Source organism: Carettochelys insculpta, chromosome 2 (genome assembly GCF_033958435.1).
Source record: "Carettochelys insculpta isolate YL-2023 chromosome 2, ASM3395843v1, whole genome shotgun sequence".
Lineage (NCBI taxonomy): Eukaryota > Metazoa > Chordata > Testudines > Carettochelyidae > Carettochelys > Carettochelys insculpta.
In genome coordinates this window covers 124,252,612-124,323,890 of record NC_134138.1, presented here as the reverse complement: position 1 = coordinate 124,323,890, position 71,279 = coordinate 124,252,612, and the positions used below count along the sequence as shown (strand labels likewise).

The 71,279-nt window shown below is 48.6% G+C and overlaps 1 protein-coding gene across 7 annotated transcripts; it reads right to left on the bottom strand.

The window, feature by feature from the left end:
• Window positions 1–29,212: 29,212 nt before the first annotated feature.
• On the bottom strand, window positions 29,213–57,897 carry TFAP2A (transcription factor AP-2 alpha). 7 transcript variants are annotated; one of them, XM_074987690.1, is made up of 8 exons: window positions 57,801–57,897; window positions 49,671–50,105; window positions 46,660–46,711; window positions 44,219–44,450; window positions 42,790–42,908; window positions 40,564–40,705; window positions 38,574–38,858; window positions 29,213–29,407 (listed from the first exon to the last, which is right to left on the bottom strand). In XM_074987690.1, exons 1-8 carry the CDS (start codon window positions 57,831–57,833, stop codon window positions 29,284–29,286), a joined length of 1,422 nt encoding a protein of 473 aa, XP_074843791.1. In that variant the 5' UTR covers window positions 57,834–57,897; the 3' UTR covers window positions 29,213–29,283. The 7 variants fall into 7 exon arrangements, with proteins under 7 accessions (XP_074843791.1, XP_074843790.1, XP_074843792.1 ...); XM_074987689.1 differs by lacking the exon at window positions 57,801–57,897 and adding an exon at window positions 54,339–54,510; XM_074987691.1 differs by lacking the exon at window positions 57,801–57,897 and adding an exon at window positions 51,322–51,751.
• Between the last annotated feature and the right edge of the window lie 13,382 nt (window positions 57,898–71,279).

Below are 71,279 nucleotides of genomic sequence, written 5' to 3'. Positions count from 1 at the left end.
CCTAAATTTAGGCTCCAGAATTACTACCTGAGGCTACGTCTACACTTCTGGGAAGACGGAAGCTGCTGCTATCAATATTTCAGAGCTCAATTTAGCATGCCTCGTAGGGACACGCTAAATCAAACTCACAGTACGGCCATGTCAGCACCAGTACTCCTACCCCTCATTAGGAGTAAGGGAAGTCGATGGGAACAAACACTTCCATCGACCTCCAACAGTGGAGACAGTGTGGAAACCTGGAATTAAGGTGCACCAACTCCAGTTACAAAATTAGTATGGCTGGTGTTGTGTACCTTAAATTGACTTTTAGCTTTAGTGTAGACCTGCCAAAATGCACCTCTGCGTGTGTGGCCTTATTTTCAGAGCTTCTGATACACATGCACGAATTCTTTTGAAGTCTGTGGGAATTGTCAGTGCTTGGTGCTTTGCCAATCACATTTGGCTGCCTGTGTAGGGTAGCTTTGGCTTGGTCTACACTAGGCAGATAAGTTGATTTGCTTAGCAGATAGGCAGGTAAGCAATTGCATAGCTAGAATCAACTTATCTGCAATCAACTTAGCTGGCTGTCTTCTCAGAGGGAGGTCAATGAGAGAGTTTCACAATATCGAGTACAGGGGTCAACTGCCAGCCCAGACAGTGCGATTTCGTGCATCTCTACCGGGCATGCAAAATAGAACTCCAGAAAATCGACCCAGATCAAGTTGCCCTTCTGTGTAATGTAGACATACCCTTAGATGAACCTTAGTACCCGCACCTGAAAATTCTGGCACAGTCTTTATTTCATTTAGCTGCAAAATAACAATCAGCTTTCTTGGTTTAATTTGTTTTCTTTGTTTGTGGAAGAACTGTATTTCACACTCAAGCCTGATAAAGGATACATCTACTTGGTCATATTTTTCTCGAACATTTTTCTGTCTGTTCTTTATTCCCTATTCTTACTTCTACAGAAGATCCAGCTCCTCTTCCTTCTTCTCTTTCGTACCAGTCTTGTGTACTTATGTTTTCCATCAATCTTCAGTCCTATGACATGGTGATGCGTTGGTGATTATGTAATGATGTCATTTAGTGTTTCTCTGGTTCAGTTATTACTTTAGAAAATAGTTTTTAACATTCATATAGAGATGAAATAATTGTTTAAAGTCAACTCATTTACAAGCAGTAAAATTTACAGAGTACTAATATTTACTGATGTATAAAATCTGTGGGTTATTTAGGGCACAATTATTGGTGAATCTCGCTCTCTCATAATACCCTCAACAGTCAGATTCCTATTCCTATAAAAAAGTCTCTCACAGGGACCAGGTAATACAAGCAGCAGGAGATAGGCTGAAAGTGACTTCCTCTCTCCCACCTGTTAATGGAGTGCTAAAATGAATGTAACATCTTGAAATATGAAACAGTTTTGCCTACTCTTGTTACCGTGACACTCTCTAAACAATCTGGTGTGCACAGGGTGCTCTCAGGCAGAGAGGTTGCTCTCAGTTGTGCTGTTTCCTGTTTAAGCAGGGCTTTCCCGAAGCATGAACAACTGTGTAGATACCTCTAAATTTGGGGTACCTATTCAGTAATGACCTATGCCTAGGGCCACCACTAGCCAAGGGCAGCACTGGCTCTGATGACCCAAGTCCCCTGCCCTACCCCACCTCCCGCTCCACCTTATAACCCTACGGGCCCTAATTTCCTGGCCCCCCAGCCTCTGCTCCACTGCAACTCCTCAGCTCCAGCCAGCTGGACCACTCTGCCTTTCTGCCCGCTCCATCTCCCAGCCCACAGCTCTGATCAGCTTCACTGCTAGGTCCACCTGTTCCCCTACCAGCCTCCTCCCCTTCTTCTGACCCCCCACCCCCACCCCAGCAGCTCCTGCCCCCTGCAGGCCTGAGCTCAGCCCTCCCCCAAGCAGAGGGTGGAGGGTGGAGGTGCTTGGGCTGCATAGGGCACAACAGATCATAAGGATGGCCCTGCGTTTAAGGGCCCTCTGACATGCACACCCTGAACTGATTCCTAAAAGCTCACCATTTTAACAACATTTCTGTTTACATTTATCTAGAGGCTTTACACTGTGAAGCTGAGTGTGGATTATTTCAAAGGGTCCATTTCATTCAGGAAAAGAAGCATGTGACTATCAAACTTACTAACTCCAAAATACAGCTTTCAAGTTATGGGGATCCAAAAGCAGCTAACCCTCTTTGTGAATACACAAGGAGAGAATGAGTCAGAACCTCCAGTTCTGGCTCCTGGTAAACCCCAGGAGCTGACAGTCTGTAGGCCTTCCAGATGCCATCCGTGTATGCAGCTATAGGGAAGCTTCAGAGCAGGATTTCAGAATAAAGAACCCTTTGATCCAAACAGGGGCCGCATCAGATGGAGTGCTCCTGAAATCAGGTAGCTTGTGGTTTGCAGGCAGGCTCAGAATATGTTAATAAAAAAAAGAAAAAGAAAAAAAGAGGGAGCTGGAGTATGGCCCTACACAAATCTTAAAAGACTAGATGGGATTTTAATTGGCCCTTAATACTATTTACAGTGGACTCAAGAACACCCTTGCTATAGTCCATGTTCACCCTGTATGTCTAGGCCCTGCATTGTGAGTTTTATTTTTTTATCAGGCTAAAAAGGATATATTTTATCATAATGGTTTCAAAGCCAACACGCAGAGGCCAACACAAATAGGTTATTACCAGTTGAAGAACTCTACCTCAGGCACCATTTTATTAGAACTAGTGTTTACATCAAGCAATACATCCTAAGTACTTTATATTAAGCTTGGACAAATCATTTGCCTGAGGATTAGGGTGGGTGTTGTGCCACTGAAATGTAATCCTTCTGCTCATTTTTTTTAACTGCCAAACTAAACATGGCAAAAAATCAGTGGCTGTTAAAAGTGGAAGAGTGAAAATCTTATCTTAAACTCAGTACAGTAAGTAAAACAAAGGGGGTGAGGAGAAGACAAGATTGGATTTGCAAGCAAGTTTCTGAGCCACAGGTCTATTGGGGAAAAACAAAATAGAGATGAGAAAAAAAGGTAACTGTTTTCCTGGGACTGGCCCTGGGTGGCAGGAGAGTGGGGGAAGAATGGAATTGGGATAAGGTTTGAGCTCTCCCCTTAAACGGCTGATTTAAGACAAACTTTTCTAACCCTCAGAGGCCAGCCTCATCTGCACGCTCACCAACTGCCTCTGCACTACCTCACAGCTCTTTCTAGTTCCGAGGAAGGCCTGGGTCCTTGCTTGAGTCCTTTGTGTATGTGGAGGGAAGCTTGCTGTGCAGCAGCCCACCCCTGGCGAGATAACCCCAGCAAAGGGGTATATATCTTGCATGGGGATGCCCGATGGCTGAGTGGGTGAACAGTGGCCATCCTTGATCCTCAACCAGATGACAGATCTCAGTCACCATGGAACACCCACGGAGGAAAGATGGAGACCACACTGTGTGGAGCAGCTCCTCCAGCTCTGCCAGAGATGTGCTGAATGGGTTCTTCTTGGCTCACAGACGTGCAGGAGACAATCACAGCCAATAACTTTTATATTTCACTGACAGAAAAAAATGACACGGCTTTGGGCTAGAGATGGATCCACCAAAATGTGGAGTCGTTGGATCCCAGGGCATAGGTGCTATTTCAGGAGTCGGGGCGGGGGGGACAGCAGCCATGTGTATAGGGACACTGCTTGCTCTTTCTCTTGGTTCCTTGACTAGCAGGGAGGGAGAGGAAGGTATGTGGCTTGCGTACATGCCCCTCACTTCTGGCCCCTGAGGGGAAGGGGAAGAGGAGGAGTAAATCACACTTTCTCCTTCACTCTTCCTGACCCCCATTAGTCAGATGACCCACCAGATGAAGAGCAAACACACTCTGGCATGCACAGCTGCCATCCCACCCTTCCCACCCTCTCAAAATGGTTTTGGGCCTCAGCACTCTTGTCCCAGGCTAGATCTGGTAAAAGGCAACCTGTATCTGACCACCTGGGCTGGGTTCACTATATCAAAACACAGGCTCCTACACCCAGCTTTGCCTTCTTGCTTCTCAGTAAAGCACCTTTTGCTTTGTGGATCTATGAAACTTTATACATTTTTAATCTTCAATTATACTTTTCATACTCATATAACTGAAAAATGTACAAGAATGGTGAGTCCTTAGACACACAAGCCACTCCCATAGACTTCAGTGGGAGCTTTGCACTTCTATGTGAAGGCAGACCTAGGCCACAGGGCATCCTGCCTTCTTACCCTGCAATCACAAAACACTTTCTCTCTTACCAGAGGAGCATAAGGTCAAAGAAGAATCAAAGCAGGCATTAAAGAAATGTCTTCTACTGACCTGACAATCTAGTAAGATAGGAAATTACTCTCAGTAGAGCTACAGCTATAGGACATGGCACCATACAAAACCCACTTACCAGCAAGGCAGCATACAGCCTGATTAATAAATAGATACATTTATTTATTTGCATATGGTGCTTGTCCTAACGGAGGCTGACTTCCTGGCTCCAATAAAGTCAGTGGCAAAACTCCCTCATTCACCTCAGTTTTTCATCTGAAAAAATCCCAAATTTCTTTACAAACTATCGTGGGTGTCTGACCGGTGGTACACACACCAGGACACTTGCAGATGGCCCATGAGAACACAGAAATAGATTTGTCTCAGTTGTGCCCCCTCCACGGGACTGGCGAGAGTGCTGAAAAGGAAGCCTTCCACCGACATTCCTAAATCGTGAACTAGAAGCCTAAATAGAGGCACTTCACTTTGAAGATTCCACTCTTGACAAGTTCAACAACAACCTGTGAACAGCAGGGCAGACTACCACCATGGGCCTCAGGACAAGGTGGGAGGGGTCTCAGGGACACACTTCTGGAAGGGGCGGAGACAAAAGCAAAAGGGGCTGGGCCCAGGGCAGTCAGGCCTTAGCGCTGACCAGACGGTGGTTCTCCTCCCCCTCTGCTTTCATGTGGAGCGTCACTGCCACAGAAGTTCAAAGGGCCACCAGCCCTGCCGAAGTAGCAGTGGCTGGAGCCCCAAGCCCTTTGAAACACCAGGCCCCTCTACAACTGCCCCCCACCCGCCGCCACTGGTTAGCTTGCCTGTGAAGGACCAATCCTGCTCCCATTGAAGTCACTGGCAAAGTTCCAAAGGATGGGGTCAACATTATAAGGTCAAATTTTAGCTTTAGAGAGAAATTTTACACTAGCTAAAAGCTAAAAGAGAGACTTTAAACACTGCATTTCTGAGCTGCTTTTTCAATCATTGCAACTACTGTAGCCTAAGAGCATTCTCCTTTACACCTGCGTTTTCTTGTTTTGGTTACTCTATAATGAAATCATAATGTTCTAATGAGGACGTCAACTGTATTCCCACCCCACCCCACCCACCCCCTTTTCCATCCATCTGTGGATTTTTCAATCCATGCGCAGAAAAATTCTTTCTGTGCACCGAGATATGTGTGAATGTGCAAAACAAAACCTATGCACGCTGCTGATCAGCCGGGCCGCATTTGCATCTCTCCTGGGCAGCCAAACAAGCGCACGGCTTAGAGGGAACACTGGACTTCACCCTAAGTATTGTTGTGATATCATATAGCTAAGCCCAATCCTGCAATCATCCCTCATGTGATACCCCCCGCCCCCACCATACACATACTCACTGACACACTGGAGTCAGTGAGGTTCAGGATCAGGAAATTCAGCCTCATGCCTTCCCTGAGGTTTCCAGTACATGAAACAGATGCCATGCCAGCAAGATGAGATTTTGCTGTGAGAAGAAATGTAACAATAGGTCCTTGTTGTGATTTATTCTAGGGATATCAGTAACTAACACCTCCCGAGAGCATGCAATAAAGTGAGACAAAAGAGATGAGGAAGGCTGGGCATCCACTAATGAGTGGGGCTGGCAATCTCTAGAATACATAGGTGATTTGCATATGTGACTCTGGAAATAGCAAAGAGTCTCTCAGGTGGAAAGGCGCTCGGTGGAGCTCAGTTTCAAGACTTCCCTGAGCAAAGGCGACAGCTGAGCTGCAACCACAGGTATCACAGGAGTCATGCTGCAGTTTACAGATATGCTTCACAACAGTTAAATACTTGATATGCATGGCAGTATGCAGCACTTATTTCACCAACAGCTCTGTATCAGCTTGCGCATGCACACACACACACACACACACACTATTGCTCTGAATGGGTCAGTAATATGCATGTCAGTAATATGCATAAGACTTTGACTTTAGGATGGGCATGCATACAGGGGGTGTAATATATCTCATACCATTTGTATGGACTTCCCTTAAAAAGTTACCTATCACTGTGAGAGGCAGTAGCACAGCTTTCCCACCCAGGACCTATTAAACTGGCCTAAATTCAGACCTTGATCCAGCAGAGCACTTAAGCAGATATCTAATTTTAAGCATGTGAGTTTAAATCAATTAAACGACTCATATGCTTAAAGTCCAGCATACAGAATCATTGCATTAGAGCACTGGAAGGGCCCTTGAGAAGTCATCAAGTCCCCTGCACTCATGGCCATATCAAGACTATCCCTCGCAGGGGGTTGTCTCACCTGCTCTTAAAGATCTCCAGCGATGGAGATTCCACAACCTTCCTAGGCAACTTATTGCAGTGTTTAACCACCCTGACCATTGGAGAGTATTTCTTAATGTCCAGCTTAAACTTCTCTTGCTGCAGTTTAAGCCCCTCACTCCTTGTCCTATCATCAACAATTAAGGAGAATGATTTTTCTCTTTCCTCGTTGTAACATCCTTTTAGGAACGTGAAAGCAGCTATCATGTTCCCTGCGAGTCTTCTCTTTTCCAAGCTACACAAACCCAGTTCTTTCAATCTTCCCTCATAGCTTATGTTGTCTAGACCTTTGATCATTTTTGTTGCTCTTTTCTGGACTTTCTCCAATTTGTCTGCATCTTTCCTAAAATGTGGCACCTACAACTGGACCCGGTAATCCAGCTGAGCCCCAATCAGTGCAGAGAAGAGTAGAAGTATTACTTCTTGCAGCCCACTGATGGGGGGTTGGGGGGGAAAGGGGGCAACTGCCCCAGGCCCTGGTGATTCTAAGGGGCCTGAAGCTCCCAGCCACCACTGCTGCTACTGCAGCAATGACAGCCACTGGAGTCCTGGGCCCTTCACATGGCTGCTGGAGCACCTGTCTGCATACTCCACACGGCTCTGAGAACTGGGAGGGGCCAGCGCCACAGTCCAGGTAGAGCTAAGGACTGGCTGCCCTCTGACCCCACCCTTCTGCCGGAGGCCCCATCCCTCCCGGAGGCATGGAACCAAGTGCCCCCCGTGCACTTTGCCTGGGGGCTCGCAGAAGCTGTCAGCTGCCCTGACTTCTTGTGTCTTACTTACAACACTCCTGTCAATACATCCCAGAATCATGTTTGCTTTTTTTGCAACAATATCACACTGTTGACTCATATTTAGCTTGTGGTCCACTATGACCCTTAGATCCCTTTCTTCAGTGCTCCTCCCTAGACTGTCATTTCCTGTTTTCTAAGTGTGAAACTGATTGCTCTTTCCGAAGTGAAGTACGTTGCATTTGTCTGTATTGAATTTCTTCCTGTTTATCTCAGACCATTTCTCCAGTTTGCAAAGATCATTTTGAACTTTCATCCTTTCCCCCGAAGCACTTGCAACCCCTCCCAGCTTAGTATGATCCTCAAACTTTTGGGATGAGCTCTTTATGCCAGTATCTACATTGATGAAAACAGAACCAGTCCCCAAACTGATCCCTGAGAAAACCCACTCATTATGTCCTTTCCACATGACTGGGAACCAGATATAACTGCTTTCTAGGAATGGTTATCCACCTGATTATGCTCTCTCCTTTTATTAACCCCACCTACATTGTATTTTCACAGTTTATTAATAAGACGGTCATGCAATGCTGCATCAAAAGCTCTACAAAAGTCGTGACATACCGCACCTACTGCTTCTACCTTACCCACAAGGTTTGTTATCCTAACAAAGAAAGCTCTCTAGATGGTTTGAAATGATTTGTTCTTTACAAATTCATGATGACTATTACTTATCACAATATTAGCTTCTAGATTTTTAATGTATTAACTTCTACACCTACTTCATTGTCACCTGGATTCACTGTGTTAGTCCAATCACCACCAACCCTCTTGGTGAAAATCAAAACAAAGAAGTCATTAAGCACCACTACCATTTCCACATTTTCTGTTGTTGTTTTTTCCTCTTCATTGACTACTGGGCTTGCCCTCTCCCTGATTTTCCTCTACTTCTAATACATTTGTAGAATGTTTTCTTGTTTCCCATTACGTCTCTAGCTCATTTGAACTTGGCTTATGCCTTAGCCTTTCTAATTTTTCCTCTACATATTTGTCTTACGTTTGCATTCATCCTTTGTAACGTGAGCTGCTTTCTACATTTAGTAGGACTCTTATTTTTTTAATTTTTAGATTATTCAGGATCTCCTGGATAAGCCAGGAAAGTTTCTTCCCATACTTCCTCACTTTCCTGTGCAGTGGTGTAGTGTGCTCTTGCACCTTCAATAATGTCTGTTTGGAAAACTTCACTTATTTTTCCTCTTAGAATTGCTTCCCATAGGACCTTACCCCCAGCCCCCTGAGTCTGCTAAAGTTTGCCTTCTTTCTTGTACAAAGTGTGTCTGCACTCATAGAATCACAGAATCGTAGAGCTGGAAGAGACCAAACAAAGCCATCGAGTCCAGCCCCCTGCCCTAAGGAGGACCAAACCCATCAGATCAGCCCAGCCAGGACTTTGTCGAGGTGAGGCTTAAACACCTCCAGGGACGGAGACTCCACTAGTTATAGGTCAGGTACAATGCAGATGTAAATCCTGTAACTTCCTGTAGGCTTTGTTTTGTAGCATCTGCTAGGCCTATATTAAGTATTCTAAGTCAGTAAGAAATGTTTGTAGATACCACAAGTCTGTAGGAAATCCTGACTGTTCTTTGTAAAATAAACTGTTTTCTCTGAAGTGAGCTTTCCTTTGTGTGACTGAGGAAAGTGGGAATGTGGATGGATGCACAATGGAATCAGTTCACTGAAGCCACCCTTTCTGGACAACTAGCTGCCAGCAGCACCTGGATGGCCAAAGAGTAATATCAGAGGTGTAGCCATGTTAATCTGTATCCACAAAAACAATGACAAGTCCTACGGCTCCTGATAGACTAATAGATTTATTGGAGCATAAGCTTTCATGGGCAATGACCCACTTCACGTGCATCTGACAAAGCGGGTCTTTGCCCACGAAAGCTTCTGCTCCAATAAATTGGTTAGTCTATAAGGTGCCACAGGACTTCTTGTTGTTTTTTCAGAGAATAATAGAAGCTGAACCCTGCAGCAGAACCCACCGGAAAAGGAGAAAGAGGCCCCATCAAGAGAAGATCAAAGTCCTGTCTGACATTAACTGATGCATCCTGGTCATACAGAGTCCTGGGCCAGTAGTGGTGACTCAGGGTCATACAGTGTCTTGGGGCAGCGGGACAGGACAAGAACTATGTACTGAAGAGCTATGTACTGAAATATATATTTAAAAAATGGGTGCAAAGTCTGTAAGAGAGTTCATCTTGACATCACCACCCTGCAGGAGTGAGTCTCACCTGGCTGGGGAGGCAGGATGAGACCCCGGGCCCCGGCCCTGAGCCCCCACGTCTCCCCAGGAAGGATGGTACTAGTCAGTCTCGAAAACTCTGCTCACAAAAAAGCAAGCTGACAAGGGGATCACACAATCAGATCAGTGCCATGGATTCTGCAGCCAGACATATTGGACCCTCTATGCCTAGGCTTCCTCCACTGTCCCTCTGCAACTCTTCGCCTGTGTGCGTTTGCCTGTGTAAATGTATGAAAGCAGGAGGATACGAGTGTGTGTTGGCATGTGCTTGAAAGCTAGTTCCTCTTTTTCTTTAATCCAATAGTCACATTTAACAAATGTACATCTGAGTGTAACCCTTATTTTGCTGCATTCAGAGAAGAAAACTCAATTATTTTTCACCTTCATACTTTCTACCACTCATCAAGAAAACTGTCTGAGGTCTTGGCTTTGTAGACCAAGCCCCAAAGAAAGTTTCTGAATCCCAACCTTTTGGATTATCAGTCTCTCCACTGTCGTGCTGCCAAACTGGTCGCAGGAGTCTTTATGTCTTTTTGGCAGTTGGGTGCCTCATCTTTCTGTACTTGCAGAATTTCAGCTACTACTTCAGCAGATGAAAATGAGAAAAACAAGGAATGTCCATTACTGAAAATGAAAAAACCAAGATATGTGCATATGGTACATTGAAGGGTAGTGAAGATATCTAATGGCCAGGCTGAACCCTAGTAAGCCAAAGATGCCTGTTATTGGTGCATGATTTGTTTTAGGTAACATTCATGAAGCAAAGGAGAAGACCTTACCAGTGGAATGAAATGGGGAAGTGGAAAAATCTGGTTACTGATTCTGAACAAACAGAAGTAAAGACTATTAGAAGAGCACACTTGAGGTGCTATGTGGCTGCAGGAGGCCATGAGAGTACATTTTGACTGGGAACCATGAACAGGTAACTGCACTGCTTTGTGTTAATGTGCAAGACCATGTGGTTAATCTGTAATGTGCTTGTGTATGAACTGACCATAAATTAATTGTTCATTCACTGTCTGACTCTGGAGAGGAGACACAGGGCTGAGGGGCTGCTTGGCTGTTTTGCAAGTCAAAATAAATAAATCTGGATTTCCAGACACCAAAACTGAACAGTTATAAGCAATAAAATATATTTTTAATTAAAACTATCTAAGTGCATGGTGCCACACTTTCCTCCATGGATCACAAGTCAGTTTGTACATATGTTCATACCAGTTGCCTTTGTTAGCTATTGGCGCTGAGTGGAAGGGATCATGCAGAGGAGGGGGTCCTATTGGACAGGACCTAGAAACAAGTACTGCTTATGCTGTGAAATAGTTACTGCAGGTGCAACTCTTTGGGAGCTTTGCTGCATAATGCTTTGCAGCGTTGGAGAGCTATGTCTCAGGAGCTGCATAACGTCTTGGGGCATTTCCCGATGTAACTCCTGGTCTTTGTGTTCATCCTCACGCATGTCTGGTCTCATGGCCCCAAGACTCAGAACCACTGGAGAATGTGTCTTGCTCGTCCTTATCCTCCTCTTGATGGAGGTTTCAAGGATCCCCAGCAGAAGCCACTGGCAAACAAGATGGTCAGACATTGTCAGACAAACCCCAGCTGGACAGGAAAGGATAACTCTGAAAATTCCTTGAAAAGTTCCCATGACGATATTCACACAAACATGGAGTGGATCAGACCAACTTTCAAATGGGCAGCAGTGTGCAGCAAGCGAATACACTGGGGGCATCAGTTCTCCTGAAGCACACAAACATACAACCCCATAAGTACTGAAACCCTGTAGCCGTTGAGGGGTGGGAGAGCACTCTTCTCTCTGTCTCTGGCATGAAGAGTAGTGATCGCACTAAATTATGCCAAACTTATTACCAGCAGCAGTGAGTTTGGCAGATTTCTCGCTTCTGAGCATGCCAAAACCCCAGAAAAAGAGGCAACTGCTTGAGGCCACCTGCAGCTTTCTGCGGCTGGTACCTTTGCAGTGATGGTGCTGCTGGAGGTTATGGTAGGGTGGCATGGGAAGGTTTCCACAGCAGAGGTTGAGAGAGCAGCCCTTCCAGAAATCTCACAGCAAAGCCTTGAGGAACATATATCAGATTAAAAGTTTGAGATTGTTCCGAATGACAAAAGAGAGATTTGCTGGAGGGAAAAATAATTGACACAGTTCTCAAAAAGAGGAAGGCAGTTGCCATTGGATAGCCCCACAGGCCAAATCAAAGCAAAGAGACCTGAGCCAGCAACAAACTCTCTCTGCCTCTTTCTACTGCCATATCCAAGCACAGCGTGTCAGTAATTTGTTTTGGACTCTCGGCCTGGAACAGCAAAGCACTGAATATTCTGGAGTTTACAATGTATGTTTACCAGACATTTTTAGACGTTAGATCAGGTTGTCTAAAATGAACACTTACTGGATTGATGGTGAGGACTGTTTTACGTTTTCGGTGTTTCCTTTGAATGCTCAGGTTTCAATTTCCTTGTGTTCTTTTTGTTTCTCTTGGCAACTTATTGATTTTAGTTCCTAGAAATTCTGCACGCCTGCCCTGGAAGAAGCATGCATGTAGGAATGCGTTTTGTCTTTACGACAGTATTCTCTTTCCTTTGTGTGAGTGCGCGCACAAGGAGTGTGGGGGCAGGAGAAGGAGAGAAAGGACAGTGGCTGTGTCTGCCAGTGCATGTTGTTCAAATAAACCAGCTCCTTCCAAAGGCAATTCCTTTGTTCCCTAATCATGCACTTTTGACTGTTGTGACTGAGTCACCTCCGTGACAAAGCCCCCTCCTGGTATGAGTGGTTCTGCAGCACCCTGCCTCAGTTTCCCATTCTCAGCTGTTACTGTGTATCATTCCAGTTAAGTCCTTAACAAGAGGCCTCCCCTTCCAGGGAAACAGAAATCCTTAGTCCAAATTCAAAATAAAAACAAAGTCTTTGCCACGGTATGGAACTGGGCTCAGATACTGCCCCTCAAGATGGCTGTCTTCTCTCCACTACTTCTACTGCCCACTCCCTGGGCTCGAATTTCAGCCTTTCCTTTGTGCTCTTCTCTCGCTCACCTGAATTCTTCCTGGGCTCCTTTGGGCTGCTCCCTGCTCTTTCTAAAGCAAGTACTCCCAGGCCTTCTGCTGGGTTCTCCAATAGGCCTCTGCTTGCTTTCTGCGCTCCTCCAGCCCCTCATAACCATCTGCCATCACCTGTACTGTCCCCAGGCTAGCTACGCGTGCCTGATTAGGTTACATGAGCCACCAGCTGCAAGACCTTCATTTCCCACACCAGGGAAGGAGAATGGGCTGTGTCGCATGTGCAGCTGCGACCCAACTCCTTTTAAAGTATCGTCCGCCCTGCAGGAGCCATAATTCTCAGAGGGCCCCCAACAGAGGGGACATTGGGGACCCACAAAGTTAGTTAGTTCATTTTTTAAAAAAACACACAAGAAAACATCCACCTGAATTGCTCCCCTTTCTTCAGAGAGTTCCTCTTCAGGGTTCATCTGGGTCAGGTCCAGGTCCAGCTTGCTCTCCAAGATCTCCTGGCTCTTAACACTGTCTACGTGCTCCCCTCTTCCGTGAACTGTTTGCTGGAGTTCCTTCCTTCAAGCCTGGGGAAGGATATGCTCTCACTTTTGAGCTGGCATTTGAGTCCCTGCTAATTATGCACTGCCCTGGGAGAAGCACATCTAGGGGGCAGCTCCAGATTTTTTTGTTGCCCTCCATCTCTGTCTAGTAGACTGTTGCAGTTTTTTCCCCTTCAACCTGCTGCTGCATGCCCTCTGCATTGTCCCTACAGACATAGACTAAAAACAAATTAAAAATCTGTGGCCATGTCTACACTAGCCCCAAACTTCGAAATTGGCATGCAAATGGCCATTTCGAAGTTTACTAATGAAGCGCTGAAATACATATTCAGTGCATCATTAGCATGCGGGCGTCCGCAGCACCTCGAAATTGACGCGGCTCGCCGCCGCACAGCTTGTCCAGATGGGGCTCCTTTTCAAAAGGACCCCACCTACTTCGAAGTCCCCTTATTGCCATCTGCTCATAGGAATAAGGGGACTTCGCAGTAGCCGGGCTCCTTTCGAAAAGGAGTCCCGTCGGGACAAGCCGTGTGGCGGCGAGCCGCGTCAATTTCGAAGTGCCGCGGCCGCCCGCATGCTAATGAGGCGCTGAATATGTATTTCAGCGCTTCATTAGTAAACTTCGAAATGGCCATTCGAATGGCCATTTCGAAGTTTGGAGCTAGTGTAGACGTAGCCTGTCAGGGATGGTCATTGATCCTGCCAAGAGGGCAGGGGACTGGACTCAATGACCTCCTGAGGCCCCTTCCAGCTCTATGAGATGTGTATCTCCATATATTATTATTTCATTTCTGCCATTGTCTACAGCTGAGCTTGCCTTGCTCATTCTTCCCACAGGCCAAGGAAATCCAGGACTTCTTTTCTGGATCAGGCAGCAACAAGCTACTCTGGATCTGTACTTAGAGCTGCGTGCTCAGAGAGGTGGGCTTGCAGGAAGACAGGCATTTCCAAACAACATGGAAACGTGGTTGGGAGTGGTGTGGGGGACAGACATATTACTGTGACTCAGGGACAGCAAAGTTCCAATGAGTGACCAGAGCAGTCATTTTCACAGGGAGAGGGGCACCTGAGGGACACTCTCTGGAGGACGATCTTTTACCAGTATAAGTAATGCAGCGTCCACACCCGTGCACTTTCCTGAGGGAAGAGTGCCCACAGAGAACCGATGTCATTCAGGGAGCTGGTTTTCAACCACCCACAGAAAGTAAGGGACTTCCTGAGAGGAATCAAAAGTGATTGTGAACACAGGCAACAATTTGTTAACATGAGGCAAGCTTAGCTGGTAAAATTTTGGTGTAAGCTAGGCACCCAGTTTTGAAAGCCCTGGCACACAAGATGGGTAGCGGCATGAGTGCATAGTCGCACAATACAGCAGAGTTCCAACCTTATTCTACTTCCCAGGATCTTCCAGTTCTGACTGCAAACTGACTTTCAACAAGGCCTCGGGTTCCTGAGGCTGCAGGGAGCACTGATGGAGGCTATTAATCTGGCTGTAATCAGAAATTTCACAGGGATCACATGTGGGTGAGCAGGTTCAAAAACTGAGAGATATAATCTAAAAAGTAGGAAGTTGGACGTGAACAGGGAACTCGGGCAGCACTATTTCACAGAAAGAACAAACATATGGAATAAATTACTAAAAAAGGCAATTGAAGCAAAGCGTGTAAATGAGTTCAACAGACACCTTGATTTGTTACTGGAGAAGGAGGGATTGAGGGGGTAGAATAAAAAAAAAACAACAGGAAAATGGAATTAAAATGGCCTTTTCCTGTTCCCATGGCCTTTTCTGTGCTCTTATATTCACCCGATGCTTAGGTGTTTTGCCATCGCAGATCAATCCATGTGTGTTTGTATGTGCCATGTGGAGGATGACAATACCTAGGCACTCTCTTGGTAGTGATTTACATCAGAACCCCAGCCTGACTTCAAAGTACCACGTCAGTGCATCCACTGTGAGTTTAAAATATGCCTGTTTTACTTTCACCAAATCCTTGAACTTCCAGTTTTATTACAGTCCTTAAGGGGTGGAGAATGTGCTGAAGTATCCAAAGAAAAGTGGGGGAGAAGCCAACACACAAAAAGCACATTCTGACTTTAAAGAGCAAAATACAGTATACCTATTCATGGGAAGGGAACAACATTTGTATAATATTAAAAACTGCTTGGTCACAAGTTAGGGCTGCCAGAGGCTGAGCAGTGGTTTTACTGGCACTTTGATGCCTTACCCAGACTTTAACACTACATTATTCACTAAAGGGGTCTGGTCCCTCCTTGGGATGTGCAAACATAGCTGCTATTTGTGCTAACGAGAGTACCACACAAACAGACAGAGGAGAATAGCCCCTTGTGCGTGTATATTTTTAATGATAATGGCACAGAGTTAAATTCAGCCCTTGTTTACGCCTGTGCAGCCCTGTTTGTGGTTGTGCAATTGTAGCTAAGGGCAGAGTTTGGCTCATTCAGCTGTCTCTGCCTTTGCATAAAGGGAGAAGGGAATTCCCCTCAACTGCAGAGCATACTGGGAACAGAGGAAGGCAGCAGGAAGATGAGACACAGGTGGTCACGAGGGAGAGGTTTAGGGGGAATCATGCCCGGACCTGCTAAATATAGAAGAGTCTCCTCTGGTGTTCTGGGGGGGTTGCCTTGATTTACGTCTGTCTTTAGAAAACATTTAGGGTGGCACAAGCACCGGACTGGGCTGGGGAGATGCAGAAGTGGTTGCTCTGAGCTAGAAGAGCCAGCCAAGCTGAAATAAATTGAAGGTTCCATTTGTTTTCTGTAGAGTTATGTTTCATTTGAACTATACTGAGCCACGTGTTTGTCTCAGATGCAGAACCAGCAACTTATGTGGCTATGACAAGAAAAGGACTGGGACAAACTGCATCAGGCACATCACAACTACAAAACCACCCAGCTTTGCAGTCCTTATAATGCCAACCCTGGTGCTGACTGTTAAATAAGGCTCAGGATTTAAACTTGCCTATTTCTAGAAGTCAAGTGAATAGTCCCATTGACTCACGAACTGAACCAAAATCCTGCTAAAGTCAAGGGAAGTGTTAAAGTGGGCATAAATATTTCCTAAGTATTTTCGTGTTTGCTTCTAGGTAAAATCAGGATATTACGACACAAACATTGTAACTGAGGTCTTTCTTCAATGAGCAAACTCCACAACGTGCTGTGTAGAAACTGGAAAGTCACACAGAAGATCTGAACTGAAGTTGCATGGAAAATTTCATTCTTATCTTTTTCAGTATTTCATCTATTTATCACCCATCTTTCTTGAGTTGTGAGTCCTTAGCTAGAGTCTCCCCTCCTGACATCAACAATAAATGCACACATAAGAGCAGGTTAGCAGGATTTGGTTCAAGGTAAATTTTACTAACTTCTATATGGATATGGGCCAAGGGCTGCTTTGCAACCACCAGACAAAAATGGAAAACACAATGAGCTCTTATTTTGCTCTCTCCAGATCCACACGCAGTCAAATTCTGACCTTTAGTAGCTGTGTACTCAGCTCTCTTGTTTGTAGCTCACATAGCCGTCGTTAAAACATAAGGTGCTTCTATCCCCGGGCTCTGCTGGCAAACAGCATTTCATGATCAACAGAAGGAGCTAGCAGTCAAGAGATCAGGCTTTTGTTCCAGCTCTCTGTACCTCAGTTTCCCAGTCAGAGCAGCCCCTCCCCCACCTTTGTAGATGGCTTTGAGCACCTTAGATGAAGAGCGCTGTGTACTAAGTGCAAAGTGCTGACACAGCACAAATCTTCAAAAAAAAACACCCCTTTTGTCCTGCCAGAACTTTCATGGCCAGCAGTAGCCCAGCAACAGCCTAATCCCAACCTCATTTACAAGAAATTGTCCAATGAGAGTATCCCTTGCAAGGAGAGGAGCATGAGTCTCACTCACTGGCCAGGGCAAGCCACACCTCACAAGGGGCAGAGCAGAGCCTCCATCCTTCACAAGCCCCGGTGTCATTTAATGTGCACCACCTGGTGCATCTTAGAAATTATTATTATTATTATTATTATTATTGCAGACCCTCAGCCACAGTAAATTCAGTCTTTTCGTGAGCTATGCTGATTTGCATTAATGGAATACCTGCACAGTCAGTGAAACATGTCAGTAGAGCTGTCTGAAAGGAGATGGTTGGGAATCTGAGTATTTTGCTATATCAGCTGCAAATTACCATCAGAAGACCCTGTGTTCCACTCACATTTTAAGTGTAAATGATTTTGCATTGTGTACTGATTGGTATTTTTAAGCACCATAAAAAAAAAGCAAAAATATCAGCTATCTTGCAAAATGAATGGATTAATTAGAGTCCCATTTGTTTCTCTCTGGGACATGAATGCCTAGAACTATGCCTTTCTTCATTCGCCATCTGGGTCAGAACCTTGAAATACGTCTACATAGATTTTCTGGGGTCAGCATGTCTTGCAGCAACCGGCTGAGGGGTTATATTTGGTTCTTCATCAGATCTTTTATTGGCACAGGGCTATAGCTCTGTTTAACTGCATCTGTGCTATTACAGTGTCTGTAATGAGGTCTCTATTTCCGGAAGATAAGGAAACATGAAGTCCACTAGAACAGTGGTTTATAACCTGTGAGGCCATAGACTGTCTAAAATTTCCCGAAGGAGCCCATACCTCCATTCAAAATTTTAAGGGGTCTGCAAAGGAAAAAAGGTTCAAAACCACAGCACTAGTCACCACTCTGCCATTTCCTTATCCCTTGAGGTGCTGAGACATTAGTAAGATGGACACCAATAAAAAATTCCATAAATTGATAGGTAGGAGAGGGAATAAGACATGATATTGTGTTAACAAATTTCAGACTGCTATGCACTCTACTGACCATCAACCGTCCCTGATGAGATATTTTCCATGTATAAAAGGAGCACCTGTCTCATGATTTCTCACTAATTCATCATTTTATCCAGCTTCCTTCCTATCAGTGACCTCCATTTTCCAGACTTTCAATTCTCCTTCCTTACAGGTGGTTGTCCCTATGATTTGTCAGCATTTATGCAGCCCCTGTGATTGAGGTATTTAGGTGCCTTATCAAAGTTTAAACCCTGTCACTCAAGACACCAGCGAAAGAGAACAGATATGCTGATACCTATAGCTTTACCGGTATGGCATCAGCATTTCATTGGTTAGAAAGGACTAACCAATTAAAGTGAGTTTTACAGATTTTTGTGAAAGTGTAGCTTTAGGTTTGTAGCTGGTCTCAGAGAGGTAGTCCTGTTATTCTCTGGCTTTGCAATTAACAAGCAGGCCTGTGGTACCTTAGGGACTAACAAATGTATTAGGTCATGAGCTTTCGGGGGCAAAACCCACTTCTTCAGGTGAAAAAGGTGAGTTTTACCCACAAAAGCTCATGACCTAATAAATCTGTTAGTTTCTAAAGTGCCATAGATTTGTATCCCACAGTGAGACAAAGTCATTTGTCCCAGACCACCTAGAAAGTCTATTGTGGGGCAAGGATTTGAACTCTGCCTTCAACATCCCAGGCTACAGGACCAACTACTGGACTTCCTGAAAGGATAGTGCTAGTTTAATAATTGATGTAAAAACTACAGGAAGCACATTTGAATCTCTCCCATCCCCTCTATCACATTTATATCCAGACACTTTCCTGCAATTTGCAAAGGCATGCCAGAGCTGGAATTTCTTCGTAATGTCATAGACCAGTGTCTTACATTAAAAGCTTGCATATGCATCTCAGGGCTTGTCTACACTACCACAGAACCTCATGCCATTAGTATTCTTTGAAATGGCCATTAGCATGGCTATTTTGAAAGTTTCTCCTAGTGCAGACGTAGCCATAATGTAGACATAGCCTTAGAGGAGAGCTTCCTTCGGTCTCTTACAAACGCCCTCAGGTTAGACTGAGCTGGCTAGGCAAGTTGCAGGCCTTCCAAGACTTTATGTCTCCGAGGATGAAAGAAGCAGGCTACCTCATGCTCCAAGTCACCCAGCTCCTGCACCACAGCTGGGAGTTCCAGTTTCTCTAATCTCTTTCCTCCCTGCTCCTTAATAGGCACCCCCTCTTCTCGCTTCCTCTGCCCCTGACCCCCAATGCAATTCCAGCTGCTCCTTCAATCTTCTTTCCAATAACAGTGATGAAAAAGGACAGCATTGTTGCCGCTGCTGTGCCTACTGCAGGGGCCATGGGGAGGTAGAAGGGGACCAGCAGCCCTAGGCCTCCAAACCACTTTTGCGCCCGTTCAGAACATAAAGCTTCCAACAGCCCTGGTTTCGCATGGCTGACTTGGCCTGTCTGCGTCACCCAGGAACAGAAAGTCAGGGAAGGCTTCCCACTGCTCACTGTCATCAGAAACAGTGTGAATGATGACGATGCCGCCCTTTGGCAGATATCTTCTCTCTCAGCTCCTCCCTTTCTCTAGTGCTCCTGGAGAAATGTTTGGTCACAGCTCTGATCTACTTGATTAATGTCTATGATTCATGACTTGACGACATTTCCCCTATTGCGTTATCCTTCCTAGATGCTGCTTGGTGCATGACGTTCTCCTATGAAGCGTGCAGGAGGAGACGGTGATCCATAGCTACTCTGTCCCAGAGACAATAAGTACCAGGTGGTGTTGCACTTCAGAGACATCCTCAGAGGCACAGTTCCTTCTGGACTTGCCCTGCCCTGCCTCATTGTTAGGTGACTCATGTTGCTGGCCCTAGCTTCCCACCAAACCTACATTCATGTCTGTTGGCTAGCATGGTGCAGGGGAGAGTAGGACCTTTCCTCGCTCCTCCCTGCCCACTTGCTCATGTTGGGAGCATCCAGGAGTCCCTTGGGGTGAGGAGCATACACCTGCCCACTTCTCTGCTAATAGCAGAAGGAAGCTCCCCAGCCCAGGCCTGGCTAGAATGGAGAATGATCCTACACAATGCTCAACCTCCTTGGCTGGTGTGGTGTTCAGGGACCACTCCAGGTGTAAGGTACTTGCTAGCAATCCACATTATTCGGTGTTGATGCCAGACTCTACTGGTGTGATCAGACTCTTGCAAAGTCATGTGATCCACTGATTTTTTTAAAGTCCTGCGGCACCTTATAGACTAACAGATATTTTGGAACATAAGCTTTTGTGAACAAAGACCTGCTTCATGATGAAGAGGGTCTTTGCCCATGAAAGCTTATGCTCCAAAATATGTTAGTCTATAAGGTGCCGCAGGACTTCTCGTTTTTGAACATACAGACTAACACAGCTACCTGTCTGGTAATTAAATTCCTTTCATCTTTTCCCCAATGTCCTGCACTGTTTTAACTGCTCCAGTCCCCCCACTCAAGATATTTCTTAGTTTGTTTTTCCTCCTGGTACAATGTGGTGTTCAGTGATGAACTGGTGCCATGAGCCAGCCCCCTCCTGTTTGTATCTGTGTGGATTGATGTTGCCTCCAAGAGTAAAGGAGATTGAGGGAAAGAAATGTTCAGCTCCTTTTTACATCCGGCTTGGGGAGCAGGCTGATATTGTTGCTTGACTCCTCCATCTAGTCCTCTTCTTATTTCCACAGGGAAAGAGAGGGAAAGAAGCCCACCCCCTTTAGCCCTGAGTTGGCACTAACCGGTAGAGAGCACTGGTGTTCTCAGTTGTCCCAGCCTCTTTATGCCCCACCTCCCCCGAAAAACCCAAGAGCCCTCTTCCCTTGTTCTTATCTCACCTTTGTCCCAGCTCTGCCCAAGTCATAGAAAGACTAATGTCTTCAAAATCTGGCATCTAAGCTGGTAATTACAGCCCCTCCACTGGCAAGAAGGTGGCTTTCCTACCATTTTGACCCAAACTATCTCCTCCTCGCTCTAGGTTAATTAGACTCAAGAATGCAGAATGACCAGCATTGAGTTCCTTTCATTCCCCCTGTTTGATATCTGTAATTATAACATTAGGAGTAGGGTGGGGTGGGGGGCATTGAAAATCCTTTTCTGTTCTGCCTTTGTAGCCAGAGGATTGCAACCGTTTTGCGTCCATTCAAGTGGTCATTTTCGGATTAGCTCTCTCTTGCCTTTGATGGCCCTGAAACGTTCCAACAGTTAGTTTGGGAATGCTTTCTGCTCCACCGCTCTCCCTCTCTCTCTCTGGCTCTCTCTCTCTCTTTCTCACACACACACACACACACCAGGAATGTTTTTAGTTGCCACTCCTGCCTGAAGTTTCCTGACCAAAATAGACGGTGTCTGTTTTCCAGCGGGCTAAAACAGCATTCCTCGACGGGAAGTCTGCTCTCGGGGCTGGCAGGGCGGGCAGCGCATCTTGAAACTTGCCTAGGGCTGGGGTGTTTCTGGCGCAGTGGTGGAATACGGCTGCCCTGGGGGGAAAGCCTGCAACGGCAACCCGCGGCGGGTTCTGCTTGTCGCTACGCAGAGGTTGCGATCCAGCCCGACCCCCGGGCAGCACGCCCTTTCCGTTTGCACGCGACCTACCTAATTCGGTGCCACTCCGGAGCGAGTTTGGCCATTCGAGTCAGTTAAAAGGAGAGCAGAGAAGCGAAACCCTCGGAGCCAGGAGAATTACAACTTTAAAGCCTCCGAGTATTACAATGGTTTCTAGGGCTTCTCCGTGCAAAAGAAAACTTTTCCCCCCTCTTCTCTATCATCTGCGCCCTAGAGATTATGCAAAACACTCGCCTACAAAGACAGTAGGGGGGCAGGGGCAGGAGAAGATAAGTGTTTATGTCACCACGGATACTTGCTCGAATAATGCGAGCCAGTGTGAAGCCACAGCCCAAGCGCACGTGAAGTCACGACTTCTGCAGGTGACAGGTGCTAGAGAAATTAACATGCACGGGAGAGAGTCGCCCTCCCTGCTAAATGTATAAATAACTGCGGTGGGGGCGGGGGGCAGAGCGAGACGCCCGGCGGATCTCGCTTTGCAAAGCAGCCCCTCGGCTTGGCGGGCGAAGAGGAAGCCCGGCTTCCGAAAGGTTGAGCTCATCTCACGCCCGTGCACCTGGGGACCCCTACGGCAGCGCCAGGGCGCGTCCGATCAGCCGGGTGCCCTGGCCGTGGGGAGCCGCGCTCAGTTTTCACAAGCCGCCGCCAGGCGAACGCGGGGGAAGGGGGGGACACGCTGAGTCAGCCCGGCATCGCGGCTCGGGGGGCGGGCGAGGGCTCTCTACAGCGGCTGCCTTGCGCTCCCCGCTAGACCCGACGCTTCCCGGGCTTCCCCCTTTGCGCGCTGCTCCGCGCTCCTCTGCCGGGCGGCCGCCTGCAGCCGCTCTCGCCAGGGAGGGGATGTGGCTCTTAGAAACGCCGGAGCCCCCCCGGTCTGAAACGTGCTAACGCCGAGGGGAGGTGGCGGGGCGATGACCCCCGCCCGCCCCCCGCTCGTATGTTCTTCCACAGCGGCGCTGGTTTCCTGGGCGGGGTTTCTCCCCCCAGCAGCTCCCGAGGGGCCGAACCGGGCGCAGGAATGGCCTCAGCCGCGCGGCGCTGCCCTCCACCACGTGGCAGCCCAGGGGCTGCTCTGCACAAGCCTCTCTCCGGACTGCGATCTCAAAGCGCAGCGCAGAGCCGTCCTGCGGCTCGTCCCCCCCTTCGCTCCGTGTTGTCCTGTGCGTCTCCCCCCCCCCCCCCCAGCCAGCTCCATTTCTCCCACCCGTTCAGTCTCCTGCGCCCTGCCGGCTACGTCCCTTTCTCCACTTCAGGCTGAGCTGCTTCGCTCAACTCCAGTGGGATATGTGTGCAACTAGCTCTTCCCCAGGCTGACGGGGCTCTCTTGGCGCGGGGCGGCTGTGCCAATCACTGCGCTGACGGGAGGCTGGGAGCGCGACTCCTTGCCCGCTAAAACCGTCAAGCACAAAGAAATTAGGCAGCGCTTTCGCGCAGCCCCTCCGCACGCGCCTCTCCCTACAGGCTCAGAGCGGTGGCCCAGTCCGTCTGCGCCTTCGCAAGCGACAAGAAGTCCCGGGGCGCCTTATAGACTCACAGATCTTCTGGAGCATCAGCTTTAGGTGGGCACAGACCCGCTCACGCATCTGACGGGGCGGGTCTTTGCCCACGAAAGCTGATGCTCCCAAATAGCTCTTAATCGCTAGGGTGCCCCGGGACTCCTTGTTCTCCACCCAGGCTTAGAACGTCCCAAACGGGAGGTGTCCTGCTGGCGTGCAGCTTCCAGGGGGAGGTTTCGATAACTGAGACGAGTGGAAGTGGTGGCTAAGGTGTTAGCCGCCGATTTCTTTGTTGCTGCCCTTCTCTGCTAGCGGAATACACGCCACGGGCTGCGGAAGAAAGGACTGAGCTCTGTCCACCGAGAGAGAGAGAGGCTGTGGTCTCATATCCGGCTGCCTCTGAAGGGTTGCTCAGCTATAAGGCGTCTTGCTTAGCTGGTATTCAAAGAAAGCCATATACAAGGAATCTTTGTTGAAAAAGCTGAGTCCTCTCCAGATTAAATCAAACGTGGGAGATGCCTGGGACTAGATTTCAAATCAGCATGACTCTAGGTTATTCCCATTCGCCTCCTCAACAATCTAGCCTCGCAGAAGGATGAAGCTGTCCCCTGACCCCCGTGGGAAGACCCTATTTCTCATAAATGCGCCCGGCGTCGCGCGAAATGAGCTGGGAGGGACAAATCCAGCGGCTCTCGCTCCCTCTGGCAAACCTCCGGCGGACTTGGCTGGCCAGCCTGCCCGAGGGAGGACTGCAGAAGGGACCTCTGGAGGCTTTGGCCACCTCACGTTTCCGCGGGGCGCTAGCCGAGTTTGGCTCCTCGCAGTGTTTGCCTCCTCCGCCAGGGCGAGCGGGGAGCTTTTTTTCCTTTCTTTCTCAAAAAGACCCGAAAGGAGGAAATGCTCTTTGCAGCTCTGCCAGGGTACATGGTAGCCCCTTAGCTCCTCCTCGGAGCTAGTCCGCAAGGAACAGGCGTCAGCTCTATATTCCCGAAACCCCAGATTCTTACTGCTGGCAGACAATGCTCTCTAGTCAGCGTTTGCATAGGAGACAAGTAATTGTGCTCCAATGCTTAAATAAATCATTGATGGGTGAAATTACACATGCTCACTTAAAGTGTAATGTGATTAAGAGATTATGGGAGTGCAGTTAATATGTTGTCTCCCAGCTTCTGGACCCAATTCCTGACACCCGAAATCCATCATCTACAACTTGGCTTTAAATGTCCAGATCCTATTTTCGTTGGCATCAAACCCAGGCTCTTCCGAGAGGGCTTGTTTTCTTTTGTTTTCTGCGGGGACAAAAGAAGGTGAGGGAAAGGATGGGATGAATTGCGGGGGGAGGTGGGGGGGAGTAATAATAATTAAAAAACAAACCAAAGGGAGAACGAGTGGCTGGAGCCGTGTGTGCAAGCTGATTACCTCTCCTCTGAAAGCTGCTCCATTTCCTTGCACATTGGGTAAGTCCTTTATCATGGGGTGGCACCGGCTCTGCCTCGAGCTATTGCTCGCCTCAAGGTAGGAGCTGGGATGACAACTGGGTTCCTATCAGCCTTCATAATAGCGCCGGGTTTGCCGCAGCTGCGCTGTGACCCTTTGTGATGGAGCGGATCGAACTCAGATGGAATAATGTCCTTCTTCGGGGTGTGAAATTACCATGTTTATTAATTGAGCTAGACGTTAGGGTTACCTCTTTTTTCGTTTGAAGCCATGAAAATGGGCGATTCAGGGCGGACGGCTCTGTCCCTCCCGCCGCCCCCCCCCCCCCCCCCAAGCACAGCTCTGCTGCCGAGGAGCTGCAACACAAGCGGATTTTGTTAAAAAAATAAGAGTCAAGTGTTGCAAAACGGTTCCCAGCAGATTATTTTAAATTCTAACAATGTGCACGGGATCTTTTAGACGTACAACAAAATCATCCCCCAGACAAAGGGGCATCCGTCAGAGCCCAAGACAGTTGAACCTATTAAATCTTTATTAAAGGAAAGTGACTCTTATTAAAATGATGCATTGGGTTGTGCACGCCTATTGGATTTTTTTTTTCAGGACGCATTCAATTTCCTGTAGCTTTGAAAAGCGCGTGTGTAGCTATAGATCCACACCCATGTGTACAGATGCAAACACACGCTTATAAATCCACCCACCCAGCTCTCCAAGAAAGAGAGAGGTTTGTTAGCAACGTCACACAGAATCGACAGATAATGTAACAGTGTCAGTAAAACTACCTGGGAAGAATCGCGCCAACAATATATCAAGCTAGAGTAAGGGTGTTCCCTATCTAAACACCTGTTCTAAAAGTTTATATATATACGTGCGACTATGTGCGCGTGACTGTGTGTGTATATATAGGGATGTGTGTATGTGTGTGATTGTGTATATATGTGTGTGTGGTTGTGTGGTTGTGTGTACATATGTGTATATATGTGTGTGCGATGGTGTGCTTACACACATGTATGTGTAATAGTAACAGAGAGATAGCCGTGCTACTCTATAGCCTATCAAAACCAAAAGGAGTCCAGTTGTTGGTCTTTAGAGCGCTACTGGACTGCTTTTTGGTTTTGATGTGTATGTGTGTGATGGTGTGTGTGATTGTTTGAGCATGTGTGTATATATGTGTGTGATTGCGTGTGCGTATGTGGCTATAGGTGTCTGTATATACGTGTGTGACAGTGTATATGTGTGATTGTGTGGGTATACGTGGGTGATTGTGTGGGTACAGGTGTGTGTGGATAGATTTGCGAAAACGCTTGACTCCAGCCGGGTGCCCTGGAGTGCCGAAGCACTGCCCGCCCGTTGGCCACTTGCTTTGCGACCTCTGGCCCCGCTGTCTGCGAGCTGGGCGCTGCGGACACGCGTGCGGTAAGCGGCGGCGGTGGCTCCCGCAGCCAGATTACGCCCCCCCTCTCCTTACGCGGCAATGAGGCGAGTTACGCGCTCGCGGCGGCGCGTCCCTTCCGCCCCTTCGCGGACTCCCGCGCACTCACCCCAGCTGGAGCCGGGACACAAACACCCCTTTAGCCGCTCCGATCCGGCGACGTCGCCTTTGACGCTCACGTCTCTCCCCCAGTTTCCAGACGGGCCTGGGGGTGGGGGGAGAGAGGGGGCGCACACGCCGCCCTGCCGCCTTCCCCGCCGGCACCACGTTGCTTGCACCAGGTGGGCCCTTCCCCGCCGCTCGCGGGCATGCGCGGCGGTGCGCGTGCCCCGAGCCCGGGAGACCGCCGTGCCCCCTGGTGCTGCGTAGCGCGCGAAGGCCCGCCAGGGGCTTCCTCCCGCCTGGGGCCTGACCCCCGCAAGGCGGCGGGGAGGGGAAACCTACGGCCCTGATGGAACGTGGCGGTCCCTCGCGGGGGGGTCGTAAGGCCAAGGCTGTGGCAGAGCTAGCGAGAGGGACCCCGCAGTCCTGCCGCACTTCAGAGACTGACCCTGGTCTGCGGCCCGGGATGAGCTGTCCCGGCCCAGACCCACTTCTGCAGCGTAGGGAGCAGCCTGCCCCGCCCCCCCCCCCCCCAAGCTCGCCACCTAAGAAAGAACGTGGGTCGTGTGCAAGGCCCTCCAGGGCTGCTGCTTTTGTTTCGCCAAGGTACAGGCTCCCCCAGCTCCCCCTCTGGGAGTTACCGAGAGGGGGTCTAGCGTAGCTGCACGCTCCGCCTTAAGGCGAACGCTCCACAGCTCAAGTTGCTGAGATCAACTCACAGGCAAAATCCAGTGTCTCTACCTTAGACCCCTGAATAGTAGCAGAGGGGTGTTAGTCTGTATTCTAACAAAGCAAACCAGCCCTCAGGTAGCACTTGAAAGACCAACCCAATAATTTACTAGGTGATGAGCTTTCCTGGGGGCAGACCCACTCCTCCAGATCTGCAGACGTGGGACGCTCAGTGGCAGATTTAAGGGTGACAGTCCCAAAACAAAACCATTTCAAAAATCAAATGGAGAGAGAAATCTCTGAGCTGTAATTTATTTGCAAATTTGACTCAATTAACCACGGATTAAACAGAGACTGGGAGTGGCTCCCAGTTTACAAAGGCAGTTTCTCTGCTCTGGGTGCTAGTATCTCCCCATCAGACTCTGACAAAGGCTCACGTCCCCCTGTCTCATCTGACTTGGCTTTTCCTCTTTTGATAAGTGCTGTTGATACTGCGCCATTTCCACCCTGCTGAATAGACCTCTCTGACCCCCCCACCCCACTCATGCATCTGATGAAGCGGGTCTTTGCCCACGAAAGCTTATGCTCCAAAATATCTGTCAGTCTATAAGGTGCCGCAAGACTTCTTGTTGTTCTCAAAGCCACAGACTAACAGGGCTCCCTCTCTGATACTCATCACCTAATAAAATATTGTGTTGGTCACCTGGCTGCTGGTTGGTTTTGTTAGCCAGTGAATGAATTCTAACTGTTAAGTGCAGGCGCGCGCACTCGTGGGTGAGAAGGTGAGGGACAGACTCTTGGGATGTCATGGAGTCTTACCCGTGGGGTGATTTAGTCTGTAAACCTTTCCACTCCTGAAATGGTTGTTGTAAGTATAAACAAAGAGCAAAGAAACTGCATGAATGGCTCCGCGGTACAATGCATCTCCCACTAAGAATCGTTTCAGATCAGGCATGCTCTACTTCTGCCTCCCTTCCCCTGATTCAACACAGCCAGGGCTAAGCTAAATGACTTTGGTCACCCCCATTAAATACTTCCACTACCCTGTCTATACGTTAATGCCTTTCATCCTCTTCCCCTATTAACTGAACGCTCCTATTTGCAACGAAACAATATCTTCGCTGAGATATTTTAGCAGGTTCCCAAGCAATGGGCAAATTAGACCGTTTACAGCTCGAAAACTAACAGGCTAACATTTTTATTTTTATTTTTTACAGGGGAATCACAATTATCCTGGGATCTTTTTTTTTTTTCCTTTCTCCTGAATGACATTACAAAGAATTTTGTTAAAGAGAGCCAGACTAATTGCTACCAGAAGACTCCTCATAGAAAAGTCTGGTTTTCATAAGGCAGTTTCTGTGGGTGTTGCGGTTAAATCTAAACATAGCGAGGGTATTTGGGTTTTTGGGGTTTTTTTTTTGTTTGTTTGTTTTTTGTTTCGTTTTTTTCTAAGTAGATTTTTCTCAGCCGTAGAAGGAAGACAAGGAACGACCGTATTTCAGAAAAGATATTCAAAGAAACACAGGAGGGAAATGTCCAGGGAAGAGCCGAGAAGCCCCACAGTCCTTGTTTTAGCAACACCAGAAATTGTATTGCTAGAATCGGAGACAAGCTGCTTCTTTTTATATGAGACATGTATGTGCTCGTGTTTATTCTTTCTCGAAATTCGTGCCTGGGTCCACTCCTGCAGTTCTTTTTCTGGTTGATGAGGGAGTTTTGCTCCAGAGCTGGGCTGGGGCGAACTAAATGGCCAGCTCTGGGCTCCTGGAAGCACAGCATGTCTGTGGCGCAGGGAGGGGGGCCAGCTGAAGACAGGGGTGGGGAGTTCAGGCTGGGGTGCTGGAAAGATCGACCCTATTTGTGGTGCCCTCTCTACAGGAAGCGCCCGCCGAAGTCCAACAGGGCGTGAAAAGGCGCCGATCAGGGCAGGAGGGTTGTAGTTTGCCTCGAAAGCCGGGTACGGAGGTGGATTAGACAAGGTCACATGTTCACACTCTCTCAGGCGCGTTGCACTGGAAGTCACACCGGCGAGGGTTACGCTAGCAGGTTGGGTCCGCAAAACTGGCAGAACGTCCACGCACAAAATGTGTTTTGTCCCCAGTTTGTCAACACAACTCAGCACTTTCCCTGGCAGCATTCTGCCCCTTAGCCAGGAGGCTGTGGACAGATTTTGTGGACGAAAAAAGCTGTGTGGACACTCTGAGGGGAGCTTCTCTCCACAGACAGGGCATCCAGGACAACGGCCAGCCCTGTCTGCTGTTCTGTCCAGACAGCAGCCAGGCAGCTGACAGCAGAGCGCTCTTCCAATTCGCTTTTGTGTGTGGCTGCACTCTGTCGACAGAAGTTTTGTTGGGAAATTTTTCCAGCAGTGACCTCTGTCACCACATTGCTGCAGTGTAACCGCAGCCACAGACACGAGGGAAAAAACTCCGGTGGAAAAACCCCAGTCATCATACGAGGAAAAGCTATGGGACCCAGAAAGGACACAAATACTCTTCGGACATGGGAGGAGGATTTAATTTAATTGTTTATTGGTGTAGCCACAGCACTAGGGGGCTCCCCAGGCAGGGATCTCAGCGCTCTTCTTCTCAGTTGGTCCCTGCCCCTAGGAGCTCACAGTCTAAGTATTGTGCATATGAAACGTCACAACACGTGGGTGTGTTAAACCAACACCACCACACAAGCAACATTCGAGGACCCCAAGACTCTGTCCTGAACAAAAAAAAATAAAAATAAAAGTAGGTTAGAGCTCTGATCCCAGTTTCCCTTTGGCTAAACTCAGCTCTCTCTTTCCTTAAATAACCCAGAAGTGGAGAAGCGGTTTCTCACTAATTTAGGACCCAAGGCTGCTGCACACCCTCACACACACACACCCTTTTTAAACCAGATTAAGGCCAGGAAGGCCTGGGTTCATGGAAGGGTACAGGGAAGATAAATAACCCCAGCCCTTCCATTACAGGTCAGGAAAAGCCTTCTAAAGGACAAGAACCTTGCATCTGTAACAGAGGGACACACCAAAGAGTAGCAGAGAGGTGAGCGTGTTAGCGTGTACTTCAAAAACCACAAGCAGTCCTGGGGCACCTTATAGGCGAACATATTTTGGATCGTTGATGACCATACTCCAAAATATTTGTTAGTCTATAAGGTGCCACAGAACACCAAAGAGTGACTGGGGCGCTGAGGAGATAGGAACAGACTAATCCTAGTTCTGTGTATGTGCCTCGGTTATGACGCAGAAGCAGATAACAGAAGAGAAGACCTTGACAGGCAGGGCACAAGCGTCTTTCCGGCAGGCCTAGAGAAGGAGAAAGTCCGCAGCTTGAGCAAGCGCCTTTACTTTACATATTGCCATCTCGATGTCTAATGAGGTAACAGTTTCAATAGGGCAACAATGACAGGGTCGTGCTGATCAAAGGGAAAGATGACATCGGTTCTAGAGTCACCGCCAGGTAATAGTGGTGACGCTCTCGAGGTCCCGTTTGCATTCTGGGGGGTGACTTGGTTTATTTTTAAGAGCTCGCTTTCGGCAGGAGTTGATTCGAGGTCTCTGATCACAGTGTAAACGCAAACTATTTGGCAAAGGATAGGCGCCTGCTTGACGTCCCGCTTGTACTCAAGCAACCACAACCCCCTGCGATTTACTAGCTCCACTCATCTCCAGGCTGCGTGACAGCATCAGCAACAAAGCATTAGGGCTGAAGAATTAAAACTCGCAACCGGAGCCCGGGTCAGCACTCCGGTTTTCCTGCCCCTGAAAAAGAAAACAATCGGTTGAAGGTAATTTCTCACACAGCTTCACGCTCCTAGCATCGGGGACAAGGTCAGGCGACAGCAGAGAAAGGGTCTCTAGTCTAGGATCGGTGCTTTATTTCTGCAGCATCCAAATGCACGTGCAATCCGGGAAATTCAGCTCGGAGCTGATCTCTGACCCCGGCACACCTGACAGACTCGGAGAGGGGCCACGGTTAATCGTTTTTCGTTAAGCAACTCGGCGAACCCCCAGAAAAGTTGCCATAACACCCTGGTTCCCCTGGTGCGTGGTTGCAGCGCCGAGGAGACGAGGATGCTGGTGGTTCGTGGAGCGGCTTTGTTCCCGGCTCCCCTCGTTTTCTGGGGCTGGGATTTGATAAAAGGAGACAGCCTCCTGAAAAGATTTGATTGAAATGGCGTGTGCTGAGCTGATGGGAGCCAACGAGGGACAAAGCGCCGAGAATCCATGGACACTCGAGCAATTATTCCTCCACGCTGAAGGTGGATTAGTGCAATGGAAAGCAGCATATGTTTGGCCTGGGGCGGCACTCCCCCTGGCTGGGTTTAGAGAATGAGAGCGAAGAAAGAGGCTGAACCTGGAATATCAACTATACTAGGCACAGCCTGCGCCCCCTCCCCCACGCTTTCTGCTCTTCCCTCCCCTCCAAAAGCAGAGCTAGCAAAGAAATAGAAAACCGAGGGCGGCAGAGGCCGAGAGCGCCCGGAATGGGACGGGGCGAACAAACAAGAGGCAGATCAGTTTCGCCCGCTGCAATCGAATCTTCGCTCGCTGCAATCGAATTTTGCCCGCTGCAATCGAATCAGCGGCGCTTGAACGCTGACCAATCAACGGGGTTACGCCACCGAGCCCCCGCACAACTTTCCAGCGGTGCTGTATTTGTGCGGACGGAACGCTATCAGGTCACCCCAAGCGTGGCACTCAAATGAGCCACTTTTACAGGCACCACTGAATCGGAGTCAGTATGGTCTCAGCAATCCCGCAGGCAAATCAAAGCCGCAGCCAGGCTGTTTTTGTTTTCAGCTGCAGGAGAGATGTGTAGGATCCTATCAGCCCGTTCGGATTGCGCTCCCCCCCACCACCGCCCAAATTATCCTGCCAAACTAAAACGAGTCCTTTCAAGGAGCTGCTAAAGAACGTGGCAAAGAAAGTTTAATTACCTACTGAAAGAATGAAGTCAACCTCTTTCCCAGTAGATGCATGACATGGATTCTCAGGGAGGAAAAAAAAAGTCCCCAAAGTGGCCAGACTGGGAAGAGAACTCCTGCCCTCTTCAACAGTGTTTTTGGTTGTAACCTAACTAGGCTGAGCATTGAAGTGAGGGCTGACTATCTGGTCCATCCACCCTATTTTCTCAACTTTTCTTATAATGCCCCCGAACCCGAGAGTCATGTCCTTCACCTGCAGGTTTCTAATGACAAGCCATCCCCTGCCACACCTCAATCTGTACTGCCTCTGACAATCAACCAACCAATACAATAAAATCATTTCGCTGATCTCCAGTAACAGAGAAATACAACAGGCTATTTCTTAGGAATAGTCTCTGAAACATCCATCACCCAACTTTCCTTTACAGCGTTTGTTCTGCATGATAAGATAACTAGAGTATATGACAACCCACGCAAAATAAAGGGTGTTAGAAATGGGTTAGGAAGGTGAAACCACCGGGCTGAAAAAGAAAGCTTTGAGATATGTTGCGGGGAAGTAAGAAAAATGATGTTAGATTTTCAAAAAGAAACAGGAACCAAAATTTTACTCCCAATAGCTACAAAAAATCTCTTTTCAAATGTATTTTCCCAATTGATACACATTTCCTCAAACCTCAAGCATTTGAACTTGTGTGCCTATAGGAGAGGAAAGAAGGAGACATCATGATTTCAGTGCCTGAAACAGATGCCTTAGTACAGTAACTTACCAAGTTAAACGAGACTAAATGGAAATATATATAAGATAAACATAACAGCTTCTGTTTAATATTGTAATTATTCATAGTCCACCAAAAAAAAAAAACCAACAACAACAAAACTTCACTACTGTTGGTATGGGTGCATCTCTATACCTGCTATGAAAAACAGAGTATTACAAAAATAAGACAAATGTTTTTAGTGTATCTTCTGTCCAGAGAAGAACAAATGGAAATTGCCAAACAAATTTCACTTTCTGTTTAGTCTAAGACTTGCACACATGCATTCATATTCCAGCAGTTGACACAATGGTCTTTTGGAACAGATTTAATTTTCAGACTTCACATAGAAATATAAAGTGATTAGCATTTCTATTATGCAAACAAAACTATCTTTCTTTGGCTAGAAACCATTTTCTACCTTTACTTCAGTGCACTTGCTTAAATTTGTCTATGCAACCTAGCTATGCAACTTCCAGTCCTCCAACAGTCCAACAATAGGAAAACAGGAGGTAAAAGACCTTTAGTGAAATAGCGCTGTGGTTTAGCAAGGTATTTGGACAGGTGAATAGTCACAGCTAAATCTACGGCACACCTGAGATAATTAACATTTGACTCCAGTTTAAGAATGTTGTTGAATGGGGACCTCAAAAGAAAGGAGCAAAGAAACTTTTATGAAACTATAACAAATTTATTCTTAAACAATACGCTTACTATGATTTTCTGTCTTGTTTTCTGCCCCCAGTGGTGGTAATTTAACACTTGTGCATTATAGAAATGTTAGACAAGAATAGTTGGCTATCTCCTTGCCTTTAATTTGAATCTGAATTACACTATTCACTCCACATCATAATTCCCTAGCTAAATTGATGATAGTGGTGGATTACCGGCCCAAATAAGTCAGCTGGAAAATAACATTACCTTTATAGCTGCAAGAGCATCAATTTCATACCGAAGCCTTGTTTAAGGATGGAAAAGTGAGAAAAGTGCTTACAGACTATTTTAGTTTGCCCCTCTAAAGGTAAAAACACCACTACCCCTTTTTCAGCCAAGGCTCCTTGTCCTTCCCTCCCTACAAAAAATCCCATCATACATATAGTTTTAAAATAGATAAATGAAAATTAAGTTGCATATGTATTAATTTGCAAAGGAAGGCTATTTTAATTCTTTAAAAGGAAGTTATTAAGATGAACCGAGTACATAATTATCAATAATCAGTTTATAAAAAATATGCTCCCATTGATCATGTTAATCTGGTGCTATTACTAGATTGTTTTTCTGAGTTGTAGGTTATTAAATCAAATATTGCCAATAGGGAACATATAACCTGTACATAAAACTATCAAAGAGCTCAAAGCTTTGGGGCTGTTTTGTTTTGTTTTGTTTTTCCATTGGCATTAGAAAGCAGGAACACATTTTACTAATCCCTGATCATTTTCACGGTCAGTCTTGCACCTGTAACTCAAATAATGAAGCCATTTGTTATTTATATTGCACTTTTCTTTCCATTCTAGATCTATAATGATCTGACCCTATTTTATAGCCCTGTCACTACCCAAGATTTGAGTGGACATCCAGTAATTGAAGGATATAGAATAAAATCTTTAACTGGGATGAAGCAGATGTTGGCTTCATGCTGTCCTCTAACTTGATTATTCTTTGGACACATTAGGCAAGCATTAGTGATTGATAATGATGCTAATTAACCCCTTTCCTTTCCAAAACAGTAAGCCCACTGCCAGCGGGATGCTGCAAACACCACATATAAAACACTGCATATATCAGTATCTGTTTAAAGAAAATAATACAACTGCATTGCTCTAGGTTTAAGAATATTTACTTCAATAGAAAGTTAGTAATATTGAAAAAAGTAGGTGTTAAGGCACCCTTCTTTAAGGCCATGAAACAATTTCATGAGTCAGTTACAGTACAGTTATTGTGATAGAAGATACAGATGTTTTTATCTCACTAGTAAATTTTCATAATTCATAGCTATTTACCTGTTTGTTTTGTGAGTTTGCTTTAATAGCTTGGAAGGGCTTCACTTAATTCTTCACTTGTGCAACATTTGTTGCTGTAGTTCCACTTTTTGTGACGTATCCATTACTCTGAATTTTGATTGAGCTGAGGCATTTAATTGTGTGTGAGTTAAAGATGGAAGGGAAGAGCTGCTTATTAAGGAATTTAGAGTTTAGGCAAAAAATGAGTAAACAATCAAAGATCTGATCTGATTAGACAGTGGAATTTATCAGGGACAATAAAGAAATCTCCTTTAAATGTAAGGATTTTGATAAATGAATATTCCTAGCAAGTGAATAAAATGTATTCAATTAACTAAAAACCTCCTGCACTTCTGAACTGAAGTGGAATCGACTGTAATTGATTTATTTGAAACCAGAGGTTAAGGACTGAATTAGCTAAGTACAACTGGGTATTTCAAGCCACTGACTTCTCAAATGTCAAATCCCTTCTATTTTAAATATTATTTCAGCTGCAGGGCATTGCTGTCCTGATGGCTGTTCCACCAGTTAAATCTCAAATTATATTAATATTCGATTTTTGTAGGTGGGGTAGATTATGATTTAAAGAGTAGGGTGCTAAGTACTCAGCTCGAAGGAGCATTGTGTTACATTTGTTAATATTATAAATTAGTATAGCATGGCAGGAATTGTCTAGAACTCCTTAACACTCAGCCATTCAGGCTAATTTCATCAAATCAGTAAAAAAAAATTACTATATGAAAGCATGACCCTGAATTTTACTGCTGAGCATTGATCACAACATTAAAAATATACCCAAAGAATGCTAAAGTAATTAACACATTTTAGTAACTATGTGTTGGTCTCCCGAGGCCAAACCAAAACAAGTATAAATTGCCATTACCTCCTGTAAACTCCTTTAGAAATAACAATGGAGAGATCTGAGCAAGTTCACTTAATTTCTGTTTTCTGATGGGCCCAGGGATTGTTCAGTATTAGGACATTGAAAATATTCCACTTCAGACTAAACTAACTAATTACGTTTTACAAAAACATTTATTATGACATTATAATATTCTAGCACAGGAGGGCTTTATTCATTGGCCAGTATAAAATGATCACATTGAGTACAGGACTCAAAAAGTAACCCGCATCTGTAAATCCAGATATGAATGAATGGTATTTAATAAGATTGTTTTCATTTTAAAATGAGTATTTATGTGTTGCCGTGGAAAGAGCAGCAATGTATTGCTGTTTATGGATGCGATTGTGCCTGAGGTTAGGATCCCACACACAATCTGAGATGCAGCCAAGAAAAACAGCCCTGATAGACAATGCTTCACTTCACCTGCTACAATACTGTGCATTTCATTTATGTCAAGAATATGTACAGTTAGGGTTCATTCACCTCATTATTTTGCTACATCTACTTTCCAGTTAACCAGTCTCTCTTGGAAATAATAAATAACTGTTTGAAAAACAATTGCAGCTTTGCATTCAGAAGATCTACTTTCAATTCATATTAAAAAATATCCACCATTTTTATAAACTGGCTGGCTTTTGAAAATGGAATTTAGACTCCACCAACTCTCTTCTGCTTGGCAAGATTGATTTTACACTGCCTTCCAGAAGTGGATTACCAAAGCAAAATGAAACATCTTGAGCTTTATCTAATGCTTTGCTACACCAATCCCACCAACCATCAAACTATATGAGCAAATGTTAATTCTTGTTGCAGATTCACTGTAAACACCTCACAGTTAACCTCCTACATTTCTGAGGAAAAAACACCCCACCAAAACAGCTACATCACTCAGAATGCAGACTCTCTCTAAAGTCACCTTCTCATTTTAAGCTATATTAATAATTTTACTTGCTAGATAATACGGTGCAAAAGATTCTGACTTCTTTGTTTTGTCTGGGACAAAACACATTGAAAGCAAATACTCTCTTGCTGATTTATAAAAACAGATCTACAATTTGTTTGCACTTCAACATTTAAAAAAATAGTTTTAGAAAATTTCTCTTTTAAAAAGAGCCGAGGGGGAAGGAGAAGGAGGTGGAATTATAAGGTTAGGATTTCGGTTTCCAGTAAACCTGCACAGGCCATCTCAGCAGAAGTCAACCAGCACATGCCACTAAAATACAAAACATTATGATGAATTGGAATAATTTGTCTTTCACAAGACTCAACTCCAGTCCAGGAATCTTTGGCTGAGTATTTTTGCCAAAGACTGTGGAGTAATTTTTAAAATTATTATTCAAATCTATACGTTGATAGAACCACATTTCACAGCAACTAATTTTTTGGTATTTACTTGATACTGATTGGCTAAGGTTTTAGTTCTTAAAATGTGCCTCCTGAGACAAGTGTTAACATATTTTTCATTCTCACTCACGTCATTACTAAACTGTACAAAATTATATATGTATAATTTTGTGCAGTGCATATATATTATTAAACACAAATAAAAACCTAGAGGGTCAACATAAATAAAATAAAACTTTATTTTTTAAATAAAATTATGTTTTGGTAAAAGAAAAGATAGTGTGTCATTTCTTTACTAGTACAGACAATTTTTTATCCAAAAGAATACATTGTGTTTTATTGTGTCATTTGTCTGAATACAGACTCAGTGGAATATCTAAATGATACCCTGCTCTGAACTCCAAGTTGAAAGTTAAGTTTTTATTAGACTTGAGGGAAACAATGGGTTCAGCTGCTTATTGCAAAGAGCAATTGTCAAGGGAGAGTTAAACTCAATTACTGTAACCATACTGAATAAAAAATACTGCCAAGAACAAAAATACGCCTGGGTAAAGACAGCCACTGAATAAAAAAATCGACATAAAGCGTATCAAATATTTATTTATCTGGGAAACAAAGGACTATGATACATTGACAGGCATGGAAACTACTGCCAGCACAACTCAATACAATACAACTATAACTGCTTCCAAAATGGCCAGTGGAAATACAGGATACCAGGTGGTCCCAAATATCTGAAGTTCTTTTGGGGGAAAAAAGGGGCAAAAAGAAGAAGAAAACCTAAACCTCGAGCTAAAAGACAATATTAATTTATTGCTCTGATGATGCTTTTAGGAGGACAGTAGGTGAAAATAAACTCTCCCTTTTTCCACAACACGGAAGAGTTGTAAAACCACTAACGTTTAAAAATCTTGCCTGGATCCAACATTGCTTTATTTTTTTCTTTTTCAATGAAAAACTAAATGTAATGCTAATTATATATAAAAACTCAATTTTCTTTTGTTTGTTCAGCTGCTTCACTGTCTTTTTAACATGCTACAACAGGGCTAAAAAAAAATTGATGAATCCCAGAGAAAAACAAAAGAAAACCCCCTCTGATTTCTAAGTAAGTACTATGAACCACATGATGAACTAAGAAGGGAAAATTTAAAACCCACTAAACAAGAGGTAAACAAGATCACCAGATAAATAAAAAAGGCTTAAAACAGACTCACCATATTTACAGTTCCCATTAAATTACACATAAATAAATATATACATACATAAACACTGATTCCCTTATATAATAACTGTGAATCGTGTCGCAAATAGAAAGTTCAAGTTGGTGGCTTTACCTTGGACAGGAAAAAGTTCTACAACTGAAGACATGACATGGAATTGTGTGTGTTTTGTGTTCAAGTTTATTCACAATACTGATAAAATGTCATCAATCCTTTTTGCCTTTTATTTAGGTTTTTTTGTTTTGTTTTTAATATGGCTACAATCTTAACTGAAGTTTATGCAAGGGGAGTTGGTGATTCAGTCCGATGACGCTCATAGATTTCTATTTTAGTATTATTAATTAATTTTTGTTTTTATTTCTTTTTTATATATTTTTAGAAAAATCAGTTCCTTTTTTTTTGTTTGGTTTTTTTTTTTTATTTTTCCTCTCTTTTTGCTAATTTTTTTTTAAAAAAGTTCACAAATTCAGACAGAACTTTTTTCGTGGCTGGCTCCATCGCCCAGTTCTGTTCTCTCAGGCTCCAAACCAAGGTAAGGAGGTGTGGGGAAGTAAATGGAAGCAAACTGAAGTGCTGAAGGCTGGAGGGGAAGAAGGACATCGTAGTCCCTGCAGAGTCAGAGAACAGGATGGACAGAAGGGCATTGATTCTGTTGCTGTAGAATGGGGTGAAGGGAGAGGGAGGGAGGCAGGTGCTGGGAGGGGTAATGGATGGATTGGGAAGGGGGAAAATCCTCACTTTCGGTGCTTCTCTTCTTTGTCGCCGCTTTTGGTGCTGTTGTCTGTGTGGTTGTTGGGGTTGTTGCTGAGGTACATTTTGTCCATGGCCTTGAGCGCCTCGGTGAGATAGTTCTGCAGGGCGGTAACAGCGGCGCATACTGCAGGACTGCCGAATCCATGAGAGATGAGGTTGAAGTGGGTCAGGCAGCTCTGGATACCCGGCTCCAGGATAGGGTTGGGCCGAGAGTTCCCCAGGGGAGATCGGTCCTGAGCTAGCAGGTCAGTAAACTCTTTACAGATCTGTCTGCAACACAAACAGAACAGGGAGATGAACCATGGCTGTCAGCACCAAAGCCAGTGCGGCCTCCCGGCCAGATTACACAAGACTTGGATCAAGAGGACTGCTCCCCCTGGACACACATAGCCTCCCCCTGAGTCACACACAAACTCTGTCTCGCACGCACACGCACACAGACAAGCAGGTCTCTGTTTCTTTCCCCTACACATCTGCCACTCACATACACGCACAAACATTTCTCTGTCACACGCATACACACTTCTCTCTTTCACAACCCACACATACTTTTTCCACACTCACTGTCTCCTAAACACACCGAATTTCTTTCTTTCACTCTCTTGCACACATTTCTCTCTGACACACACCCTCTCACTCTATCATGTACCCTCACACTCCATAGACTCTCTCACACTCACACCCAAAAGCACCAAACATTTCAATCCAAAACATTAGAAATCCCTCTCCAGCACACACGTACATTAACACCATAGACACTTCAGTCTTACGCAAGTCAACACAGTATTCCTATTTTCCCAGGCTGTATTTTGGCACATTGTCAACAATCAGCTTAGAGTATCCCTGCAATATGGAGCAGGATATATGGGGTACAATATTGAAAGGACAGTTGAGAGATGCATTTGCCTTCTGGATGATCCTGTTTCTGGAATAGGAGAGAGTTATTCCTCTCTCCACAAAGCTAGACAATGGTTGCGTGGCAGGTTGAAAGACAGGGTTTACTGGGTGGAGGACAGAGGGGGGAAGCTGAGGATTTCAATTAGGCTCTTCAAAAAATAATGCTTCTATATTTGTATCTCTATATATGGGACTTTCTCCACAAAGGCCAGGGAATCTAGAAACAACCTTCCATGGAGGAGGAAAAAGGAAGACTAAAAGGCTATACAGACACTGTGCAGAAGTTATACTTTATAACACAGTCCCTGCACTAATTGTTAGGGAAATAATTCCTTATAGTGGAGATTAGAGGTGGTTTGAAACAGTTTGTATTCTAAAACCTCTGCTAATGTCTTCCAGCCATAAACTGGTTCCCATCCTCTGCCTGTGCCCTCTAGCACTATGCCCTTTAGTGACATCTCCATTGGTAATTAAGGGCTACTAAACAAGCCTTTTAATTTCCAACAAACATATCAAAACAATCATTTTCTTTTCACACACCACCTGGAAGTCTAGTCAGCCCCATCAATGATAAACGCCACTTGCATTTTAACTGCATACAGATTGTCATTAAAATATATTCGTTATATCCCTATACTCACTAAGTAACAGAGCTGCTTAGGAAAAACGAACCGTTGCAGATTTTAATGAATTGAAATCAGTTTAATGCACCGGTTTTATTTTACTGTCAATGGGAAACTTTCCCCAAGTATCTAAATTGATAAAGCCCCAGCAAATGTTTGCCTTTAAGAAATTATTGCTTTTCTTTAAATAAACATCCATCCAAAACGTCACAACCTCCTTTCAAGAAAAATCTGCATAAACTCACTTTAGAAAATAAAGCTGGTTATATACTTTTGCGTATAATATTTACTACGAATGCATATTCACAGCCTTACAATTTGCAAAATCATTAGCCATTTACTACAAGGCAAAAAAAATAAAATAACATAAAATAAAATAAAATAAAATAAAAAGCCCCCAAACCCTGTGCTTTTCTTTACAACACAGTAACACAACAGAAAGGTGAACGTCTTACTTTGTAGCTAGAAGCATGTTTTTTCTTGTGACTTGCTCATTTGGATCGGAATGTTGTCGGTTGAGAAATTCAGCTACTGCTTTGGCAGGAAATTCTGTTTCACAGACGTACCCAAAATCTCTAGCTAGATGCACTGCTTCTCCTGAAAGGGGGGTGAGGAGAAACACACATCTAATCAATATACAGAGCACATAGGGCACAGTAGATTAGCAAAAGCTACATGGCACTTAGACTTTCCCTTAAAATGTCCTGTTTAGTGTGCAAATTATAGATATCCTTATTTTATGAATTGTCTTTTCAGTAATCTAGTTAAAAGCAAATGTGTTAAGTCCAAGAACAGACTTAGAAGTGGACTCATGGGTATGTACTTGTAACTGTCTCACTAAGTAGATATAGATACACGAAGTATGCATTTCACTATTAACTATTTTTTGGAAATATATATTTGCCTTCGCATTACATATATATTCTGTTACATTACATCAATGATTAATATTGATCATAATTACTCCTAGAGCTCTTCTAAATAGAATGCATTAAACAGCTAAGTGTTTAAAATTTAACTTGATCACATATAATTATCTGTTCCCCCCAAACGATTAACCATGAGAATTTTAGGGTCATTCTACCTAGTCTGTCTGTTTTGTTGCTTTTCAAATCTTTGGTTTTAATTTCCTGAACCAGTTGTTTTTTACTGCAGGGCTTCCTGCCATTAGCTCCAGCTCCGGAAGAACGCATGCGCCAATTAGAGCTTCAAAGCCTCAGTCCAGTGAGCTTGTTTCCATAAAATGGAGCGGATCATAAACAATAACAGTACTCGAGAAACTGTCTCATCGCCACGGGACTCAAAGCCCAAACTGTTTTTTATGCTATCATCCAAAAAAATTAGCCACCATTACCAGTTTATCTGAAAATCAACCCATAATTCCTGTTTTCTTAATAATTCCGTAAAGCCCTTGTATGTAACCAAACAGAACAATATATAAAACTGTCAAAGACTCTCCCGATTTATTATCACAAATAATATTAGCATCCACTAAATCTAGACTGTTTATAAGTTCTCCCATTTGGTATTTTTCTTACATTAGAGTGCTGGTGCAATTGTGATGCTATTTTAGATCAGAAAGACTTGCACAGCAGTGAAATATAATGGACGTAAGAATCAATGTGATTATACCCTTTTAAAATTCGAGTCTGGTAAATGAATATGTTTTTACTTCATAGCTTATCATACAAAGCAAAGGAGAATGAAGCTATACATCTTCTGCTACACATCCAAACTTAAGTTAACTTGGGCATGCTTAAAAGCCCAGTAACGATTCAGTCAAAATAAGTGGAAAGGGATGACAAAAACAAAACTGAAGAGGAGAAAAGACCATGTAGATGGACCCTGGTTTATTTTTTGTAAGCAGCTGTGACAAAAATAAGACTTTTTAAACAAATGAATACATCGCTTTCAATTTTCCACATTAGAAATATTAAAGCGCACGAAGTCTGAAGACTTTGCACCTTTTCATCTAACAGTAAAGCAGTAAAAAATTAGTATAATGAGGCAATTAACTGCACTGAAAATGAGAACCAAAAGAAAAAGAAATGTGGGTGGGAAAAGAGTACAGCTTTGAGGTTTTCAGGACACTTAAATCATGACTTAGGTCAAGGATTCCCAAATTAATTCAGGAAGCAATGGTCTCACGTTTCTCTAATGCAGATGTCAGAATAACTTCAGTGATTTACTGTTATGTTGCTTATGGGGGCGGGTAGGGAGGGCTAAAGAAACTTAACTTTGAGTAGCTGCTATTCTTGAAATTTAGTCCTCAGTGGTGGGCGAAGGAAGGGAGAAGACTAAGGAAATGTTAGGCTGAATCCTGCAGCTTTACTTCCATAAATAATACTTATGGGCCGGATACTGCAGTCCTTATTCAGGGAGGAAATTCCTATAGGCCCACTCATGCTCCCACTGAAGTTAATTCATGACAGTGGGATAATTCACCAGAAGTAGGATGCAGACAGCACCCTCTGCTCATATGTATATGGCAGCGCTAAATACATGAGGTATATTTAAGTACATTTTAGGTACTTAAGACACAGTTACAGAATTAACATTTTCCTCAGGCATGAAGATTAGACAAAATAACCTTCTTCAGACAAGGAACACAGGCCTGAAAAAATTGGGGATTTGTCGTCTTAGGCAAAAAATGAACCCTTTCCAATCTTTGAGTCACTTACCCTCCACTAGTGATGTGAGCAGGGTGACATTAGCAGCTTTACGTCTCCCGGCTGGCAGGTTTAATCCTATTTTGTCCAGTTTTTCTCTCAAAGATCTCCCTCCATTTTTAGACTTCGCCCTGTTTCACACATAAAAACCACTTAGAACATGACTAATCTGTACCACCAGGTCATACTTCAGATCCTTGAAAAACCTCCCAAAATTTATTAGCAAATTGCATTGGCAATGAAGGGACATTTAGGGAAGTTTTATGCCAGGAAAAGCTAGGAGGAAAAAACAGGCAATTAAAGAAAAAATTAAGTGAAAAGGGATGTATTTTGTTTGCCATTATTTTTGAATTTTGAGTGGTTTTTTTAGGTAAAATATTTTCTAACCTACCAAATCAATCTATAGAGCAACACTGGGGTACTAGAGGATCTGATATTTGGCAAAAGCCATAATAGTTTTAGAGCCCTTGACATGTTGCTATTGCTAATGGAAACTTTGTTAAAGTATATTTACTTGAATATTTAATGCATTATTTAGGCCTGTAATCTGAAAGGGCAAAAATTCAGGTTACCATTACAGAACTTCACTGTATTCAGCAAATAGACTAAGTTCTAAATATGTAAATTCAATAGAGACAGGTTAAGATAAATTGTTTAAATGAAACTTCCAATTAATTAATTCTGGATTTTATTCCCTACCCAAGTGATCTTTAATTGCATGGATTAGATTATAATCCCTTGGTAACTAAGAAAGAAATCACCAATGAATGGTTGAATGAATTTAATCTAGAACCCATTTTTTTTCATAAACGGGAAAAAATATGTATGGTGGGGAGGAGAGCTTTCCCTGCATCTTCTGTATATTACAACACAACACCCGCAGAGTGCACAACTATCACACCCAAGGACCCAACCACCACTTTAAACCATAACGGTCCCCTTTGCAGTAGGCTAACACAGCAAGTAGCAGCCTTGCAGAGAACCGATTTGGCTGTGGTGGCATCATGAGGTGGTGTCGCATTGGTTTGCAGGAGGCCTGGTTGTTTCATTAGTGCAACTGTCCTGTTGCTATGGTTGCAGTGACCTCATGCGATGATGCCGATGAGCGGTGGCCTCTCCTTGGGGCCCTGCATTTCTTGCCAGTGGCCTTGTGCTACGGGAGGAAGGGGAGGGGGAGGGGGAGGATTGGCTGCAGGGTGCTGCATGCTGCCGTGGGTGCTGGTGCTCTCCTTCCACGGCCAGCCTGCAGCAAGGCCGGCAATGTATCCCCTTGCAAGGGCACCTGGGAATCTGAGCTGCAGCCATGCCGGGCTGCAGGCCGAGAGCGTGCGCGCCCTACAGCGAACAGAGGCCGTACTGCGGGGGGAGCGCGGGGGGCGGTTTCCTCTCTCCCCGCCCCTCCCAGTCCAGCCCCGCCCCCCCGGCTCCCTCCGCCCCTCACCTCCGGAGCACCCCGCCCAGCAGGGACGCGTTGAGGCACTCGGGCGGCGAGAGGCGCCGCTGCACTTCCGCCACCGTGACCTTGTACTTGGAGGTGGAGCTGAGCAGCGAGAGGCGGCCCGGCACGGAGCAGAAGACCTCGTTGGGGTTCACCACCCCGCCGAAGAGCGCGTCCTTGTTGATGGGGATGGCGGAGACGGCGTTGCTGTTGGACTTGGAGAGGGAGACGGGGCCTGCAGCGGACAAGGGGGCGGGGCGGGGAAGGGGGAGCGGTGTTAGGGCCCAGCCGCGCCGCGTCGCGCCGCGCCACGTGCGAACCGCCCCGGGAGACGGGCCGGCGCGGGGCCACGCGGCGCGTGGGGGGGGGTTGCGGACTTCCGAGCCCAGCCGCAGGCCGCGCGGTGCAGCGGGCGCTAGCTCCGGCCAAGAGCGTGGCCCGCGTTGCTAAAGCGGCTGGCACGCTGCCTCTGCCCCTGGCAATCCCCGCGGCTGATCGCAGGAGCGGAACGGGGCGGCGTTAGCCAACCCCAGTGCCAGGCTCTCCCTTCGCCCTTCGATGCAGCTAATCCCGACTACAAGCGCTCAAACCAACCGGATCGGCTTTAGGGCTCGTCAAGTGTACGCGGGGCAGCGGCGAGCCCGCGGTCCCCCCCCACCAGCCCCAGTACTATGCATAAAATCCAGCCCCAGTCTAATAAGCAAGGGGCACTTTGCCTTTTTGCTAAAATACTCTAGACCTTAACAGCGAGTTGGCCTGAGCCGGGTCCGCGAGCAAGTGGCTGGGTTCTAGCTGTTAATAGGAAACCCCCTCGAAAAGAGGTGTCCCCTAAGGCGAGGTTTTAAAAAGGGGCCCCCACGGCAATTCAAGGGAGGTTTCCAAAAGCACCCAGCTGCATCTTAACACGGAAGGATATGCTCCGCTGATACGTACGTCAGTACTCAACTGCAAAAGAGAGCGAGGGACGCGTGCCTTAACTTGGGCTACCCTGTCTCCGGTCTGTAGCCAAAAGGGGATATATTTTGATGCCCTTATGCAGTGTTCACCCGTGAAAGCAACTCTCGAGCAAATTACAGCACCTTCCGTGTGCATAAATACAGCTGCCCAGAAAGCTTGGGTATTTAACTACATATCTACCCAAAATAAAAAAAAAAAAAAACAGCCCGTTTCCCGACCCGCTCGCAATCAGGTTCAGGCCATTGTTGGCATAAAATCAGGGCCACCAAAAAGCCTACAGAGCCCATTGTATTAGCCAGTATTACTAAGCACAACAGAAACGCGTCCAGGTTATTTTGCATGGATGTAAGCTGCGTTCACGTTCCACCGCGGGCAGCTTATATAAATGTTTACTCTCCTTTTTTTGGCCTGTGTGCTGCTCTCCCCCCTACGTCTTTCCTTGAGTGGGGCTAGTCCAAACCTATGGGGGGGCTGTAGGTTTTGGATAGATCACTTGTGACATTAATAGCTCTGGGGAGGCTAATAGAGACAATAGGAGTTAAACGAACTCTTGAGATTACTAATAAAAGAGCCAATTATCATGTCGACTTGGAAAGAGCATCTCTTAAGATTTATCCCTTGCACATCTAATTTGACGTGACAAAGGCTTCGCATACAGAAAAATGAAACTTTAAGCTAGCTTACTGTACACTCTTCAGGATAAGAATGGAGAACAGCTTTATATAGCAGATCCTCTGGTGGTGCATACAATACCCACGTATTATTACGTTGACAACACAATACAAGCATGCCATTGCTCAGAGCAAATAATAGCCAGGTATCCAACCCAGTGAGTTTTACTCCAAACAGCTCACTAAACAGAATCCAAAGGCAAACCGCTTTCCACCTTCTCATCAAGCACCAAAAACTGCTCTGAACCATATTTTCATACTCCTTAGGGTCATTTGAAGGAATAAGGAAAACCAGATTTTAATGAAAGCGAGACATATACTACACAGTTAGAAACTATTTTAAAATCTACTCCCGTATACCCAGATCTAACAACCGTCAGAGTGACCAGACTAAGGAAGCTAGCAGCTTCTCCACAAAGCCATCTGCCATTTTTACTCATCCCGATTTAAGAATAAAAATGGAAAACAGTTCTCACCCGTTCAGAACCACCCCTTCCCCTCCAGATTCTCAACATGGATAAATAATGCCACCCAGCTGGATAACTTGGTGTAATTACAAAAGCGAAATGCATTGCAGGGAAAGAAACCCCTGGATCTGAGATAATATGACCACATTTTCTTGGAAAAACAGCAAATACTGGCAGGCATAAATGAAGGCCGATTGCAACACCGATGGTCTATTTTATTTCCCATTGGCAACCCTTTAGTGAATTATATTTGAAGGAAGAAAAGGAGGGAGGGAGCTTTAGTAAGTTCCCTCTTCAACAGTACCCAGCTTGTGAGGACATGCTTGGAATGCTAAAGGAAATGGCTTACCTTTCTTAATTACAGTTTGATCTGGGATGTTAATACCCGGGTCTTCTACATGCTGCAACAAAAGAAATACACGGGGATGTAGATGGATCATCATAACAAAAGGAAAGGAACGTCAGGAAGGCTGTTTGTGTGCCTTATGGTGTATTTTATTCTCTTCCCTACAATTTAGATGTGAACATCTGAGCTCTGTTTATTGGGATTTGGGGGATTTCTGTCCCTCCCGCTGTGGACATCAAAACACGGGGAGTTCCCACGGGGGGACCCTGAAACCCTGGTCGCCGTTTGGCGCTGGACCTCAACTCCTTTTTTAAGAACCCCTATGATCAGGGGAGTCAGGTAGGTTGCCTGCTGCTCCCCTGGGTGCTGCAGCGGGGGCAGAGGGAAGCACAATGGAAGATAGCGGGAGAAGTAAAAAGGGGGACCCCTGGAGGGCGAAGGGGCGCGAGAAAGGGGCCGAGCCCTTGCCCACTTTCCCTGTGTCAAACAGGCGGGGGTTGAGGAGCCCGGGGAGAATCACCGGGCTGGACAGGAAGCTCAGAAAGCCTCTGAACGCCGGACACAGAGCCGCTGGCTTTGGGCTTGTCCACTAGCAGGGTCGGTTGTTCCTTTTGCAGCTGGATGTGATGCGCCCGAGTCCAAACGTGATTAGAAACTCAAGCGAAATCATGGTTTCTAATTCAAAAACTGACAGGCAATATAATGTCTGGCTGTGTTTACAAATTAACACCAGCGCGGCGGAGATAGAGGATTTCGCAATGCTTACCAAACACAGGCATTACCATTTAAAAAACTATTACTTCCTTCTCTAGTCTTTGTCCAACAATAATACTGATCCTACATTTTCCATTCTGTCTTGGATTTATGCTCCTGTTAATTGTGCCTGATCTCAATGATTCCGGGTGGATGGTACTAAGTTGCTTTATTACAGGTTTTATTATACTCAATGCTCTCATTTGTAACTTGCCTAAAGTGCTTCTGGATTTAAGTATAATTAAATTGAGAAATGTTCAGAAATGACTACTGCTGCAGTTCTTGTGTTTTAACTATATGGGGAAATATGATCCCTTTATGCATGCACCCTAAACCCATAAAGCAAACGTAGTGTGGCATAATACTTTTATTTGTGTTATTTCTACACGTATTCGGTACAGCGAGGACTATTAAATTTAAAATCCCACAGAGATATTTATGATTAAATAATTTGCACCCTCTTTTCTTAAATATTTAGCTGTGATTTTTATTAAAGGTTAACTGTTGCGGCCACTGGAAAATTCAGAATGACCCTTTTCTCGACCCAAATTCCTTTAAAAAGAATGTTTGGTTTTGCTTAACTGAATAATATTCTTAGAAGATACATCCTCGTATTTATTTTATTCTCTTAGATTTGCTCAGGCTGCCTGCTGTTTCACTTCTACAGAAGAAAAAATTATTGAGCTAGTTTAAGTTTTTACACCAGATGGCATTTGGCTTTCACCAAGTATGTCTGTGATAAGAACTCATAGGTGTTTGCAAGAGTCATAAAATGATTTGCACTTAAAATATCCGTAATAGGCCGTCCCCAAAACAGACACTTGCAGCCAGGGAGGCTATTTTAGGTCAGGCTTCTACAGTAAGTGACCCGGCAGTCAACAAATTAAGTTTCTTCTAAATATTCCCTTCATGCCATTTCATTCCAAGTTGAAAGAATCGATCTGTTTTCACCGGATCCAAATGGCTGGCTTAAATCCTGCACTTTGGAAAACTGATGCGTTTATTGCAAAACTGCTAAACATAAGCAGCAATTTTCTGTGGCTAATTTAGCCAGATGAGGGCTATAATAAATTCACTATTTCCCCAAGCATAATTTACAAAAGGTTTCAGAATGACCCAAAATAGGTAGGTCCATCTGAACATTATCCTTGCAACTTGAAACTGTACTCATTAAACTGTCAACGGATATATTGTTGTAATTTTTGATCCTGTAATTTGGGATGGCATTTTAGAAAAAAAAATCACATCCAGATACCACATTTCCCCTCCTCCTTCCCCTCTAACTAAAGCGGCTTTAGCCTCTTAGCGGGAGATCCAGGAACTTTAATAAATTTATCGGCAAGTTTTAGCTCTATTTTCAGGGAGAAAACCAGAAATATGCGCTGTGATCACAAACAAATTCTTCAGATCCCATTGCACTAGAGTACCTCCAAGAGAACAAAAGCCTTTCTTCCACTGGAAAGAGCCAGCGTGCTAATGTCATGCTTAATTAGAAATCATTTTAAACTGTACTTATTGATAACAGAATTAGACCCAAAATAATGTATTATCCAATAGTCTCCAAACATTTAATTTAATAGAGGGGATAGGAGGTCTGGATAGAATTTGATAACCTATTGCTAATGATTTATGAGGTCATCTCTTAGCATTCCAGCTAAAAGAATAAGGCAGCATTTTAATATACCTCCTCCCTGATTTGTCACATAATTCCTTTAGAGAATCTGGATGCGTCCTCTTCCAGCTTGAGACGTCATTATAGCATATGCCAATTCGGTTATCACTAAGAACGGATGTTTCCTCTTAGGCCACTTTCTCCCACTTTATTTGGCTTTTAAATCTTTGGCTGGGAAGGCATTTAATGAGCTTGTGCATTTCAGACCAGCGTTTTCCCCCCAAGGCAGAGAACAATCCCAAATGCAAGGCCCAGTGGTGGGATTAAATATTCCTCCTATGGTAACCGCCGATGGCCTAGGAAAATTAGAGGTAGTGCTACCGAGCGGAGGAATTGGACGTGTTCGCATTCTAGCGGACACTGTTGAGGCAGAGGTGGTGTGTGGGCAGGGCGGTGGGAACCTATTGTTCTAAGTCGGAGCCCGGGCATTTGGGTGGGGGGGGGTTGCTGTTGTTTCGATGGATTTCTTGCCTGTGACAAAAGCCTTGACACCCCCTACACACCACCCTGGGGCAGGCACCTATCACCTCTGTTCTCCCCTCCCCACACACCCTGTCCTGAAACCGTGCTCCGACTGCAGCCTCCTTACCGGGACGTCTTCTATAGCATGAGGTATCGAATGGATAGGGATGTCTCCTAGTCCTGAGCTGAGCCCATGGGGTCCGTGCAGTAAATCCTCGTGCCGCCGATAATCCCTGCGAGGGTCCAGGCCGGAGAGCTGGTGGGGTAAACCCCGGTGTGTGTGTAAGAGGCCAGCCTCCTGGCTTTGTCTCTGTCCCGGCCATCCTGGGTGCTGGGGCTGAGGCTGCGCATGGAGGGGATTCAGGCTATAGGGGTCGTTAACGTGGGAATAAGGATCTTGAGACTGGGGGTAAATGGGCTGGTAAGGCGGAGGGAAATACGGGGGCTGGAAGTCAGCGTTGGGGGTGTGGGAGAGCGGAGGGGCGCTGGCGTAGGGGGATTGACCTACAGACCCCAGCTGGGGTAACCGGGCTGTCCCGTTGCTGGTGCCATCGTGACGATCCTGCGGGGGAAGAAGAGAAGAGAAGAAAAGAAAAGATCAAATCAAACCGTTTACAGTACAATGGGCTTGTAAATTTCACCCATCGAGCGATCAGGCCCGATTTGCATTTCCTTTGCTGCCCAGCGGAGAAAAGTAGACGGGGCAGGTCTCCTGTCTGTGACTTTTCTCCTTGCATTGTGACAGCAAAACAACACAATGTTTAGAGATATATTTACAAAAAATAAATAAATAAATAAAAAAAATAGCACCCCATGGAAACGCAGGATGTATTTACCGTAGCTGCTGCCTGGACGTGCCAGGCTTAGGCTGGCTCATGAAACAATTCGTCTAAATAAAAATTGGGCATTGTTCTTAAAAAAATTAATCTTGCCACTACCAAAAATTGATTCCACTGGCTTTGAACAGGTCTAAACCAATATTATTACCTAGATTATCTTTAGTGTAGCCGGGGAAACCACAGAAAATCAAAGAGCACTAACCATTTTATGCCAATTAAATATAGAAATGGGTCTAAAATTCTTGCAAATACAATCATATTACGTTACAAGTTTCTCAAATGTTTAAAGAGCGGTATTAGGACGTGTTTTTTTCATCCCATTCAAGAGATAGGCGCTGCTTTCCAGCGATTTGTGGCGAAATCTCCAAATTTGGATAAAATTCTAGGATAAAGTGTAACTGGAAAATATTTTAATTGAGGGGAAAAGCCAATCGAAGGAGATAAAATACCGCATAAATAAGGAAAAGGCAGAACATCTTAAGACGCACAGCTGGGATAAACAGAAACAAAAAATGAACGTGCATTATTTTTTTCCTTTTATAATTGAAACTGGAGGGGGAGCTACCAAATAAAAGCCCATAGGTAAGTCGAAGATAAATGAACAGTCCCGCAAACAGGGGAGAGAGAAGAGCTACTATTACGTGATATAGATTGTACAGCACAGGAGGTTATTGTCTTGGAAAGGGAGCAAAGGAGAAATACCGAATATAGCGCAATTACAAGTGGGAATGTGAAGAAACAAACGCGGATATGGTATAAACAAGGCTTTTGTAGCTCACTTGAGGCAGGCGGGGGGGAAGCTAAAATATTGACGGGGGGGGGGGAGAAAGGGATGTCCTCAGAGGAAACCTGGGAGCAAAATCCAAAGTCCCAACACCATCATCGACAACAACAATAAGAGTGAAAAACACCCTGCGATATAATTCTGAAGCGACTCACCATAGCTGAAAAACTGTGTACTAACATCTGCGAAGCGTCTGGGGTAGCAAGTCAGGGTAGAAAAACCAGAGAGAAGTGGCCCAATGTGCACCCACACCCACACACACGCACCAAAAAAAAAAAAAAATAAGACCCCAGCGAAGTGGCAGCAGCCCAGCTTCACACTCTGACTGCCAGCCCGCAACGCCAAGGCTTCGCCTGCACCGCGGCCGCTCTCCTATAATCCATCAGAACTTGAACAAATTCTCGATGGCCTTCATTTGATGTTGCAAAGGCGATGGCTATCCTGGCGTGAGATTAAGCATTCAAAGTTCGCGTGTGTGTGTGTGTGTGTGTGAGTGTGTGTGTGTCTTAATCCTTTCCTCTCTCCTCCTCCCTCTCTCTTTTCTCCTCCTTTGCCTTGGCTGCTGCTTCGCCCGGGCTCCTAATAACAGAGCTCGGCTGCCTTCCTTGAGCCTCCTAATAGCAGATATTCATGACTATTAATATTACACGAATACTTAATAAGGGAAGAATGGCTGGAAATCGAGCGTGAAGCGAGGCAGCAACTCAAGGCAGTCTGTTCTAAATGACGTCCATTGAAGGAAGAATCAGTGTATCTAATCGGGGGGGGGGGGGGGAGCGGCAGGCAGGGAGGGAGGGAGAGACAGAAAGGGAGAGGGAGAGGACATGCTGCTGAGTCTGACGAATCACAGGGAAGGGGCCACATTTTAAAAGGTTGCGGGGCACGCCGAAGTGAAAGAGAAAGAGCGGCAGGGAGAGGGCGAGGGGGGAGCCGGGCGCAGGGGGGCGGAGAGAGGGAAGGGGGACGCGAGGGAGGAAGAGACAGGGACTGGAAGGGGACCCCCCCCCCAGGCCAGCGTTAAAGAGCGGGGCGCACCTCGGGCTGCTGCTGCCGCGCGTATCCCGCCGCCTCCAGGTCCGGGCCCGGCAGCGCCTGGGCTCCCGCTCCCCTCCTGGCGGCCGAGGCGCTCTCCGGCCCCTCGCTGCGCTCCCGGCCGCCGGCGCCTCCCGGCGCGCTCTGCTCCGCTGGACCCGGCCGCGCCTCCATGCTTCGACGGCTCCGAGCCAGCCCGCCCGCCGCGGCGGCGGCGCCCCTCTCCCCGCGATCCCCGTCAGCCCCGGCTCCTGCCAGGCCGGAGAGCGGCGCCCGGGCCCGTCCTCCCGAGGAGTCCCGGAAGCGAGCTGGGCAACTCCGTCGCTCCCGCTTCTGCTCCTCGCCCCGCTCTGCTGCGGGCTGGAGCCAGGAGAGGGGAGCCCGGGAGCCCCGGAGCGCATCGGCTGCGCTTCCCCTCCCCGGGGGAGGATCGGGGCGCCGGGGAGGTTGCGGGGGGGGGGGTGTGGAGGAGGCGACTCCCGGCCCTGGCAAGCTGGGAATCCCAGCCCCGGCCCAACCCGTCGGACTGGCTGGGCAACTCCCCAGCAGCTGACACGCTCGCTCGGCGCTCGGCCTGTCCCGGCAACGCCGTGCGCACCGCGGCGAACGGCTCTCCGCTCCCCGCGCCCACACCGGCAGCACCCGGCCGGGGCGGGGGAAGTGGGGGCTGCTTGTCTGTGTCGCCCGGCGAGCGGCTGCCCTGTCCTTCTGTCTCACACCCGGGGCCCGGCCCCACGCCGGAGCACGCGTGTGCCACGGCTGGCTGGCGGCGCCTTTGAAAAGATCCACACACACCCCCCGGCTGCCCCGGATCTGTTCAGAGGGAGCAGGAAAATCTTAGCCCCGGCCCGGCCGGGACTCCTACCCCTCCCGTTTCCGAGCCAGGGACAGACACCAGACTGCACCGCTGTTTCCTCGCCAAGCCAAACGCGCCGCCGGGGCTCCTACCCCCGCAGCTGGAGTTAGCACCTCGGGCAAAGCCGCAACCCCGCCAAACAAGCAAAGACTCCCACTCGCGCACAGTTACACACCGGCCCGCGCGGCACAGGGACGCTTTGGCCCCTAAACCCGTCGAGAAATTATTAATTTGGAGGGCGGAGTGAACCCCCGCCCCGCTGCGGCATCCCTATAAGGCTGGCTTCACACTCCGTGAAGGCGGGCTAGCAGCGCAGCCAACCGACTCCTCGGGGGGCTTGGGGGGCAGAACTGCCCTACACATCTCAGCACCCTGCTCAAAACCCCTTTCGTGGAGTAATCGTCGCGGGGGGGGGGGGTGATTCGCCGGTGCCTCTCTAGTCCCAGCCTTACGGAGAGAAAGCAGCGGGCCCTGGGGGAAATGCAAGCCCCGGGCTGTGCGCCTCGACGGACCAGATTAGGCTTTCGACGTGGCTGTCCTCGGCCAAAGTGCTCCAAAAACATCTGCAAAGGGAGCCGAGCCCTTTATGTGCTCGGCTCAGAGGCGCTGCATGGGCACCTTGGCGGAAACGCTGAACCACAGCCCTTGTCGGTTTCATCCTCTCTGCTCGTTCTAACGAGCTGGGTGCGTTTCACCGCGCCTCTCTGTCTCTCCCGGCCGCTCGCAGCGGACACCCCACAACGGAGCGGGTTGCCCCTGACCAGGTGCTCGAGGCAGAGGCTCCAAGGCCAGGCGAGCAATGGCCGGGCGGGGCTTGCGTTCAAAACCGCTTTGATTTTATCTCCCCCACTCACTCTGACTCATCGGCCGAGCCAGAGCGACCAACAGCCCCCTGCACCCAAACAGCCCGGTGAGCTCCAGCTTTAGGACCGAGCTGGGATCCCTCCGGCATCTGCGGTGTAAAAGCAACGCTTTCCTCCCGGCCCTTTCGCTGGTCCCTCTCTCCCCCCCTCCAGCCTGCTGGACGGATCCCTCGCAGGCGCTGCTAGCTGCCGCTGCTCTCCCAGTCTTCTCTCCGACCTCCTTCTCCCAGACCCTTCCGACAACAGCGACTCTCCAGCAGCCCGCAGGTCCCCGCCCGGCGGCTCCCTAGCCCCGTGCCCCGGCTCCCGGCTCGTAGGGCTGCGCAGAAGACGGGCGGAGAGGCAGAAGTTCCCCTCAACGGAATGCACTGATCGGCGGCTGCGGCAGGGGCCGGGTCCCAGCGGCCGGGGAAGCGCTTACCTCGCACTCCTCATATTTGATATTATCCGTCAGTTTCCAAAGCATTTTCATGGATCGGCGGGAGAGAGGGCCGGGGTCTCTCTGCCCTTCGCTCGAGTGGCGCCTCTCTGGCAGCGCAGCGCGGCTGGCGAGCGCTCGGAGATCTCCCTCTAATGGTAGAAACTTTTCCCTTTTCCAGCTCTTTACCAACCGCCTAATGGCCTCATTAGCATATCGACACGAGCCCCGCTGCTCGGCGGCGCGGCGACCTGCAGCCACGGGCGGGCCCAGGTGGAAAGCGCCCCCCCCCCACCCCCCCCGACCTTAGCCAAGCCGCCCGGCCGCTTTCGGAGGGGGACCGCGTCGCCCCCGGGCTGGGGCACTGCGCCGCCTCTCCCGCCCCGCGGTGGTTGCGCTGGCGCGGCGGCCAGGGCGCAAGAAAGAAGTTACCCCCGAGCCGGGCGGCGAGTGTTGAGTAGCCGGAGCCGCCCCCGCCCCCCCCCCCAGGGGCCTTTCCCAAAGCCCGAGCCGGGGGGCCGAGCGCCCACCTGGAAGGAGAGGGGTCACCGCCAGCGGCGGGCGGCGCTTTGCTGCTGCCCCGGGCTCGCGCTGCTGGGGGGAGCCGGGTTGGGCGCACACCTGCTTCCCGGCCCGCAGCGGAACGCCCGGCCAGAGCCACCCTGAGCCCCCACGCGCGGCACAGGACTCCCGGCCGGGGCCACGAGATCCTGAGCCGGCTCTGCCGGCGCCAGGCTGAGCCACGCGCACCTGCGGACCGGCCTTGGCCCCGCCAGGTGTGGCAGGCCCCACGCCGGCTGCTCGGCCGGGCCCTGGCGCTGCCTTTGCACCCGCAGCCACTCTGAGGGCCCCCTGGAGCGTCTCACGCCGGGTCAGTGGCTTGATCTGGAAATCCAGTGGGGCGGCTTCCCTGTCCCGGCCCCTCGCCGGGCGCGCGGGTCCGTGCACCCTCAGCCTTGCGCTTCTCAGACAGGTGGGGGTCGCTGTGGCTGGCAATGGGCGCCTTGTCGGGTGGGGGAGGCAGGGCAATGAAAGGCCCGATTTCTCCTGAAACACGCTTTTTAATGTGCTCCCACTATCGCCGGCGGGCTCCCCAGGTCTGTGCAGCCTTCCAGGCAGCAGGCTCCCACCGCCTGGGAAGGGCTTCCCCGGCTGGTGTTTCTCTGAATCTGCAGCAAAGCCCCGCAGCTGTCTCCCAAACCCAGAGCAAAGTAACACACACACACACACACACACACACACACACACACACACACTGCTGTCCCCGCGCTCAGAGCAAAGTAACACACATACACACACACATACACACATCTTCAGCCTGAGCAATGAAGGGTCCCGACGTTTGGGCTTATTTGTTTCTCCCCCCCCCAATCTTCTCTCTCCAATCCCCCCGCCCCCCGCCGGGGTTTTCAACTCCCCTTTTGTCTCGGGCCAAACTGTTGTTTTGCTCCTCCGGCGGCTCACCTGGGGCTGGCAGACGAGTCGAGCTCATTATGCAAAAAGCGGGGCCCCTGGAAAGGCCCCACCCTGGGCGAGAGCCATGTGCTGGAGTCAGGCGGGCCCGGCTGGCCTGCCCGTCCTTGCCCTGCCAGCTCGGCTCGGCCCTTTGCATGCGAATGCGGGCGGGGAAGGGAGCCCCTGGAGGCAGATCGATGGGGCGCGCTTCATTACCATTTCTGATGGGGCCGCCACAGGCCGGGCCTATTGTGCTGCAACCCGGCGAGCGGGAGGCACCGACAAGGCCCGACAGCTTCGCCCAGCGATTAGCGGGGCAGCTTCTAGCCCGCCAGGCCGCCTTTCCCGGCCACGCTCGGGACCGGCTGGAACAGGGCCGAGCTGCCCCAGGGCCTCCGGAGTCGCTTCCAGGAGCGCAACGAGAAGTCCTGGGGCGCCTTCGAGCCTACCAGAGAGTTTGGCGCATGCGCTTGGGTGGCTCGAACCCCGCACCCTCGCAGCACCCCGCAATAACCGGGGGGCCTGCAGCCCCACCTTTGCCAGCGCCCGCGTGGGGCCCTTCAAACGCGGCTCGCGGTATATTGTCACACGCTCACCGGACTTAAGCCCACCCTTAGGAGCGTGGTTATCAGGACATTGCTTGAATACCAGCGGGACCCTCCCCGCCTCCACCTCCGGCTGTCTCTCGAGAGCCATCAGGCTGCTTAAGCAGGTCCGAAACTAGCTTCCTTTGAGCTGCCAAAACCAGCGAGAGATCTCAGGCAAGATAACCCTGGGCTTAGAATTCGCTTCATTTAAAAACATCTGTTCGCATCACTTCTCCCAGACCTGGGAAGGTAAAAAATGCAATCACCTACCGTGGGCAAAGCAAACTCTATTCATTGCAAAGCAGCCTGCTGCAATAAATAAACCAGGGAGCGCGACTTAAATACAACGAGAAGTCCTGGGGCGCCTTACAGACTACCAGATATTTGGGAGCATCAGCTTCCGTGGGCAAAGACCCGCCTCGTCAGATGCATGAGTCGAATACATTTAAATACAGTGCTTCAGAAGTGAAGGGAATAATCCCCTGGCCTCCTTTATTATCCTAGGGTTGCCCAGAAGAGCTGTTTTCAGCAACAGAAAGGCGCCATGTTTTAATATTGTATTTCACCTCCCCGTTTATTAAGGAACTCAAAGGCGGGCTGAAGCTATACTAGCAGAAGGCAACTGTGCTGATTTGCATTTGTGAAGCCACCTGTGCGAGTTTGCTGTCTCAGCCATTTCTTTCAAAAGTCATTGACTTGAAGTATTTCATCCAGTCACCCCAGGGCCCAGCCTAACAAAGAGCCTTGGGCTGGAGAGCCATAGGTGGGAAAGAACTGAAGCTCCTGCCTTCCGCCACAGCAAACACAGCGTCCTGTCCTAGCTGACTGCTGCCACCGCACCTGGGGTGGGGTGGGGGGTTAAAACCCCTCCCCACATCCCCCAACCCTGTTCCCTAAAGTTTGCCGGGCAGGCGCCCCCGGGCTGAGTCTAGCGAGAGGCTGCACCGCTGGAGGGGCAGGCTGTGAGAACTAGGGCTGGTGCGATCCTTATCAGCTCCGCGCGCCTGGAAGCACCGAGGGCTCCCGAAAGAGTGAATGGCAGAAAGTGGGTAATTCGTCGCTCCGCAGGTCCGGCCGCCAGAGCTAGGGGGTCATTCAGTCACCTCGGGGAGCTGGGCTCGCGAAATCGCGAGCGCCAAAGGCCTTTAAAGGCCAATTACCCGCCTTGCATCACTGCCACGGCCCTGGCAACTCCTCTGGGAAAGTCCCCGGCTCGCGGAGACCCCCCACCTGTTGCATTGGCACCCGCGAGGACGCGCCTCACCCCTCCGCAGCTCGGCGGATCTCCTCTGTGGCGGGGCTCCCGCGCGCCCCACGGGCGGCCAGCCTCACCTGTGGGGCTCGATCTGTTTCCACAGCCCCCCCCCCCACACCCCCGGGCCGCTGGCTTAGGCTCGCGCGCACAGAAGGGAGATCGCGTTACCTGCCAGTCCCCCATTTTTGCAAGAATGGACATTCTGGCCGCGGGCTGCTCGAGGCAAAGTCCCTCCTGGTCATGGACTGAGCGATCCGGCCGCCGCTTCCCGCGAGCTCCTTAGGCAAAGCCGCCTTTTACCTGCAACAGGACTCTCTCACCTGGTCATAAAGAGCTGGGCGCTACCTGCCCGCGCCTGCGCACTGGCCTAGGAATTCACTCCGCCAGCTCCTTCCAAAGGCTCCCGAGCTGTCCGGGGAAATGATGGATTTGCAGCAGCCGCAGCCTTCCCGGGCTCCGGGCTCAGCAATCCCTCCAGCAGCGGGGACTCGTGGGGGGGGCGGGGAGCTCCTTCGGCCGGGGATGGAAGCGGAGTGCGGTGCACCCGATTGCCTGGGGACGGGGCTGGAGCCAAAGGCTGGGAGATGGAGGGGACCCCCGGAGAGAAACTTTTGCTCGTCTCACCAGGTGGCCGCCCGCTTGCCAGCGAGCTCACCTGGAGCCCCGCGAACCAGCCTCCGCTGCTGCTGAACGGATTTGCCTCTGTCCCTACACCTAGTGCCCGGATCGGGGACCCGGCGCCCTCCCGCCTCGACTTACAAGGCTCACTCCAGCCAGCGCCGTGTTTGTAACTTTCCCACCGCTCCGCCGTAGGACCGGTACAGGAGGCGCTCGGCGCGCGGCTGCCTTTGACACCCGCCCGGTAGATGACTGTTTTCCTTAGGGCAGGTGTACATACAGTAACGTGGCAGCGCTGGGGCTTTGCCCTATAAGGGGGTTCGGGGCTTTGGGGGGGAAAAAGTCGCGAGGGTTTTTTTTTAGCGCGCTGGGAGAGCAAGTTTAGAGCTTTCCGCAGGTCAGTGAATCCGTGTGAAAATTACCCGCCCTTTGCGGGAGGCTTTGAGGGCAGGAGTCAGGTCTTCCCTGCGCAACGGCTCGCAGGGTTTCAGAGAAGTGGCCGAGTTCGTCTGGATCTTCAAAAGCAAGAAGTCCCGCGGCACCTTACAGAGTAACAGATTTTTGGGAGCAGCAGCTTTCGTGGGCTTTTCCTCCCGTTTGGTCCGATGCATGTGGGAACCCACAAAGCAAATATACTGACCTCCTTCCTGGAGGACATTCATCTAAACCCGGTACCGGGGAAAGCAGCTGGAGAAAATTTACCAACGAGGATTTCCACCCTTCCGCCCCGCGCTCTCTTCCACTCGCTGGTGTATTTCTACTTTCAGCTGATCCAGGCTTACGACCCACGAGCCCAACTGCCAGGAGAGGCTCCTGACCCGATACCTTTGTTAGTCTGCAAGGTGCTGCAGGACTGCTTGTTATTTGTCCCAGGGGAACTGACACGGAGAGAAATGGAGCAACTTCACAGAGGAAAGACACCAGCCCCGGGACCCCCCCCCCCCCCGTATCTTTCAAAGTCGGTGTGTTTTGGTTCTATAAAAGTGATTGACTTTAGCAAATTAGGCCGCCTGTTTTAAACTAACCGTGACATATTTATTAAAGGAACTTGGAAACGTACTCCGAAGCTTCCCGCTCCTTTCCACGCTCATGCCGTTTGAAAGGACCCGAGCCGGTCGGATGTTTTACAAAAGTTTGTTCCAGGGCAAGGCTGCAGTGGATTTCTTGGGCCGCTCTGCGCAGCCCCTTTGATTTAAGTGCTTCTGGTTTAGGAAAGCTTTCCAGACCGCCGGCGTCCATTTGTATTGCTATGAAAAGCCACTAGCGTTGCAAACAACAGAAAAGTGGGGTCTGTTCACCGGGGAGTGAGGCTCAGAGGCCTGTAAAGAGATGGGATGCTCTGAGTACCTTCAGCGTACACTGAATCAGAGAGGTAGCCCTGTTAGTCTGTACCACTGAGAACAACAAGTCCAGAGGTACCTTATAGACTCACAGATATTTTGGAGCATAAACTTTGGTGGGCAAAGACTCCTCTGTTAGTCCAGACTGTTAGTCTATAAGGTGCCACAGGACTTCTTGTTGTTTTTCATATGGTGAATATCAACCGTGGGGGGGCTGGGGGGAAGGACTGATCTGAAAAAAGCACACTGTTTCTCCGCGGGGGCCTGCCCCCATTGGCTGCTCTCTGGTTCCTGTAAGGTGCAGCCAAGCGGTGTAACTACAAGAATTGTTACCCCAGGACATTATTAAACGCGTGTCTGATTCAGGGTTGCACTAAGGCTTGGATTTCAGACCTTGGGGAGTGCCTGCAAGAGAAGAACTGGGGGGAAACGGCCCCAAACCAGGCCATTTCAGCAATCGCCTTCCCGTGGGAGGAGAGCGATTCTCCAGCCACGCTGGGTGGGAAGGGAGAGCGCTGCGGATGGGGAAGTGGTTGACCTCGGGTGCACATCTTCTGCACCCCAGAGGAGACAGGCCAGAGGCTGCCTAGTTTTCTTGCACTGGGGTCAGGCCCTCTCCTTCCTTAGCCCCATTGCGGCAGAGCACCAGGAAGGCGTGCAGACAGCTGGCAGGTAGACTGCTCTCCCAGGGCCCTAGGCTCCTTCTGACTCAGTCGGGCTGGATTCAGGCCTAGGGGGAGTTTCCCCTATCACCGAGGTGCTACAAGCGCCCACCGCCCGCACAGGGCTCCTGGCCTGGCCCCACATTTGGGAGGGAGCCAGTGGGGCTGCACCATTGGTAAATAAACAGCGGCCCAGTGGCCTCTGGGTTATTATTTTGCACCATTTAGTCGTGTTGCACCAGGCTTGTGGCTGGACAGCACCTGGTGAAATACAGTCCCGGGGAAGCAGGTGCGTGGTGGAGATAGGAAACTGAGGCACCACTTTCCCCCCACCATCATCCCACCCAGTGTCCAGCCCTAACTGCCTCTGCAACCCGCCTTCCTCCCTCCCCGCCAGCAGGCCCCACTCAAAGGCTCCCCTCTCTAAGCCCCAGAGCCGGGGGCAGCCCCAGGGCGATCTGCTTCCCCGGATCCAGCCCTCACCCCCGGCAGCACCGACTCCATCTCTCGCCCGCCCCTCGCCACAGCTTCCGCGGCCAGACCTGTTGCTGCTGGGAGGAGGAGGGGCTGCCAGGGCGGCTCGCCCAGCCGTGAGAGGCGGCTGGCCCTGCCCGCGCCAGCGGAGGTAACCCGGTGGGGCTCCGAGGCCAGCGGCCACGCACAGGGTTGACTTCTGCCGGAGCATCGGCAGCCGGGAGAACACGGGGGCGCTGCCGGTCTAACAGGGACTAACCCGGGGACCTCTCTGGGACCAGTCACCGCGGTGGCAGCATCTCCTGCCAGGTCTCCCATGGCAACTCCGCTTCCAACCCGCCCCTCCGAGCTCTATCCCCGGGACACCTGGGCCGCTCCCTGCCGGGACCTGTGGGCGCGGGAGGTTTGCTCTGCCCCCAGCAATGCGGATCGTAGTCCCGTGCCCTCCCGGGAAACACACCCAGCCAACGACAAGAAGTCCTGGGGCACCGTCTCATGCATCCGATGAAGCGGGTCTTTGCCCACGAAAGTTTATGCTCCGAAATCTCTGTTAGTCCATAAGGTGCCCCAGGACTTCTTGTCGTTCTGGATGCTGCAGGACTATCTCGGCTACCTCTCTGATCCTCCATACCCAGCCGAAAGTCCCAGCGGGGCAGGGCTGGGTCTAGCTTCCGAAAGAAGAAGCAGTCCCGGGGCAGCTCGGAGGCTCACGCGGGCTAGGTCCCGAGCTCTCCTGGGGGAGAGCCCACTGGGCTTTTTGGTCTCCCAGGTGCCCCGGGGCTGCTTGTGATTCCCAGCGAGGAAAAGGTGTTGCCCCGTCTTTCTGTTTCCCTGGAAAGCACCCCAGCCACGCCATTACTGGACCCGCCCCAGCGCATTTCCTTCATTGCTCGCCACTAAAGCCCTGCCGGCGCTCTTCGCGCAACACGCAGGGAAGGCGCCCAGGCGGTGTGGACGCCACACGCAACTAGATTCGAATTGCCTCCATCCAAGTTCTGTGTAAACGCGAGTTGATGCTTCTCCCGAGCAACCCTTCAGCTTACACACCCGGAGCCGTCCTGCTCGCCTGCTTTGGACACTCAGCGGCAGATTTAAGGGTGACAGTTCTGAAACAAAACCATTTCAAAAATCAAATGGAGAGAGAAATCTCTGAGCTGTAATTTATTTGCAAATTTGACTCCATTAACCACGGATTAAACAGAGACTGGGAGTGGCTTGCAGCTTACAAAAGCAGTTTCTCTGCTCTGGGTGCTAATATCTCCCCATCAGACTCTGACAAAGGCTCACGTCCCCCTGTCTCATCTGACTTGGCTTTTCCTCTTTTGATAAGTGCTGTTGATACTGCGCCATTTCCACCTTGCTGAATAGACCTTGTCAGCTCTGGCCCTCCCTCTTACTGGGACCCCACTCTTTAAATACCCCTCTGAAACCATGCCCCCACTCATGCATCTGATGAAGTGGGTCTTTGCCCACGAAAGCTTATGCTCCAAAATATGTGTTAGTCTATAAGGTGCCACAAGACTTCTTGTCGTTCTGGAAGCTACAGACTAACACGGCTCCTTCTCTGATGCTTTGGACATTGTCTTCTCTCACCTCAAGCCCCCTACCTTTGCTCTCCAGGGCAACCCCGCTAGACACCCCCTTCCTCTCCTCCATCTTTCCAGGCGCTTGAGTGGGGAGATGCCTCGGAAACATGTCTTGAACCTGACCGAACAACTAACTACACCCACAGGGCAATGGGCCAAGGTGGGATGGCCGCCGCTGCTCTGCCAGGAGGGTATTCTCACGGGGTTTGGTTTAGCAAACCAAAGACACGACCAACCACCAGGTCAGATGCACTGTGAACTAGTGAGTCGGTGCCACCGCGGGATCCACAGTGCGCACCGTTTCAGGTCTTCCTCCTGGCGGGCAAGGGGGACAGAGAAGGGGAGGCGAGGCACAGGCCGACAGAGAGAGGGAGTGTGGACGCACCGACTTATGTCCCTTTGAATTCCCAGGCTTTGGGTCTGCCGCGCTCCCCAAGAAGCGCTGCGCTCTCCCCTACAGCGCAGCGGGCTGCCTTTGCCTTCTGCTTACAAAGCAATTCTGCCACCAAAATCACTACTTATCTCCCTCGGTCATAGCCCAGCCTGCCCTGGAGGAAACCACTGCAAGCAGGGGGCGGAGCACTAGCCTAGCCCTATTTTCCTGCCCCAGAAGCAGCCTTGAATTGGGGCCCTCGGTGAAACGGGCGCAGGCCGGGGAGACGCCAGTTGCGGAGCACGTGAAGACCAGGGAGGGAGCGGGGCCCTGCGGGGGGACGTCTCCCTTGGAGAGATGGGCGCACAGGTCCCCCCGTCAGAAGCCAAAAGGCCCCCCCCAGAGCAGAGCCCCGTGTGTCGGCGCCCGGGCTCCTGCTGCCCGCGGGCGGTGGCTCTGGAGAGGAGGGGCGGAAAGGCGCGCTGCCCACGCGGTGTATCCCCGAGAGCGCCGCCTGCAAGAGCTCGGTGCTGCAAAGCGCAGCCTAACCACCGGCCGGCTCTCCCGAGGGCATCCGAGCTGTACCTGGGCGGGACGGCGCGCTGGTGGGATTTCTGCGCGGGGAAGTGATGGGGACCTAGGCACCAGGGCACGCTCCCCCCGCGGGCGCCGCACACCACCGCCGTTAGGCACCTGAGCCTGGGCCTGGTGAAGCCACGCAAAAGCGGCGTTCGCTCGGCTCCAGGAGCCTTAGGGAAGAGTTGGTCGGAATTCCCCCGGCGCCTCTGCTCGGGGAGCAGCTAGCCGGATCCGACGGGTTTCACAAGGGGTTGCGAAATAACTCCCCCACGGGACACCGTCACGGAGGAACTCGCTTCCCCCTCGCTTGCTGGGCTTGGGGGGAAACGAGTCCGTCCGGCTCCCCTCCCCTCCCCTCCCGCCTGCTTTCTCGGCGGGCCGGTATTTTTAGGAACTCAGAGGCGCGTTTCACCCGCAACCCTGCCCGGAGTTTGCAGAAGAATGTCCCTGGCGGCGAGTAAATGAGTGTTTCAGTAGCCCCGGGCAGGTTTTCGACTGTGCATAACAGATTAATGGCAAGCCGGGGCATTTTTCTGCTGGGCGAGGAGGGGGTGAACTCTTCCTCTCGAGCGAAGAATTCCCGCGCCTGTCAAACTTGGAGGAGTTTCTCACACTCCGGGTTACAGGCTGGGGACCTGGGAACCGCGCTCCGAAGGCGGCAGGGACCGCCTCGCCCACCCGCGCTCAGCCGAGCGGCAGAGCCAGCCCCGCGCTGCCCACGCTTGAATTATTCCTGCTCTCTGATGGGGAGGTGACCTCAGCCTCTCCAAGCTGTAAGTGGCCCATTTAACCGGCGAACCCAGCACGTGTATCCCCGACTGCGAGCGGCGGGAGGAGAGAGTTCTCCAGAAGAGGTTACACGTGTTTAAAGACGCCAAGGAACTGGGGCCAGATTTCATAACGTTCACACAGGACACGTGGGGCCCATCGGCCGCCCCAGCCGTGGAAACCTCGGCTGGGGGTGGAGAGAGGGGGAGTCTGGCGGCCCCGTGGGACATTTTGGGGTGAATGCGGGGGCGTGGGACGTCCAGCTGAAATGCGGGGCTGCCCCTCAGATTGCGGGGGCGTCTGGCACCCTCCCCAGGGGCCACACTCAGCAAACAGGAGCCGGGGCGGGATGCGGGTCCTGCCTGCAGAGTTGTGTCCGCCTGAGCGTTCCTCCGTTCCATCGCCTGGGCTGAAATTGACCTGCTTTTTCCACGCGAACCGTCACCACCGCTCGGGCGAGCATTGGCAAGCTGCGGGCAAGCCTGCCCGGGCCGGCAGGAAGCAGGGAAAGCCAGGAGGGTGGTTTTCCGACACCGAACCAGACGCTCGGGTTGGGAGCTGGCTCTGTGCGCGTCTAAAAAGAAGCGGGTCTCCCCCACGGGAGCTCATTGCCTACTAAATAAACGGGTCAGCGTTTCAGGTGCCCAGGGCCGGCTTGTTTCGGGGAGAGACGTTTCACAGGGAATGAGATAAGGCACGTTTGAGAATTCAAACGTAAGGGCGGAGTGTACAGCGAACAGCTGGGCCGCCTCCGGGTGTATTTCCTCTTCTAATCTCGGATTATTCCCCACACGCTGTAAACTCACCGCCGGTTTAATGCTGCCCAAATAAAGGGCTGGGGAGTTGCCATCGAGATTTCCTCGGCGCCCGTAGAGGGGGCTAGGGGGGTAAAGGCGGCAACTACAACCAATGGAGATAAACACCAGCTGTGAGGTCCCCTCAGTACATTGCGGGTCTGCGCTGCGCCAGGCTCTCCAGGGACTGCGCCTCTGGTAAACCGAGCCACCCAGGTTGGCTCCCTAGACTCTGCGCCTCTCGGAGCGGGTTGCGACTCATTACCCAGATGAGTGTAGACAGTGTTCTCCGGCTGCGCTCCCGCCGGTGTGCGGACGCAGCAGCCGCAAGACCTTTTCTTTCCCCGGAGCAGCTTCGGGGAGTGCTCGGAGGAGTGGGGGTTAAGCAGCGTTACCCCAAGTCATTCTGTTCACACGCCTGACAGCCCGCCACTGGGGAACTTATGAAAGAGCCCCCCGGGTGCTCCTGGGGAGAAAATCGCCTCTCGCGCAATGCAGCAGGCACCCCCCGCCCACCCTTCCACCAAGCACCAGGGCCAGCTGCAAAGGCCGGCCAAAGGCGTGACAGCCTGGCGGATGAGCCGCGAGCCCCTGGCCTTTGCGCCCCCGCGACTGCAGCGCCGCCCCCGCCCGCCGGCTGTTCGCAAGCAGCAAAGGGCACGGGCAAAAGAAGGGCCCGATCCTGCTGGGGTTAGCGCCACAACGCATCGCTTCCAGGGAACGGGGTGGGCCGGGCGAGCCGAAGCCGCTGTGAGGCCCCAGGAGAGCGCTGGGGTTGGCACGGAGCGAGGCAAGCCCTGCAATCCAATACCCGGCTGGATGGCTGGCTCGGGCCGGGCGCTGCGCCCCGCAGGGCGCAGCAGCCCGGAGCACAGGAGTGAAACAGACCAGCAAGAAGTGGCTGACGCGACGCATTACTCAGGCATCGTCGCCTTTCCTTGGCTACAAGCCACTTCAGCGCTGCAAGCTGCAGCTTCGAAGGCAGCGGCGCGGATCCTGCTGCCGCGTGCGAGAGTGCTTGCAGCTCGCAGGGTTGGGCCAAGGCCAGGAAGTAGGATTCAGGCATGAGATGAAGGAAGAAAAAAAAAACAACAAAAGACAGCGAGAGAGAGAGAGAGCTGCCCAACTGCAGAGAAGCAGGTCTTTGCCCACGAAAGTTTATGCTCCAAAATACCTGTTAGTCTATAAGGTGCCACAGAACTTCTTGTTGTTCCCTTCCTTACCTGACATCCTGCCCCTCTTCCCTTGCCCTGTGTCCCACTTGCCTAGGCTTTTCACTTGCTTGCCTTTGCGTTGCATGGGATCAGAAAGCGCCAGGAGCTTGCACCAGGGGCCTGCTCTTTCTCCTTTAATTCTTATGTTCAGGGAGCACATCCACAGGATGACTGAACCGCACTGGTTTGTCTTAGCACCAGATGGAGCTTTCTTCATCTGTCCCACACCAGGTTATGGGGCAAGGTGGCTTGTCCCGCACTGCACACAGCTGAAAAATCAGTCTAAAACAATCATTTTCAAGCCTCTAGTCTGCACAGTGGTTCGTACCTTTAAGTTGTGTGTGTGTGTGTGTGTGAGAGAGAGAGAGAGAGAGAGAGAGAGAGAGAGAGAGAGAACAATTGAACTAATCAAGACACCAGGGATTAAAGCCAGGACTGCACATATCTTGGTGAAAATGCAATATGTGTGCATACACTTGCATGTTTAGTCACAAAATTCAGAAGGTACCAAGGACCCAGGATAGAAGTCAGGTTATGTCAAAAATTGCTAGTTACTCCACAATTCATCTGCTACAACTCCCAGCAAACAGCCCCCAAGTGCTCTTTATCTATTGTATTGAGTTACCTCAGGAAAGAATTGGGAAAAAGTATCTGCCAAGTCTGCCCAGGACCTGAAGAATAATGTGTCCTATCTGTCTCAGTCTTCTCCCCTATTAATGAAGAGGCTGCAGTGGGAATAAAATGACATTTTTGCTGATAATGCACAAAATGGAGTAGAATCCAGTAGTTCTATTGGTCCTGCCATCCTAAGAGGATCATCTCCTTTTTCTTCAGTAAAGTCAGAGGATCTAGTTCAAAGTCAAGTGAGCAGATGTGTGGGTAAGAATCCTGCATGTGACATGTCAAATCTAGCTATGATATACTTCCTATTAGAATATGTAACTAAACCATGCTGTAAGGGTAAGGGAATGATCTTCTTTAGGCACACTCCCATTGACTTCACTATTCCACATTTCAAGAGGGATGTGGAGAAATTGGAGAAGGTCCAGAGAACAGCCACAATAATGCTTAAGTATCGGAGGGGTAGCCGTGTTAGTCTGGATCTGTAACAGCAACAAAGGGTCCTGTGGCACCTTATAGACTAACAGAAAAGTTTTGAGCATGAGCTTTCGTAAGGACAGACTCACTTCCGTCTGGAGAACATGAGTCATGTGGGAAGACTGAAAGAACTGGGCTTGTTTAAGTTTAGAAAAGAGAAGACTGAGAAGGGATGTGATAGTGCTTTACAAGTACCTAAAAGGGTTACAAGGAGGAGGGAGAAAAATTGTTTTTCTTGGCTTCTGAGAATAGGACAAGGAGCAATGGGCTTAAACTGCAGCAAGGGAGGTTTAGGTTGGGCATTAGGAAAAACATCCAAAGTGGTCAGGGTGGCTAAACACTGGAACAAATTGCCTAGGGAGGTTGTGGAATCACCATCACTGGAGATATTTAAGAGGAGGTTAGACAGACACTTATCACGGATGGTCTAGATCAGGTGCTGGCATCCTGCAGCTTCAGAGCCACATGTGGCTCATTAAGGAGCCACTCGTGGCTCTGAGCACCGCTGCTACTGACTCCATGTGTGCCTCCAGAGGCTGCTGCCATTTAGTTTTTTTTGCTGAAGTGGCAGCAGCCTCTGGAGCCACTGAGCAGTCAGCTGCAGCAGAGGGGAAGCTAGCAGGGCAGGGAGCCCTGGAAAAAGAAGCCAGGGCAAGGTCAGACTGAAGGAGAGCTGGAGGGGGAGGGGCGGCCAAGCCTGCTCTGCCAGAGCTGCACAGCTGTGGGGAGGAGAAGCTGGCAGTGGGGAACAGCAGCAGTGTGCAGAGCTCCTCCTCTGAACCAGGTAAATCCTGCGGTTTCGGGGGAGGGGGCTGGGGCTGAAGGTGTTAAACCTGGAGAGGGGGGCGCAGTTTTCAGGATAGGGGGTAAAGCAGGGGATGCGGATGACAACTGCCTAACTGGTGCAAATCATTGTGTGTGCTCTGGTTTTAAAACAGGGCTTGCAGAAAGTACAGCCTGACTTTATTATTTTTACATATGTTTGTTAGGCACCATCTCATATTCATATGCATTGCGGCTCGTGAGGTGTTGATTTTGAAACTGAATTACAAAAAAAATGGCTCTTCCCACGATTTTCATTGCAGACCCCTCGGCTAGATGGTACTGGGTCCTGCTGTGAGGGCAGGGGACTGGTGCCGACAATCTCTCAAGGTCCCTTCCAGTTCCAGTGCTCCATGATTCTACGTGTGTCTACAGTGGGAGTTCTGCCTAAGTAAAAGCTCAGAACTGAGCCCTTGAAGAAGCACACAAAGGAGCAAAACCATCAGGTGGATACCCACTTTAAATAGGGCATTGCGCATGCAATGCACACCTCCTGCACTGGTATGCGGTGAATTTTGAGACAGTAATGACTTCATGTATTCTATCCCTTATTCATATATAATATAGACTAAGTCTGGATAGTGTGTTCGGAAGAGGTCCTTAGCCAATTTAGTTAAATATGTAAATATGCATGTAATAACTGCTGCAGCTCCACAGCAGGAATTAAGCTCAGTTACATGCATTCTGAATGTTTAAATATTTACACAAAAAGCTATTTGCTTCCTTGAGTGTTTTCTTTCCTATTTAAATTTTTCCATTAAAGAAGAAAAATAAATTAAAGGCATCTAAATGTACACATCCAACCCCTGCTTCTGCATCAACCCCCTGTGCATTCTAAAACTATCAATTCTTTCAGTGGGAGCAGGATCAGATTTTTCTCAGCTCCTCCATGTTCCAATATTACTTTGCAATCTTACAGTGATTGTCACTGGAGTATCTCAGAGCAGTTAGCATTCTATCACAAGCCTAAAAAACATAAAAAAGAGGTGAGTTATTAGTATAGGTAATTTACATATGGGTAAACTGAGGTAAAGATGGGTTAAGGGATTTGTCCCAGGTCACTCAGCTGGCTGATGACAGAGCAAGAGATGTAACTAGGCACCATTCTTCCCTGCATGATTGCACCCTCTTCCTCCAACTGTCTAATCAAGCTGGTGGCTTAGAATCTCTGAAAGGCAGACTGCTTTCAGTTAGGTGCCTAAGTCTGCATTTAAATCTGTACTGTAACTACCCTGTCAGATCAAAGTGTGTTAAAGGAGTTTCATGCCTTAATGCATTTAATAAAACACCATCATGACTTCGATGCATATTTAAAAACTCATATTTCCCAGAGCAGAACTTAAGTGTTTTCACTATGTGGAAGATCAACCCAGTCAGGGTCAATCTTCCAGGATGCAATTTTGCACACCAAGTAGGGATGTGTGAAATCAAACTATCTGGGGCTGGCAGTCAACCCCTTTATTCCTCAATATTGTGAGGTGTAAAGGAGGTCAATGCAAGAGATTTTCCTGTCGACCTCCCTCTGCGTGGACAGACAGGTAAGCTGATTGTAGAGAAGTCAATTCCACCTATGCAATTGTCATAGCTAGAATTATGTATCTGCTGTCGACTTGAAGGTCAAGTGTAGACCTTGTCTAAAATATACTTTTACATACCCCTGCTAACATTAGAAATAGTTCCTGCCAAGGCAAGTATGTTTATAAGTGTAAAATAATTACAAAAAGCCATATTACTGGAAAATGGCTGTTGGGGGGTTTGATGTCCAGGACCATATTGAGCCACACAAAAATCTAAGAGCTGTTTCTAACAAGAAATTAACTAGGCTTAATTTAGAACAGCTTGCATGCAGCTGCAATTCATCTAGCCTTTAACGTTAGGTTTAACCATTGTCCTAACACACACATGTATCCCATGACATTTAAAGGTATGGAAAGTAATCCTTTCCAGCTAAGTGACCTGTCACTGGTGTGTATTTGTGCATATCTAAAGAGTGAGGTGGAAAAGCTGCATTTGCTTTGAGAAAAATAAAAACATGAACAGGATGCTTTTCCGGGTGGTGGTCTAACTTGTGAGACTCCTTTGTTTGACTAACTTTTATTTACATGTCATTTTGCACTAGCATGTTCAAGTCAACCAGGGGCTGATTCACTGAACTATTACAGTGCAAAAGCTCTGTGAGTTAAGAAAAGGACATGCATTGGGCTAACTCCTCCAGGGCAGTGTGGCCCCTTTGTGTTGCCCTCCAAGGATAATCTTGCCCTAGTGCCACTTTGACCAGCTCAGGGGGATCAGCACACACTGTAAGGGGATTCTGTGAGGACTGAAAAGATGATGCAGTTGCTTTTATGCCAGCTCCTTTCCTAGGGGTGGGCAGAGAGCTTGGTTGGAGGACAGGGGTCGTTATGACTGAGATGAGCCTGCATTACCCTGAAGCTGGGGATTTGCAGGCTCTTGTGTTTATTAAGCGTAAGAGTAGTCTGGAACAGATCTAGTTGATCAGAGCACACACCGACTGATTGTGGACTACGTGGAGCAGCAGGACACCATCCCATTAGCTTCAGGGAATGACAGTCACTCACCACCTTTGCTAAGATCAGGTTATGAATTTCCAAGGAATTGCACTAAAATGCAGAAAAGAAGAACAAACTACTGCTCTTGGGGCTGTTTGCATCAGAAGAACTGGACAAAATGATGGATCCTTCTTACTATTGAGACAACGGTATAACAACAATCATCCATTTTTCTTCATTTGGGAGCTCATTCTGGTCGTAAGTGCTGAAACTAGGCGAGCTGGCACTCCTTGGCTTGTAGTGGTTTCCACCATACATCAGATTTACAGTTTGGTTCAATCCCCAGGGCACAAAATGTTCCTGCAATTCTAATTCTAGTACAGAGTTACAAAAATACCAGCTAGCCACATTTTCTATTTACAGGGCAGGTTTAAATGGCTGCTTAACCTCAGCCCATTTGAATAAAGAAGCAGACACGTAGCACTTTAAAGACTAACAAAATAATTTATTCAGCGATGAGTTTTCGTGTGACAGACCCACTTCTTCAGCTCATCACTAAATAAATCATTTTGTTAGTCTTTAAAGCGCTGCATTTCTGCTGTTTTGTTTTGTTGGTGCACAGACTAACACGGCCGCCTCTCTGTTACTATTCAGCCCATTTGGAAACAACAGGACTCATGCTCTGCTCAGTTAACATTACAGTTTACAGTGTCTTTTAGATGCCAGAATTCATGGGCTATGGTTACACTACAGCGCTCTGTTGGCAGGAGTCACTGTTAGATGAGATTTCCTGACAAAATTTCGGTTGA

Excerpts from the sequence above, each read along its gene's own strand:
- TFAP2A (XM_074987689.1), bottom strand. The coding sequence starts at position 54,389 with ATGAAAATGCTTTGGAAACTGACGGATAATATCAAATATGAGGAGTGC. Across the intron at positions 46,712-49,670 it reads ATGCTATAGAAGACGTCCCG|CATGTAGAAGACCCGGGTAT; the intron begins GTAAGGAGGCTG and ends CTTTTGTTGCAG. Across the intron at positions 38,859-40,563 it reads AACATGCTTCTAGCTACAAA|ACAGATCTGTAAAGAGTTTA; the intron begins GTAAGACGTTCA and ends TTTGTGTTGCAG.